Here is a 63,926-nt window from a genome sequence, read left to right on the forward strand (position 1 = left end):
CATCCCTTGGGAGCACAGTATATAAGCAGGTCACCCACGAGGTACCTGCACTCTGGAATCTTATTAAAGGAGCTAAGGTCACACTTGTTCATTACACACAGTACTCAGTCTCAGCTTTTATTATGAGTGTAATGATGGGAATGGGGTTGAGCGGCCCGATCATGACATTAAAAACTCACCCCGACAGGTGGAAGATGGTGCGATGGGGGAGGGGTTAAAATCGAAGCCTGTTTGTGTGTGTGTGCGTGCGTGTGAGGGTAATTTTAACTTGACTCACCCGGGGGGAAACTGATGTGATCAAATCAGCTGCCCATTTCATAGTCCCTAATTTTACTTTCCATTGAAGTCAACTTAAAATTATCTGTCTGCGTATTGCAGGCATGCTGCTGAAGTAGTTACTTTGGTAAACTTCAATGTTGATTTTTTTTCAATACTGAATTTTACCAAGGGGAGGAGAGGGAGGGGGTGTTTAGTAGTGGTACTACGGCCATCACGGTGTGGGGCAGGTTTTGTATATTCGTATGTTCCTTATTTAGGAGGATGGCTATTTTATTGCAGAAACTGTATTCAGTTGCTCATCAGTTATCCTTTCACAGCAGCCCTGACTGCAGCTTGCTGAAGAAGGTTCTCCTCATATTCAAAAATGGCACACTTCTGTAAGGATTTCATAGTACATAGCCAATTAACTCTTCTAGCCTAGTTTATAATAGATTCGGGCCTGACACCAATAGGTTACAAATAGTCTTTTATTTGTCACACAGCAGAGATCAACATGACAACAATGTCTCAAGCAGTAGTTTACAGTACCAAACAGATTACATTACCGCCTGTTACTGGACAGAGTTAGGGTGGGTCACCTCCCTCTCCTCTCCTAGCCAGGAAGGTGTTAGGCCAAAGCCAGCATGGATCCGCCTCATGCAGGCTGCGGTTGATTCTTCCTCTCTGCTAAACACTTAAAAACCTACTTCCTATAATCCTTTTCTTGACCACCTGACCTTATTCGCCCACTCGTTGCCCCTAAGGTCTCCATTTCACCTATTCTTATTTGCATGTACTTTCCTGTTGTTTTTCTCAAATCTCCCAATTTCCCTTATCTTGCAGTCCCTACTAACCTTTAACTGAAACAGCTCCGTGGCCTCGACTATACTATAGCCATGGCTATCTGTCAGTGACCAGGGTTTGTTAGTTATTTTAATCATATCAGTTACAAAAGTATTCAAAGAAAACCACCTAGCTGTCTTGTTTGTGGTTAAAGTCTTTTGCCCCAGACATGTTTTATGTCATGTCGTTATTAGCCATATATAAATCAAAACCACATCGAACTGAAAAACACGAGTTAACATTAAATCTTAAGTAGGTTAGTCGATTGTAGAATTATAATAGAAACCCATACATAATAGAATTATAAAAGAAGCCATACGAAATGTCATCTCGGTTCAATGTCTCACACTTCCTTGCCTGTATTTCCCTTGGCATGACTTCACTGGATCTCTTAGCAAAGGGAGCTGTCCTCCCTCCTCCTAGGAATTGTCAATCTTCTCGCTAATCTTAGCACAATACACAGCAAAGTAAACAACTTACAGACAACAGAATTTACAACTCAGCACATTTATGCTACTGCCCAAGAAGATCTTCCATCCTTTTCCCTTCCTCTGCAACCCTAGCACATGATGCAAATCTCCTTAGGAGCCCACCAGACATATGTAAATGCGACCTTGGAACACCCAGAGAAGTCACATCTGCATTAGAAACATGAAATGCCCCAAATATGTCATGCTATAGATGTACACACCATGTGCACCGTTCCGGCAGGCTTAAAAGCAGAGCTCCTCCTGTCTCCTGATACAGAAAGTTGGTGTTTCTGCATTAGCACCTAACATCTGAGCCAAGGAATTTAGCGTTGGGAATAAAATTAGAAAATGATGAATGATTACACACCTTTAATGTGGTTAATATGTATCTTCTCTTTAGACCTGGTATGTGTATTTTCACTATTTACTGTTTTAATTTTCAGCATTTGCAATTTTCCTTATTTCAGAGGAGGTAGGTATTAGGGCAATACTTGTGGGGAAGTCTAAAACTAGGGCCCATGAAGATAAGATAGTCACTAATAAATCCAATAATGAAAAGAAAAAAACTAGCATTTATATAGTACCTTTCATTACCACTGAACATCCCAAAGCACTTTACAGCCAATGAAGTACTTTTGAAGTGCAGTTACTGTTGTAATGTAGGAAATGCTGCAGCTAATTTGTACACAGCAAGCTCCCACAAACAGCAATGTGATACTGACCAGATAATCTGTTTTAGTGGTGTTGGTTGAGCAATAAATACTGGCTAGGACACCGGGAATGACTTCGAAATAGTGCCATTGGATCTTTTACGTCCACCTGAGAGCAGACAGTTTAATGTCTCATCCGAAAGACAGCACCTCTGGCAATGCAGCACTCCCTCAGCACTGCACTGGAGTGTCAGCCTGGATTTTTGTGCTCAATTCTCTGGAGTGGAACCCACAACCTTCTGACTCAGAGGCAGGAGTGCTACCAACTGAGCCATGGCTGGCAGTAGAATTCAGGAAATACCCAGAGTGGTTAGAATGTGGAACTTTATACCACATGGAGTAGTTGAGGCATATAGCAAAGATACCTTTAAGGGGAAGCTAGAGGTGATCCTAAACTCGGCTGTCCTTGTCCTAACTTGCACCAAGTCCCGCTCACCCATCACCCCTGTGCTCGTTGACCTACATTGGCTTCCGGTTAAGTAATGTCTCGATTTCAAAATTCTCATCCTTATTTTCAAATCCCTCCATGGCCTCGCCCCTCCCTATCTCTGTAATCTCCTCCAGCCCCACAAACCCCCCCAAGCCCCGCCCCAAATGTCTGCGCACCTCTAATTCTGCCCTCTTGAGCATCACTGATTATAATTGCTCAACCATTGGTGGCCGTGCCTTCTGTTACCTCGGCCCAAGCTCTGGAACAACCTCTCCGCCTCTTTCCTCCATCAAGACGCTTCTTAAAACATACCTCTTTGACCAAACTTTTGGTCACCTACGCTAATTTCTACCTATGCTGCTCAGTGTCAAATTTTTTATCTCATAATACTCCTGTGAAGCGCCCTGAGACATTTCACTACATTAAAGGTACTATCTATATAAGTACAAGTTGTTATTGTTGTTCTTTCTGTGAACCTGTGCAATGTGGATGCTCGCAGACCGGGGAACAGAAGGAGCAGTGTGGCGGCCTGGCCCAGCAGTCTGCGCGGCCTGCGAGCACCATCGGAGCAGTCCGGAGAGCGGAAGGAACAGTGTGGAGGCATACTACTCCAGGGAGCAGCAGGTGCTGGAGCAGGAAAGCAACAGCAATGAAAAGGGACGTCATCAAGGTCCAGGTCGGTGATTGGAGCGTGGGCAGGTACTGAAGGAACGGCGAGAGATTGTAGAGGGATGTGATCGGGGCCCAGGAGAGGCGAGAGTTCAGGGCCCAGAAGAGGCGAGAGCCCAGGGGCCGCATGGGCCAGCCCACACTGCAATATGTGTGCGCACTAGGTCCGTGCAGCAGAGCTGGTCTCCATTCGTCTTGGTTAAGCCTTGCCACTGGATAAAGGCCTAGCTCTGTCAAGCCCCTGTGGTGGCTGGTGTGCAACGGTCACCACACGTTAAAAATATATCCAAGTACAGCCATCTTCCACCCTTCAAGAATTAGTTTGGACCTGGTCCATCATTGAAACACCTGTGAACTTTTTGACGTGGAAGCAAGTCATCCTCGATTCGAGGGACTGCCTATGATGATGATGATGATGTTGTTAGTTGAAGTAGAGGACCAATTGTTTCTGTGCTGTAAATTCTATGTAACATCACTAAAACTCACTTTTTGAATTTAACGATTCTAGCTACATAGCACGATTTCTTTTTATATAAACTATGAAATAAATTCCCTGCTGCTGCAGACAGTACAAGGAGGGAACTCGTTCACTCGATCAAAGCTTTACAGACTACAGCTCAATGCAAATCGACTCACTGAACATAGCCTCACAAAACAGAACGACTACAGTGCGCACGCGTATACGGCGAGAACTCGCTCTTCCTCCGGACCAATGGAATGTACCAGACGCATTGTGACGATGATCTTTCCGTTAGCCAATCAGAAACTGAGGCGCGGGACCCTTCGGTTTGAATGCGCGGGGCCGTTATCAGGGTCGGCTCGCTGAGCGGAGCGGAGTGGAGCTGCCATGGGGGAACCGGATCTGACGGGCGGGTTGAAGAACAACACGACAAAGTTCAGGGAGACGCTGGAGCAGATATTCAGGAAGGTAGTAAGAAGCTTGGTACCGGGGGCGGGCGGTGGCTTGTTGATTTGCAACAGGGCTCGGTCGGTGGCTGCACCGACTTGTGAGCTTCAAATGGGCAGACTTGCTGCACTGCGCAGTCCGGTGTGATATCCAACAGTTGGGCAGGGGGAAGCAGCCAGGGCCCTGCTCCTTCCTGCTATCCTCTGTCCCTGCTGGAAGTATGTGGATGTTGCACAAAGGATGGGATTGCCTTGATGCTATTTGGGAGGTTAAATGAGGAGAGGCACTCATCATAGGCAGTCCTTTATACATTGGAGTTTAGAAGGATGAGAGGGGATCTCATAGAAACATATAAGATTCTGACAGGACTGGACAGGTTAGATGTGGGAAGAATGTTCCCGATGTTGGGGAAGTTCAGAACCAGGGGACACAGTCTTAGGATAAGGGGTAGGCCATTTAGGACTGAGATGAGGAGAAACTTCTTCACTCAAAGTTGTTAACTTGTGGAATTCTCTACTGCAGAGAGTCGTTGATGCCAGTTCATTGGATATATTCAAAAGGGAGATAGATATGGCCCTTACGGCTAAAGGGATCAAGGGGTATGGTGAGAAAGCAGGAAAGGGGTACTGAGGGAATGATCAGCCATGATATTGAATGGCGGTGCAGGGCCGAATGGCCTACTCCTGCACCTATTTTCTATGTTTTCCTCGGAATCGAGGAAGACTTGCTTCCAGGTGGGCAAACAGTGGTTGAAGAAAAGGGTGGGCGGGGAGCCTGGTTTGCCGCACACTCCTTCCGCTGTCTGCGCTTAGTTTCTGCATGCTCTCAGCGGCGAGACTCAAGGTGCTCAGCACCCTTCCGGATGCTCTTCCTCCACTTTGGGTGGCTTTGGGCCAGGGATTCCCAGATGCCGGTGGGGCTGTTGCATTTTTATCAAGGAGGTTTTGAGGGTGTCCTTGAAATGTTTCTGCTGCCCACCTGTGGCTCGCTTGCCGTGTCGGAGCTCCGAGTAGAGCGCTTGCTTAGGGAATCTCGTGTCGGGCATGCTGACGATGTGACCCGACCAACGGAGCTGGTCGAGCGTGGTCAGTGCTTCAATGCTGGGGATGTTGGCCTGAGCGAGAAGACCGATGGTGCGTCTATCCTCCCAGTGGATTTGCAGGATCTTGCGGAGGCAGCGCTGGTGGTACTTCTCCAGTGTTTTGAGATGTCTGCTGTATATAGTCCACGTCTCTGAGCCATATATCAGGCGGGTATCAGGCCAACATCCCCAATGAAGAGGCACTGTAAACTAAATGGTCGCATTTTTAAAGGGGGTGCAGGAACAGAGTATCATAGAATGGTTACAGCATGGAAGAAGATCATTTGGCCCGTCAAGCCAGTGCTGGCTCTCTGCAAGAGCATCTCAGCTAGTCTCACTCCCCTGCCCTTTCCCTGTAGCCCTGTTTAAAATATATATATTTCAGGTACTTCTCCAACTTTCTCTTAATAGCTGTCATTGAGTCTGCCTCCACCACCCTTTTAGGCAGTGCATTTCAGATCCTAATCACTCGCTGTGTAAAAAAAGTTTTTTCTTGTATCACCTTTGGTTCTTGACTCTTATGCTAATGGGAACAGTTTCTCTCTCTCTCTCATGATTTTGAACACCTCTATCAAATCTCCTCTCCACCGTCTCTGCTCCAAGGAGAACAACCCCAGCTTCTCCAGTCTATGCACATAACTGAAGTCCCTCATCCCTAGAATCATTCTCGTAAATGTTTTTTGCACCCTCTCTAAAGCCTTCACATCCTTCCTAAAGTGCAGTGCCCAGAATTGGACTGTTGAGGCCGAACAAGTGTTTTATACAGGTTCATTATAATTTCCACATTTTTGTACTCTATACCTATTCATGAATCGCAGGATCCCATAAGCTTTTTTTTTTACTGATTTCTCAACCTGCCCTACCACCTTCAATGATTTGTACACATATACCTCTAGGTCTCTCTGTCTGCCCATTCCACCAGCCTGTCTGTCCTCTTGAAGTCTATCACTATCTTCCTCACTGTTCACTATACTTCCAAGTTTTGTGTCATCTGCAAGTTTTGAAATTATGCCCTGTACACCCACATCCAAGTCATTGGGGGTAAAATTGTGGTCGGAGGCTTCCTTCGGATGAACGTCTCCGACTTGAAAAAAATCTACGAATATACTTGGTGGTCCCAGAGGAATGTAGGATTCTGGTCGGAGGCCTTCATTCGCTGTGCAGCGTGCGGGAACCTGTCCTCAAGATACGTACGTATTCTGGAATCACATGGGCCTGGACCACCAATCACTCTCTAGTATTCTCATTGATAATAATGGGAGCTTTGTTTGATAGTAATGCGGGGGGGGGGGGGGGGGTCTGTCCAATGAGAATAACCCCCTAAAACAAGAAACGCAACACAATTTAAAAAAAAAACACCTCATATATTTAAAATTAATTGATATTGAATGTTATTAAATGTTTTAGAAAAAATATTTTTTAATGTATTTTAATAGGGTTAAAATAAACTTGCCTTAATGGACAGGGTTTTTAATATAAAAATGAGTTTTGCGAGGCCTCGCTGGGTGTGTGTGCATATTGTATGTATCTGGCAAGGCTGCAATTTTCAGCACATTAATGTATATATCAAAAAAAGCAATGGTGCTAGAACCAAGCCCTAGGGAACACTACTGTATACCTACCTTCCAGTCTGAAAAACAACCATTCACCACTACTCTCTGTTTTCTGTCACTTAGCCAATTTTGTACCCATGCTGCCAGTGTCCCTTTTATTCTATGGGCTTCAACTTTGCTGGCAAGCTTATTATGTGCCACTTTGTCGAATGCCTTTTGAAAATTCATGTACACCTCGACAACCGCATTGCCCTCATCAATCCTCTCTGTTACCTCATCAAAAAACTTGGATCAAGTTGGTTAAACATGATTTGCCTTTAACAAATCCGTGCTGGCTTTCCTTAATTAATCCAGACTTGTCCAAGTGACTGTTAATTTTGTCCCGGATTATTTGTTTCTAAAAACTTCCTCACTACCGAGGTTAAACTGACTGGCTTACAGTTGCTGGGTTTATCTTTACACCCTTTTTTTATACAAGGGTGTAACATTTGCAATTCTCCAGTACTCTGGCACCACCCCTGTTTCTAAGGAGGTTTGGAAGTATTTTGGCCAGTACATCCGCGATTTCTTCCTTCACTTCCCTCAGTGTCCTAGGATGCATCCTATCTGGTCCTGGTGACTTACCTACTTTAAGTACAGCTAGCTTTTTTAATATCTCCTCTTTATCAATTCTTATCCCATTCAGGATTTCCTCTACCTCCTTTACTATGTCAATGGCAGCATCTTCCTTGGTGAAGACAGATGCAAAGTACTCCTTTAGTACCTCAGCCATACCCTCTGCCTCCATGCGTAGGTCTCCTTTTTGGTCCCTAATCGGTTTCACCCCTCCTCTTATGACCCGTTTACTGTTTATATGCCTGTAAATGACTTGTGGATGACCTTTCATGTTAGGTGCCATTCTATTCTCATACCCTCCCTTTGCCCCTCTTATTTTCTTTTTCACTTCTCCTCTGAACTTTCTATATTCAGCCTGATTCTCAGTCTGACATCTGTCATACATGCTCTTTTTTTTGTTTCATCTTACTCTCTATGTCCTTTGCCATCCAGGGAGCTCTGGCTTTAGTTACCCTATCTTTCCCCCTAGTGGGAATGTACCTCGACTGTACCTGAACTATTTCCTCTTTAAAGGCAGCCCATTGTTCCACTACAGTTTTGCCTGACAATCTTTGATTCCAATTTATCTGGGCCAGATCTGTTCTCATCCCACTGAAATTTGCTTTCCTCCAGTTAAGTATTTTTACACCGAGTTGCTCCCTGTCCTTTGCCATAGCTAATCTAAACCTTTTGATACTATGATCGCTGTTCCCTAAATGTTCACCTAGTGACACGTGACCCACTTCATTCCCCAGAACCAGATCCAGCAATGCCGCCTTCCTTGTTGGACCAGAAGCATACTGATCAAGAAAGCTCTCCCGAACACACTTCAGAAATTCTTCCCCCTCTCTGCAATTTACACTATTGCTATCCCAGTCTATATTAGGATAGTTGAAGTCCCCCATTATCACTATATAATTCTTGCATCTCTGTAATTTCTGTGCAAATTTGCTTCGCCATATTTTTCCCACTAGTTGGTGGCCTATAGAATACTATTGTAATGGCAGCTCTATTATTTCTTAACTCTAGCTATAGATTCTGTACTTGACCCCTCCCTCCAGGACATCCTCTCTCCAGCACTGTAACATTCTCCTTAACCAATGTTGACACACCACCTCCTGTCTTTCTTTCCCTATCTTTCCTGAACAACCTATATCCAGGAATATTTAATACCTAATCCTGCCCCTTTTTGAGCCAGGTCTCCGTTATTGCCACGACATCATATTCCCATGTGGCTGCAGCTCAAACCTTATTTACTATGCTTTGTGCGTTCACATTCATACTCTTCGTCTGGCCCCACCTAATACCTTACTGTTTCTTATCTAGTGCTATCTGTCTCTCCCAATCCTTTGTGCACCTTGTTTCTCCTTTCTAGTGCTACATCCCTGGTGCCCATCCCCTCAGCCAACTTAATTTAAACCCTCCCAAACAGATCTAGCAAATTTCCCTGTGAGGATATTGAAACCAGCTCTGTTGAGGTGGAGCCTGTACAGGTCCCACTTCACCCAGAACCAGCCCCAATGCCCCAGGAATTTGAAGTCCTCCCTCCTGCACCATCTCCAGCCACGCATTCATTTGCTCTCTTCTATTTCTATACGCACTCGCATGTGGCATCGGGAGTAATCCAGAGATCACTACTTTTGAGGTCCTGCTTTTTCATCTCTTTCCTAGTTCCCCAAAATATGCCTGTAGGCCCTCATCCCTCTTTCTACCAATGTCATTGGTACCAATATGGACCACGACCTCTGGCTGTTCACCGCCCTCCCCCTCCCCCCCCCCCCCCCCCAACATACCATTCTGGAGTCACATCTGCGGCCACAGAAACGCCTGTCTGCTCCTCTAACTATCGAATCCCCTACCACTATTGCTTTCCTGATCTTCCTCCCCCCCCCCCACCCCCCCTCTACAGCTGAGCCACCCGTGGTGCCATGGACTTGGCTCTGGTTTTCATCCCCAGAGGAACCATTACCCTCACCAGTACTCAGAGCAGAATACCGGTTGGAGAAACCTGGGGGTTTATGTACACAAATCTTTGAAGGTGGCAGAACAAGTTGATAAAGCTGTTAAAGCATACGGTAAGCTTTATAAATAGACACATAGCCTACAAAAGCAAGGGCGTTATGCTACACCTTCCTAAAACACTGGTTTGGCCTCAGCTGGAGTATTGTGTCCAATTGTGTGCACCGCAATTTAGGAAAGTTGTCGAGGCCTTGGAGAGTATGCAAACGAGATTTACTGGAATCGTACCAGGGATGTAGGACTTCAGTTATATGGAGAAGCTGGGGTTGTTCTCCTTGGAGCAGAAAAGGTTAAGGAAAGATTTAATACAGGTGTTCAAAGTCATGAAGTGTTTTGATAGAATAAGTAAGGAGAAACTGTTCCCAAGGCAGGAGGGTTGCTATCCAGAGAACACAGATTTCAGGTAATTGGCAAAAGAACCAGAGGCAAGATGAGAATCTTTTTTAATGCAACGAGTTGTCTGACTGTTCCACACACTGCATATATCAATTGATTCACTGGGAGAAGAAATAAAAATATGACTGGGTGAAACATAGAAGCATACTCACACCTTAATTATCAAAAGTTTTTTTAAGGAATCCTTGCAATCACTGCATTTCCAGGATGCCAGATTTTCATCAAGGGTTGAAACCTGAGTTGTCTTGTCAATGCAGCACTTAAGATGCAAAATGTAATGAAGGTAGTTGACTAATGTCTAATGTATGAACTTTAAGGTATGCAAATGTTTATTTAATTCTAAAAGTTATCTGTTGGTCTGGGTTATATCTGTCTCTTTCTCTCTTTTTTTTCTATCTCTCTATATATCTATTGTGTGTGTATGTGTGATATATATATATATATATATATAAAATGAAATCCCAGCCTCCCTGGGTCCATATGGAGTGTGTACGGACCCAGGAAGACATCGCAAAAGCCGATTTTCACAATCGCATGCACTGAAAACCGGCTTTTCCAATCTGTCAAGTTTCTGGCTTGACAGATCCTCCGTATCTCGGGAACGAGGACATTTGCATGGGCAAGATTGTGGGATTTACCCATATCTTGCCCAGCAAATGCCCTGAAAACTCTTGCACCTGATAAAAGCAAGTGCATAGCCTACTTTTACAGGGGTAAGAGTTTTAAAAAACACAAAAACAAAATAAAATTAAAAAAAAAACATTTTATTGTTTAAAAACCCTCCCTACTACGGTAAGTTTATTTTAAACCATAATTTTAAAAACTTTTTGAAAAAATCGGGAAAATATATATATTTTTTATATAAGACATAAATAACTTTTTAATTTAAATTAATGTTAAATGTGGTATTTTTTCTATTTTATTAGTGTTTGGGGGGTGGTTTTCAATCATAATAACAGGAACTCTAACTTACAGAATTCCCATTATTATGAATGAGAAAATATATTACCTGGATTGGCTGCCCAGAGCCATGTGACTACAGCTCCAGCTCTGCGGGCGTCCTGACGTGCACATGCTCCGGTGAGTGGAGGCCTCAGGACCGTGATCTCGTGGACGCAGCAGGTTCTGGTAAATGCGCATCTTTTTTCCCTTTTTTTAGCCGATCGTCCGCGGGAAGCAGCCGACGGGAATTTCTCGGCCATGGTGTGTGTTATCTCCCACTTCCTCTCTCTTGTGAGATAGAATGATACAACATGCCTGTCCTGGCTCTTTAGTATAGCTATCCAATTAACCCTACTCCCCAGCTCTTTCCTCATAGCCCTGTACATTTTTTCCCTTCAAGTATTTATCCAATTCTCTTTTGAATGTTACTTCCACCACCCTTTCAGGCAGTCCATTCCAGATCACAACTCTGTATATTTAAAAAAAAATGTTTCCTCATGTTGCTTCTGGTTCTTTTGCCAATTTTTAAATCTGTCCTATGGCTACTGACCTTTCTGCCATGGAAACAGTTTGTCCTTATTTACTCTATCATGATTTGAACACCTCTCAAATCTCCCCTTAACCTTCTCTGTTCTGAGGAGAACAATCCGAGCTTCTTCAGTCTCTCTACACAACTGAAGTGCCTCGTCCCTGGTACCATTCTAGTAAATCTCTTCCTCTTCAAGGCCTTGACATCCTTCCTAAAGTGTGCTGCTCAGAATTAAACACAATACTCCAGCTAGGGCCTAACCAGTGTTTATAAAGGTTTAGCATAACTTGCTTGCTATAGTACGCTCTATTCCTCTATTAATAAAACCAAGGATCCCATGTTTTTTAACCGACATCTCAATTTGTCCTGCCACCTTCAAAGATTTTGTACATACACCCCATGATCTTTCTGTTCCTGCACTCCCTATAAGAACATAAGAAATAGGAACAGGAGTAGACCATACGGTCCCTCGAGCCTGCTCCGCCATTCAATAAGATCATGGCTGATCTGATCATGGACTCAGCTCCACTTCCCTGCCCGCTCCCCATGACCCCTTATCCCCTTATCGTTTAAGAAACTGTCTATTTCTGTCTTAAATTTATTCAATGTCCCAGCTTCCACAGCTCTCTGAGGCAGCAAATTTCAGATTCACAACCCTCCTGAGAGAAGAAATTTCTAATCATCTCAGTTTTAAATGGGCGGCCCCTTATTCTAAGATTATGCCCTCTAGTTCTAGTCTCCCCCATCAGTGGAAACATCCTCTCTGCACCCACCCTGTCAAGCCCCCTCATAATCTTATACGTCTCGATAAGATCACCTCTCATTCTTCTGAATTCCAATGAGTAGAGGCCCAACCTACTCAACCTTTCTTCATAAGTCAACCCCCTCATCCCCGAAATCAACCTAGTGAACCTTCTCTGATTTGCCTCCAAAGCAAGTATATCTTTTCGTAAATATGGAAATCAAAACTGTTCCAGGTGTGGCCTCATCAATACCTTATATAGCTGTAGTAAGACTTCCCTGCTTTTATACTCCATTCCCTTTGCAATAAAGGCCAACATGCCATTAGCCTTCCTGATCCCTTGTTGTACCTGCATACTATCCTTTTGTGTTTCATGCACAAATACCCCCAGGTCCCACTGTAGTGCGATACTTTGCAATCTTTCTCCATTTAAATAATAACTTGCTCTTTGATTTTTTCTGCCAAAGTACATGACCTCACACTTTCCAACATTATACTCCATCTGCCAAATTTTTGTCCACTCACTTAGCCTGTCTGTCTTTTTGCAGATTTTTTTTGTGTCCTCCTCATTCATTGCTTTTCCTCCCATCTTTGTATTGTCAGCAAACTTGGCTATGTTACACTCAGTCCCTTCTTCCAAGTTGTTAATATGGAATGTAAATAGTTGGGATCCCAGCACTGGTCCCTGCAGCACCCCACTAGTTACTGGTTGCTAACCAGCGAATGAACCATTTATCCTGACTCTCTGTTAGTTAGCCAATCCTCTATCCATGCTAATATATTACCCCCAAACCTGCGAACTTTTATCTTGTGTAGTAACCTTTTATGTGGCACCTTGTCAAATGCCTTCTGGAAGTCCAAATACACCACATCCACTGGTTCCTCTTTATCCACCCTGTTTGTTACATCCTCAAAGAACTTCAGCAAATTTGTCAAACATGACTTCCCTTTCCTAAATCCATGCTGGCTCTGCTTGACCGAATTTTGTTTTTCCAAATGACCAGCTACTGCTTCTTTAATAATGGACTCCAACATTTTCCCAACAGAATGCAGAGGTTTTCCGAAACCCCAAGGGATTCCATTCCCTGAACGTACAGATCGTCAATGTTATAAAATTGTACCATTGAGTTCATATAATATAAAAACTGAAAATACTGGAAATCTCAGCGGGTCAGGCAACATCAGTGGAGAGAAAAACAGAGTTAAGGGGCTGGATTTTCAGCTGTTTTGCGCCTGGGCGGAATTTTCACCTATGGTTTTGTGGCGGTGCTAAAACTTACCAACCCGCCGCTGTTTTGACCGTTTGGATGACGCAAATCGACGCGCATCACTGTGCTAGCGCTCCGCGTGGAACTTTCAATCATTTCGCCCGATTTAGCGTCTGCCCAAGAAACTGCTCAGAAAAACCAGATGGCCCCAGGGCGCATCAGGTGCTAATGGTCCCATGTTGAAAACGGAGGAGAAAGTTACAGTTGTGAATGATTAAAAGGATTGGGAGAAGAACACAGCGTTGCTGCATACTTTTGATTGTTAAGTTTACGTGAGTTTCTAGTTTTATGAAGGACATTTTAAAAGATGGGGCCATGCTAGGTCAGGAGCCAGTAATCCTGGCTGCTATATTCATACAGCTTCGAGCTGGAAGAAGGCTTATCGTTGATCGTTTGCAACGTAATAGAAGAGGTTGCAGACGTATGGGGAGGAGGCCTTTCTTTTCCCTCCCCGCCACCCCCCCCCTAACGAGTTTACAGGGAACATCGCTCATACCTCCAGCCCTCTGAGGCACAGTGCATTAGAAGGCTGCACTTCTGAAAAGAGGTGGTCACAGCTTGACAGATCGGAAAAGCTGGTTTTCAGCGCATGCGCATTGCGTGCTGAAAACCGGCTTTTCCGATGCTTTCCCGGGTCCGTAGAAACTTCGTACGGGCCCGGGCCGTCGGAAATCCTGCCCCGTTATGTCAGATTTATAATTGAAGTAATGCAGGAGTGCATTACTTGACCCTTGAACGATCATTAAACTTCTTTCGGCACTGATCACAGTGTCTGAGGCAGAGTCCTCCTCAGCGATTTCCCTCCAAATCATTTTAAAAATTGATGGCAGTGGTCTCAATCCACCCCCATGATGCAACTCCTGCCATCTTCTTTCCACAGCCCCCCACTAGAGCTTCATTAGCCTCGTGGCTGAATCGCCTGGCAACCTGTCTTGAATCGTCGTCCTCCATCAAAATCCAAATGTAAAATGGCTGATTCAGCCCCGGTTATACGCCCGGCCGGGCCCTGCATTTAAATTTGCGACCCGAGAACAGACCAGAAACGCAGGAAGAAGAGAAAAAAATTACGTGTGTGCAGAATGGCCGATTTTATTTTTAGCACCAGAACTTTCGGCGCCAGCGCACAAATTGTGTGGTGCAATGCCGGAGTTAAGGCTAACGCTCCTCCTGAACTTTCAGTTGTCGAAAGCTGCTCGCTCTAGCGCTAATGTTAACCCGGCGCTAAATTTTTGAATCCGCCGTGAATTGCGCCCGGAAACGGACGAAAAAGTAAAAAGCTGAAAATCCAGCCCGTACGTTTCAGGTCGATGACCCTTTGTCAGGATTGTTGAGTTCATGTTGCTTCTCCTCATTCTTCCTGCCAAAATGTAACGTATCATTTGACATTTCTCTGCGTTTAAATTTAATCTGCCATTTTACCAGTCTGTCTCTGTCCTCCTGAAGTCTCTTACTATTCTCCTCATTATTATTTACTGCATTTCTGAATTTATATATAAATCATATAAAACCAGACCAACGCACAAACGTTTAGAATTAATATGTATATATAGTTGCAGTATGTTAACCATATAAGAAATATGATGTCAAGATGTTAATTATTTGAAAAAGCATCAGCACACTGATAGTATTTTTCTGCTATGATTGCAATTAAGTAAGTTTTTTGAAAGGTATGTGTTTCTGCATTGATCAAATGTACCAAATAATACAAACTATTATATATAGTTTAACTCAATTGGATAGTCAAATGATGTAATCTTTTTGGGTTTCTACAGTACAGTCAACCATTTGAAGATGACCTGGTTATTAATCTTGAGGATATGACCTATGATACTCCATCAGGTAAGACTAAGTAACTCATCACTATCATTTGGCAAAGTCACAGGTCTGAGGTTTGCACCTATTCTTTTGAGTCAGATTGTGCAAAGTCTCCACCACTTGAGCAAATTTTAAATGCTGTAGTATTATCAGGTGAACTCCTTTTCCATACATTAGAGTTGCCTCTGGTAAAACTGGTACGAGAGTATTACAATGCAGGTTGGACTCTTGATGCTGCTTTTATATTGCCCCTATTGATGCAGCACCAAGAGAATTTCAGTAATAGTGTGAACAGGGAACTATGGTTACATTGTTTGTACCATTATAAATGTGAGACCTAGCTTTCCCTGGGGCACTGCAGTCTGACCTAATTTTTGTTTCTTCTGACTGAGGAAATTACTAGTCCCTTTTAAGCGCCTTGGGATGTTTTACTATGTTAAAGGCCCTATATAAATAAATAACTAAATATTATCATTATTTAATTGTATAAATTAAAAAGATACTGTAATGTAAGATTAAAAAACATTTTCAAACTAGGCTTTGTGTTGGTTACAGTTATGGTACTGGTTTAAAGTAACACAAAGCAAGCCTGTACATTGTAGGATACTTTAATTTTAATACTGTTGTGTTGGAAAAAGTTAGTGTGCCACTGGCACCAAAGTGACTGAGGGCCTGAACCTTTTGGCATGCACATTTTTGGATGATTTTTAACTTCATGCCTCGAATGTAATTATAATTTAAACCAATATGTCCAAGTAACTTATTCACCTTTTTTAATTTATTTAACAACAGCTTGTATTTATATGGTGCCTTTAACATAGTAAAACATTCCAAGGCACTTCACAAGAGCGTTATAAGACAAAATTTGATACTAAGCCACATAAGAAAATATTAGGGCAGATGACTAAAAGCTTGGTCAAATCGATAGGTTTTAAGGACCATCTTAAAGGAGAAAATAGAGGAAGAGATGTGGAGAGGTTCAGGGAGTGAATTCTAGAGCTTAATGGTGGTCAGATTAAAATCAGAGGATATGCAAAAATTTATTTTTTTAAATGTTAAGCATTCATATTTGATTTTCTTTCATGTGTTACACCTAGTGCTGCACAGTAGGCAGCTGTGTAGCGCATGCGCAGAACGCATCCGAGTCGTTGTCATCAGCGTTGTCACCAGTTGACCTCCCGTGGTTTAGAAAAATCTCTGACAACAACCTGGCTTCGGCAGCGAGGAGCGCGTGTCAAACCACAGCACCAGCCAGTGTGTGAAACCTCCAGCTGGCCATCCAAAATGCATCACGCGTACGTTTAACACCTGGAGCCCCAATTTCATTTTTTCAGTCGACGCCACCCACGTTGGGACTGATGCCGGACCAGGGATGTTTCTGGACTAAAGAATCCTGGGCTGGGGAAGTACAACCTATACCCCCAACCCTGTGGGCCCTTATCTTGTGCAGTAACATTTTATGTGGCACCTTACGCTTTCTGGAAATCCAAATACACGACATCTACTGGTTCCCCTTTATCCACCCTGTTTGTTACATCCTCAAAGAACTTCAGCAAATTTGTCAAACATGATTTCACTTTCATAAAACCATGCTGACTCTGACTGCATTATGATTTTCTAAATGTCCTGCTACTACTTCCTTAATGATGGACTCCAGCATTTTCCCAATGACAGATGTTAGGCTAACTGGTCTATAGTTTCCTGCTTTCTGTCTCCCTCCTTTCTTAAATAGGGGAGTTACATTTGTGGTTTTCCAGTCCGCTGGGACCTCTCCAGAATCCAGGGAATTTTGTAGATTACAACCAATGCACCACTATCTCTGCAGCCACTTCTTTTAAGACCCTTGGATGCAGGCTATCGGGTCCCATTAGTTTGCTTAGTACTTTATCTCTAGTGGTGGTGATTGTTTTAAGTCGTTTCTTCCCCCCCCGCCCCCAATAGCTCCTTGAATATCAATTATTGGGATGTTTTTTATGTTTCTACTGTGAAGACCAATACAAAATATTTCTGCCATTTCCCTGTTACCCATTATTAATTCCCCAGTCTCATCTTCTAAAGGACCAACATTTACTTTAGCTACTCGCTTCCTGTGGAAGCTCTTACTGTCTATTTTTATATTTCTTACTAGTTTACTCTCATATGCTATCTTCTCTGTCTTTTATCATTTTATAGTCGTCCATTGCTGGTTTCTAAAAAATTTCCAATCCTCTGGCCTTCCACTGTTCTTCGCAACATTGTATGCCTTTGTTTTTAATTTGATACCATCCTTTACTTCCTTAGTTAGCCAGGAATGGTTCATCCTTTTCTTGGCATCTTTATTTGTCACTGGAATATATCTTTATTGAGAGTTATGAAATATCTCCTTATATATTTGCCACTGCTTTTCTGCGGTCTTACTCTTTTAATATATTTTCCCAGTCCACTTTAACCAACTCTGCCATCATATCTTTTGTAATTACCTTTATTTAAGTCCAGGACACTAGTTTGAGACCTAGCCTTCTCATCCTCAAACTGAATTTTAAATTCTACCATGCTATGATCACTCTTCCCAAGAGGTTCCTTCACTACGAGATAATTAATTCATCCAGACTCATTATACATTACCAGATCTAAAATAGTCTGCTCTCTGGTTGGTTCCACAACGTATTGTTCCAAGAAGCCATCCCGCATACACTCATATGAACTCTTCCTCAAGGCTACCTTTGCCAATTTGATTTATCCAATCAATATGAAGATTAAAATCGCCCATGATTATTGCTGTACCCTTCTTGCAAACCTCCAATATTATGGAGGTGGATGGAGAATGTTTGAGGTCGGAAGCTCCGTTCCGGGTCAATTTGGATACCAATGTTGGGAGCAGGTCTTCCCATTGTTTAACTGGAGGACATTGTGGCTCATCCAAAATTGGATGTTGGGCAAGTGGTCTGACATCATCGAGGCACTGGTGGGGCAAATGTATTTAAGAGGTGATCGTGAGGTAGAGCTGGGCATTACTGGCATACATGTAGAATCTGATCCCATGTTTGCAAATGATGTTGCCAAGTTTCAGCATGTAGATGAGGAGATTAAGGATAGGTCCCTGAAGGCTCCACAGAGGGGGTCGGAAGCAGAAACATTTCTAGGATATCTTTGACTATGATATAGTTAAGAGCGGAATTAAGTAGGAGCAGTCCTTCTGAACTGGACAATGGAGGAGAGACGCTGGACTGTGGCAAAGGCTGCAGAGCAGTTGAGGGGGCGATATTGCACCATGGTCACAGTCACAAAGGATGTCATGCGTGAGTTTTTATTTAGGACGATTTCAATGCTGTGGCAAGAGAGAAACATGATTGGAGAAATTTAAACATGGATTTGTGGGAGAGATAGGCATTGATTTGAGAGGCACCTACACATTTGAGAACTGTTTGGAAAGAGAGATTAAAGATGGGGCAGACAAGGGTAGGTATTTTAAGGAGGGGGTTGATCATGATTTTATCAGGCACCAGGAATCATTTACAATGTTGGCTGGTATGGGAGCCTGGAAGGGAAGTTGGGTAGTCAGCAATTTAATGGCAATGGGAACAGGAAAATGGTCTTGTGGACACGATGAGCTCAGAGGTCATGAAAAGAATAGCTAGAGAAAAATTTGAGTTTGATTCTAGGGCAGGGGGGAACTTGGAGGAGCAGGAGGAAGGAGATTTAGTTTGGGCATGAGGAAAGGGGGAAGCAGCAGAGGCAGCTGAAAGATTAGTCAATCATAGTGATATAAAATGTTTGTACTTACTGTTGGAGATGAGAGTGGAGGGGGAACAGGAGAAAGATTTAAAGAGAAGTTGGTAATGAAGAAAAGAAAATGGGGGTTATCTTTGGTCGCTAGGACGATCCTGGAGTAGTGGGCAGTTTTAATAGAGCTGAGTGAGACCCTATAGTGTTTGATGTGGTCCAGCCAGATATGTTCAAGTCTGCACCAATTGGACTCGAGGGAGCAATGATGGCAGCCATTGCTGGGGAACGACCGGTATGTGCGATAGTAAAAGTTTTGCTGGGGACAAGGAATTAAAGGTGGGTGTGTAAGACTAGTTGAGCAGATCAAAAGGTGCAGAAGTATTGTGGCGAATGGGGGGGCCAAAGATTAGGCAGTTGGGCGTTTAATAGAACAGTTGTATATGATTCGGGAGTATTAGATGACGAGGAATTTAAAGGAGAAATGAAATAAATTGAACAAGGAGGAAAAGCTACCAGAGGATTAGGAGGAAAGACCAATTTATGATTTGATAATGAGGGCCACACTGCCAGCATTGCAGTTTGGTTGGAACATGTGGTTGAATGTACAGCCAGGTGGCGTGGCTTCAGCAAGGGCCAAAGTGTCACCATCCATGTGTCAAGTTTCAGTCAAAGTCAGGATGCAAGGCAATCTTCCACGATAATGACGTTGATGGCAAGAGCCTTGTTTGTGATTGAACACATTCTGGAGGAAAATGTGGTGACTTGGTCCATTGGCAGAGTCCAAACAGGTTATGGTGGATGGGTGAGGTGTGCAGGAGGAAGGTGGTGGGCCAGGTTAGCCTCCAGTTGGTGTGTTTTGCTGGAAGACTGGTGAGGGAGGATGATGGAGCTCTTGGGGATGCTATTTGTGCGAAGGTGGTGACTAATGCCACGATGAACACTTCAGAGAATGCCATGAGAGGCACAAAGAGTTGCTGTGGGCTTATTCAAACCTGTGATAGCAGCAAGAGAGTAGGATAGCAGAGGAATAGTGATGGTTTTCGGAGGGGGCGGTCAAAGTACATGAGAAATGAAAAGTGGCATGACTGGGTGATAGGAAAGGGAGGAGACAGGAGAGAAGGGCCCAAGAGAGGCTGAGGAAAAACAATTGCAAATAGAAGTATTGTGCTCCGGTACAATAATGATCATTATTTAACATGTGTATCTTAAGATCATTTTGTTTTGTAAATTGGGAACGCTACAGAATTAAAATTGTTATTGATGATTTTCACTTGCATTCCATATAATTCAAAAGTTGTGAATTCCAGATATAAAATCTCTTCAATGAGCATTTCTTCAACACTATCTTTTTGATCTTCTCCTCTGCCAATGATGTATTTTGTCTTGGTCATGTTCTTTTTGTGGAGTATACCATTTATTAAAAAATTACTTAATCTAAAGTATGAATAACCTATTTGCTTCTGATCCTTCTAAGAACATAAGAATTAGGAGCAGGAGTAGCCATATGGCCCTTCGAGCCTGCTCTGACATTCAATAAGATCATGGCTGATCTTCAACCTCAACACTTTCCCGCCCGATTTCCATATCCCTTGATTCCCCTAGAGTCCAATAATTATCTTTCTCAGCCTTGAATATACCGAACTACCGAGCATCCACAGCCCTTTCGGGTAGAGAACTCCAACGATTCACAACCCTCTGAGTGAAGAAATTTCTCCTCATCTCAATCTTAAATGGCTGACCCCTTATCCTGAGATTGTGCCCTCTAATTCTAGACTCTCCAGCCAGGGGAAACAACCTCTCGGCATGTACGCTGTCAATCTGCCTCTGGATCTTGTATGTTTAACTGAGATCACCTCTCACTGTTGGAGGTGCCGACTTTCAGATAAGACGTTAACCCGAGGCCCCATCTGGTCTTTGAAGTGGACGTAAAAGATCCAATGACACTATTTCGAAGAAGAGCAGGGGAGTTATCCCTGGTGCCCTGGCCAATATTTATCCCTCAATCAACATTTTAAAAAAAATTAACTGGCCATTATCATATTGTTGTTTTTGGGAGCTTGCTTGTGTGCAAATTGGCTGCTGCATTTCCTACATTACAACAGTGACTACACTCCAAAATACCTGTACTTCATTGGCTGTAAAGCACTTGGATGTCCATTCGTTCTTTCGTTTTTTCTTTGTGAACCTTCGTTGCACCGCCTCTTAGGCATTCATGACCTTTGTCTGATGAGACCAAAACTGCACTGTCCTCCAGGTCCAAAGCCCTGTACAATTGTAGTAAGACTTCCTTAGTCTTGTACTTCAACCCCCTTGCAATAAAGCCCAACATGCTTTTTGCCTTCCTAATAGCTTGCTGTACCTGCATGCTAACTTTCTCTGTCCTGTACGAGGACACCTAAATCTCTCTGAACACCAACATTTAATAGTTTCTCACCATTTAAAAAATATTCTGTTCTATTCTTACCACCAAAGTGAATAACTTCACATTTCCCCACATTATACTCCATGTGCCGATCATTGGATCTCTGAGATCTCCCGGCATGCTCTCCTCCCTCCAGATGAGAGAGATGAGGTCATGTATTCGCACCAGAAGTGCTTCTCCGCCATACTTCAGTGCCTCAGCAGGGATTCCATCCGCTCCCGAAGCCTTGTTCTTAAGCTGCCTTATGGCTTTTTCTACCTCGTGCAGTGTTGGGGTTTTAGAAACATAGAAAATAGTTGCAGGAGTAGGCCATTTGGCCCTTCGAGCCTGCACCGCCATTCAATGAGTTCATGGCTGAACATGCAACTTCAGTACCCCATACCTGCTTTCTCTCCATACCCCTTGATCCCCCTAGTAGTAAGGACTACATCTAACTCCTTTTTGAATATATTTAGTGAATTGGCCTCAACAACTTTACTGAGATGGTGGTGAGTGGCATGCTGCGGGATGGAGTCGAGAACACTCGAGTCAAAGGCGGAGTCTCGGTTGAGGCGATCTTCAAAGTGCTCCTTCCAGCGGGCCCTGAATGCCTCGGTGTCGTTGATGAGTGTTTCCCCGTCCTTGGCCAGCAGTGGGGTTGGGGCCTTAGGTGTTTGGGCCATAGTTGGCCTTGACTGCGATAAAGATTCTTCGCACATAATGGCTGTCGGCCAGCTGCTGTATCTCCTGTGCTTTCTCCATCCACCATCTGTTCTTTAGCTCCCAGGTTTTTTGTTGGACCTCAGCCTTGAGCCGTCGATAATGCTGCTTTGCTGCTCTGGAGTTGGGTTGCTGCTTAAGGCTCAGAAATGCCCTGCTTTTGCAATCTATTAGCTCAGCGATGCAGTGATCGTGACTATCTTTTTTAAAAAAGGGGACGTCCGACTGCGGCAACTACAGAGAAATCTCCCTGTTATCAGCCACTGGGAAGGTCGTCGTTAGCGTCCTCCTCAACCGTCTACTCCCTGTGGCTGAGGAGCTTCTCCCGGAGTCACAGTGCGGATTTTGTCCCCTACGGGGCACAGCGGACATGATTTTTGCAGAGCGACAGCTGCAGGAAAAATGCAGGGAACAGCACCAGCCCTTATACATGGCCTTCTTCGACCTTACAAAGGCCTTTGACACTCAACCATGAGGGTCTATAGAGCGTCTTCCTCCTTTTCGGATGCTCCCAAAAGTTCGTCGCCATTCTCTGCCTGCTCCACGACGACATGCAGGCCGTGATCCTTACCAACGGATCCATTACAGACCCAATCCACGTCCGGACTGGAGTCAAACAGGGCTGCGTCATCGCCCCAACTCTCTTCTCAATCTTCCTCTCTGCCATGCTCCACCTCACAGTCAACAAGCTCCCTGCTGGAGTGGAACTACAGAACCAGTGGGAAGCTGGTCAGCCTACACCGTCTCCAGGCCAGGTCCAAGACCACCCCAACCGCTGTAATAGAGCTACAGTATGCGGACGACACCTGCGTCTGCGCACAAATAGAGGCTGATCTCCAGGACATAGTCGACGTATTTACTGAGGCGTACGAAAGCATGGGCCTTACGCTAAACATCAGCAAGACAAAGGTCGTCCACCAGCCTGTCCTTACCGCACAGCACTGTCCCCCAGGAATCAAGGTCCACGGTGCAGCCCTGGACAACGTGGACCACTTCCCATATCTTGGGAGCCTCCTATCGACAAGAGCAGGCATTGACGACGAGATCCAACATCGCCTCCAGTGCGCCAGTGCAGCCTTCGACCGCCTGAGGAAAAAGTGTTTGAAGACCAGTCCCTCAAAACTGCCACCAAGCTCATGGTCTACAGGGCTGTAGTAATATCCGCCCTCCTGTATTGCTCAGAAACATGAACCATGTACAGTAGACACCTCAAGTTGCTGGAGAAATACCACCAATGGTGCCTCCGCAAGATCCTACAAATCCCCTGGGAGGACAAACGCACCAACATTAGCGTCCTCGACCAGGCCAGCATCGAAGCACTGACCACACTTGATCAGCTTCGCTGGGCAGGCCACATCGTTCGCATGCCAGACACGAGACTCCCAAAACAAGCGCTCTACTCGGAACTCCTTCACGGCAAACGAGCCAAAGGTGGGCAGCGGAAACATTACAAGGACACCCTCAAAGCCTCCCAGATAAAGTGCAACATCCCCACTGACACCCGGGAGATCCTGGCCAAAGACCGCCTTAAGTGGAGGAAGCGCATCCGGGAGGGCGCTGAGCACCTCTAGTCTCATCGCCGAGAGCGTGCAGCAATCAAGCGCAGGCAGCGGAAAGAGCATGCAGCAAACTAGTCCCACCCACCCCTTTTCTCAACGACTATCTGCCCCACGTGACAGAGACTGTAGTTCTCGTATTGGACTGTACAGCCACCTAAGAATTCATGTTAAGAGTGGTAGCAAGTCTTCCTTGATTCCGAGGGACTGCCTATGATGACTCCATCTGCCACCTTGTTGCCCACTCACGTCACCTTTCTGTATCCCTTTGCAGGCTCTTTATGTCCTCCTCACCGCTGACTTTCCCACCTAGCTTTGTATCGTCAACAAACATATATATTGCACTCGGTCCCTTCATCTAAGTCATTTAATATAGATTGTAAATCCCAAGCACTGATCCTTGCGGTTCCCCATAAGTTACAGCCTGCCACACTGAAAATGACCTGTTTATCGCAGCTACTCATTTTTTTATCCATTAGTCAATCCTCTAAGCATGCTAATATTACCTCAAACCTCATGAGCCCTTATCTTATATAACAAACTTATATGTGGCGCCTTAATGAACACCTTATGGAAATCCAAATATATTACATCCACTGATTCCCCATTATGTACCCTGCTAGTTACATCCTCAAAAAGCTCTGATAAGTTTGTTAAATATGATTTCTCTTTCATAAAACCATCTTGAGTTTGCCGTATCATATGATTTTCGAAGTGCCCTGTTACCACTTTCGTTATCTTCTTGGCGACTGATGTCCAGCTAACTGGTCTATAGTTCCCTGTTTTCTCTCTCCCTCCTTTATTGAATAGCAGTGTTACATTTGCTACCTTCCAATTCGCTGGGACTGTTCTAGAATTTTGGAAGATCACAGCCAATGTATCCACTACCTCCTGAAGCTACCTCTTTTAGAATCCTAGGATGTACACCATCAGGTCAAGGAGATTTATCGGCTTTTAGTCATAAGAACATAAGAAATAGGAGCAGGAGTAGGTCATACGGCCCCGCGAGCCTGCTCCGCTATTTAATACGATCATGGCTGATCCGATCGTGGACTCTGGTCCACTTCCCTGTGCCCGCTCCCCATAACTCTTTATTCCCTTATCGGTTAAGAAACTGTCTATCTCTGTCTTAAATTTATTCACTGACTGAGCTTCCACAGCTCTCTGAGACAGTGAATTCCACACATTTACAACCTTCTGAGAAGAAATTCCTCCTTTACTGCAAATCGTCCATGTCTCAGCCATACAGGAGGGCGGGTATTACTACAGCCCTGTAGACCATGAGCTTGGTGGCAGTTTTGAGGGCCTGGTCTTCAAACACACTTTTCCGAAGGCTGCACTGGCGCATTGGCGGCGATGTCGAATCTCATCGTCAATGTCTGCTCTTGCTGATAAGAGGCTCCCGAGGTATGGGAAATGGTCCACGTTGTCCAGGGCAGCGCTGTGGATCTTGATGACTGGTGGGGTAGCGCTGTGCGGCGAGGACAAGCTGGTGGAGGACCTTTGTCTTACGGATGTTTAGCGTAAGGCCCATGCTTTTGTACGCCTCAGTAAATACGTCGACTATGTCTTGGAGTTCAGCCTCTGTATGTGCGCAGACACAGGCGTCGTCCGCATACTGTAGCTCGACGACAGAGGTTGGGGTGGTTGAGGTGTCCCTGTAACCTTTCCTCTGCCCACCTTTGGCTTGTTTGCCGTGAAGGAACTCAATCGAGACTGCCTTTGACTCGAGTGTTCTTGACTCCATCCCATAGCATGCTACCCGCCACCACCTCAGTAAAACCCCAACGCTGCACGAGGTAGAAAAAGCCATAAGACAGCTTAAGAACAACAAGGCTACGGGAGCGGATGGAATCCCTGCTGAGGCACTCAAGTATGGCGGAGAGGCACTGTTGGTGTGAATACATGACCTCATCTCTCTCATCTGGAGGGAGGAGAGCATGCTGGGCAATCTCAGAGATGCAGTGATCGTGACCATCTTTTAAAAAGGGGACAACTACAGAGGAATCTCCCTGCTATCAGCCACTGGGAAAGTCGCCGCTAGAGTCCTCCTCAACCATCTTTTCCCTGTGGCCGAGGAGTTCCTCCCGGAGTCACAGTGCGGATTTCGTCCCCTATGGGGCACAACGGACATGATTTTTGCAGCGCGACAGCTGCATGAAAAATACAGGGAACAGTGCCAGCCTTTATACATGGCCTCCTTCGACCTTACAAAGTCCTTTGACACTGTCAACCACGAGGATCTGTGGAGCGTCGTCCTGTTTCGGATGCCCCCGATGTTTGCAATAGCTCTTCTCGTAATCAGACTAATATAAGATTGCTATTTAGACCTAGCTAGCAGTGCAAAGTGAAAATTGTTTATTAAATGCCTAAGATATCTGTGACTTCAAGAAAAGCATGTAATTAACCGATCCATTCATATCCAAATGTCTGTCTTGGCATGCAGGTGGTTAATGCGTACTGAGCAGCTTTTTTATTGTAATTTGTGTGAAATGAGTAAATTCACTTTCTTTTGTTTTAATTCTCCCTTCCCCAAGCGGTATTACCACTGAAATTTCAGGATATTTAAGGATTTCAAATGACAAGGAAATCTGTCTTTGCAGTTAATTTATTCTTTTCAACTTATCAGAGTCATTAAACATTAAGTACAGAATATTAACTAATTATGGTAATCTCACTTTAGCAAGATGCAGAGAGCTTATTGAATTGCCCAAAATAGTTAGCCTGGCACGCTTAATGGCCCAGATTTTGCGGTCAGCAGCAAAGTGATAGTGTTCACCGCTGACCTTGAAGAAAGCTAGCAATCTCTGGCATGGATTTCACACCTCCTGACATTAGTTTGAATCTGGTGCCAAGTTTAGAGGATCTCCAGCGTCCAGCAACAGTGATGTTATCAAGCTGGTTAAGCGGTCAATCACATTGAAGAATTCTCACGGAGAGCAAACCAGGAAGTAAAATGCACTGATTTATCCTCCATTTTTGAATCATTTCACAGAGGGAAATAAAGATTGGGACATACACATGGGATTAAGGTAGAAGCTGAAATATCATAAACTTCAATTTTTTTACGATATTAAAAATCATGGGAGTTTTATCATTGAAAAATGTGTAAGTGAGATTACCATAATTATTCCACAAATATAAAATTAGTTTTTCAGGGCCAGAATGGTTGCTCAGCAGTAGTTATGACTCAGTACACCATTTTAAAAACTCAGTTACACCTCATTGAACTTTTTCGAGGGTTTTTAACAGATTTCGTCCCCTATGGGGCACAACGGACATGATTTAAAAGATGAAGTTCTTGTCAGTTCCGTGATTTCAATTGGTTGCCGTATGTGGGGAGTTCAGCAGCACATCCTGGGGAGGAGCAGGGAGTGACTGGATTTCTGCGTTTAACTACGCATACGGGACACCAGAAGTTGCCGTCGGTTACACAGTTGTAATGACTGCAAACGCTGGCAGTTTCGCCGTCATTACAACCGCAAATTCCGGACCTAAATGCTGTAAGCGGCATGCTTGTAATTGACTCCTATGGTGATGGAAAATGGTTGTCGTTAATTGCCTGATTTAGACAGTTGCCCACTAAAAGCCTGGTGGGGACTGTAAATGAGTCCTTTCTTTTAGATGTAATTTTATCTGATACAAGTCTGGTCTAGCATATAATATTTCCAGGGATATGAATAGATGGCATTTACATAAAAGTTTGGTTGGTGCAATAATCCGCAAGGGTGTACGTGCATGCATGCGCGTACGCACAGCTCTAATATTTGGTGTAAAATGCAATTATGTAAAGAATTCTAGTTATGGCCTCTTATCTAATTTGGGAGTCACTTTTAAATGAAATGAAGAAAATCTTTCACATGGTTGTTACAAAAGAATACTTGCTAAATTTAAATAAAATTTTAAAATTCAACTAAACAATGATTTGCTGTTCTCAATTATGTTACTGTGGTGGGGTTTTTGGTCTCTACTCAATCCCTCTCTCTGAAAAGGCTGAAAAATCTGTCATGCCAGCCGAAGAGTAACGTTGGTTGAGGCCTAGTTACAAGTTAGTTGCAGCAGTCAGGTTGGCCCAGCCAAACATGTATGGGTTTAAAAAAAGAAACAAAATATGTACTGAAAATCTGAAGCTTAGCTTCTGTTTCATTGTGCCAAAAAACATTGAATTGGGGTGTTTTTGGGAACATCCATTTAAGGTAATTGTTCTGAGTATTGTATTTTCATATTTTAAAAAAGCATTAACCTTTGAAGAAATTCTTTATTTTTTAGGTCCAGAAGCATGGTGTCCCATTGATTCACAAACTTTTCTGCTGAAAAACCAAACCAGAAATAATCCTAAGGAAAAGGTACATATGAAATAATGTATCCTATGATATTTCCTGTGTTGTTTCTCAGCAGTAGGTTTAACAGTGTTATGATTCTAATGCACTAATTTTGGCTTGAATTTCAGTTGATAAATGTTGACTTTAGATTATATACTCTACTTGGATAGGGGAAGTTGAATTCATTACTTTGATACACCTGTTTCAAAAATTGGCACTAAATTGAATTGGATCATATGTACAGTGTATTGGCAAACTAGGTGGCTGGGTATGTGCTGTAGTGTAGGCACATGGGCTCACCTTGTTTTTGGTCAGTTGCTACACTTTGTGCTTGGTCCTTCTGTGCTCATTTAACTGCTCGAGTTATCTTGAGCACATGACCTGGTTACTTGAGGTGCTTTTGCCTCTCAAATTGGTTTACTGTCAGTTGCTTTGTTCTGCATGCTGGAACCATTACAAAAATTGTGATAAACTATTGTGGGGGGTTTTAATCATGTTTTCAGCTAATCCGTAGAACCTAGGTACTCCAAATTAAAGGGGCACCTGACGTTCATTTCTGCTGTGAGTGACACTGGTGTGTGTCACGGAGATGCCTGTAGGATGGGCCTGCCATGTTCAGACTGGAGGAGACTTCTTAGTGGAAAATAAGTGTAAATTAAAACTGCATGATTCCATGTGGTTGTCATTTACACAGATGGTATTTACTGCACTTCAGTTATCTGCACATGTAGTACAATAACAAGAAAAACTACAGATAGAGGAGGGGGGGAATATTAACTTCGCCATCAGAAAATCTAATACTTTGAAAACTTTTTGGTTGCAGTTTCACAGAAAATTTGAACTTGTTTAAAGTTCAAATGTTATCATTGAGAGTCAGGAGTAGCTGGACAGAACCAGGAGAAAGCTACTGAAATGGTTTTCTTGTCTTTATGTATTTCAGTCTGAAAAACTGTATGAACCTGATGTAAGCCAGGAGCACCTGATGAGCACTAGGTTATCAAGTAAGACAGAACACTCTTCCTGTGTTCAAGATATGAATGAGAATTTTGTATTTGTGAGGAGCAAGTCATTAAACCTTTTACAGGCTACTGCTAATCATTTTTCATAAGATAATTTAAAGGTTCAGTATGGACACCTAAATCCTTTTTAACCCCTTAACTGCTCGTCTCTCAACATTAAGAAATTATTCCGATTTCTCTTTCTTGAATCAAAAATGAAGACCTCAAACTTCCCCCACATTGAACATCATCTGCCATAGTTATGCCCACTCACTTAATCTGTCGGCTTCCTTTTTTTAAACTTTGTGCTCCCATCTACACAACTTAATGTGGCTCCTAATTTAGTGTCATCTGCAAACTTGGAGATGCAGATTTCTATTACTTCATCCAAATCGTTAACATATATGGTAAAAAAACTGAATCCCAAGTATAGATCCCTGTGAAACACCGCTTGTTGCATCTTGTCAATCAGAGAACATTATCCCTTCTCTGTCTTCTAACTCTCAACTAATTACAGATCCATGTCACAAGATCTCTTGTGTAGAACCTTATCAAATGTCTTCTGAAAGTCCATAAATAAACAATATATATCGACACTCCCTTATCCTTCATGCTAGTGACCTCTTCACAAAATAATCAAGATTAGTCAGATGTGAATCTACCCTTCCCAAATCCATCTCTCTTAACTCAGTGCATATTTGTCCAAGTGATCAGTCACTCTGTCAATGATAGAATCCAGTAATTTGTCCAGAATTTATGTTAAACTGATAGGTCTGTAGTTACCTGGTTTCTCTCTCCCCCTCCCCTTCTTAAATAATGAGTGACATTTGTAAGTTTCCATTCCATAGGCTCACTTCCTGAATCTAGAGAGCTTCTAACACATCTGCAAATTTCTCACCTAAATACCCTGGGGTGGAAACCATCAGGTACTTGAGATTTATATCTTCTCCAGTAGCATTTTTGTTTACTTATTAAATCCACTAAGTTCCTCTCCTTGATTTGTATGTTGTGTGAAAATAGATACAAAGTATTCTGTCTTTAATGGGCGCACATTCCAGTTTGCTGCTTTCTTAATATATTCTCAATATATTTATAACATCTTTTGCTGTTACCTTTGGTATCCCTTTCAAGATCGTTTTCATATTCTCTTTTTTCCCCTCTTATACAGCTCTTGCAATCTGCTGGAATCCTACTTTTCCTTGTATTTGTGTAAGCCTTTTATTTTAGCTTGATATTATCTCTTACCTCGTTTGTTTACCATGGCTGCTTAACTACACAAGTGGAGCCTTTGCCTTTTAGGAGTATATTCTGGTTTTGTGTCCTGCCAGTTACTTCAGTGAATACCTCCCACTGTTCGGTAATTTACCCATTAAAAGTTCAGCCCAGTTTACTGAAGTCAATTCATTTCTCAGCTTGTCGAAATTTGCCTTCCTAAAATTTTAAATCCTGTTTTGTGACTCCTCCTTCTCCCTTTCAAACCTAATATCAAAACTCCTGCACCATCCTTCTAGCCACGTGTTCTGCACCAGCCTTCCAGCCACACGTTAACAGTCCTAATCTTGCTCTTCATGTCTGGTCCAGCATGTGACACTGAGTGTTAGGGAAATTGAAGGCTGATAAATCCCCAGGGACTGATAGTCTGCATCCCAGAGTACTTAAGGCAGTGGCCCTAGCAATAGTAGATGCATTGGTGGTCATTTTCCAACATTCCATGGACTCTGGGTCAGTTCCTATGGATTGGAGGATAGCTAATGTAACCCTACTTTTTAAAAAAGGAGGGAGAGAGAAAACAGGGAATTATAGACCGGTTAGCCTGACATCGGTAGTGGGGAAAATGCTGGAATCAATTATTAAAGATGTAATAGCAGCGAATTTTGAAAGCAATGACCGGATCGGTCCAAGTCAGCATGGGTTTATGAAAGGGAAATCATGCTTGACACATCTTCTAGAATTTTTTGAGGATGTAACTGGTAGAGTGGACAAGGGAGAACCAATGGATGTGGTGTATTTGGACTTTCAAAAGGCTTTTGACAAGGTCCCACACAAGAGATTAGTGTGCAAAATTAAGGCATATGGGATTGGGGGTAATGTATTGACGTGGTTGGCAGACAGGAAGCAAAGAGTAGGAATAAACGGGTCCTTTTCAGAATGGCAATCAGTGACTAGTGGGGTACTGCAAGGTTCAGTGCTGGGACTCCAGCTATTTACAATATATATTCATGATTTAATGAAGGAATTGAGTTTGCAGATGACACTAAGCTGGGTGATGGTGTGAGCTGTGAGGAGGATGCTAAGAGGCTGCAGGGTGACTTGGACAGGTTAGGTGAGTGGGCAAATGCATGGCAGATGCAGTATAATGTGGATAAATGTGAGGTTATCCACTTTGGCAAAAACAGGAAGGCAGATTATTATCTGAATGGTGACAGATTAGTAAAAGGGGAGGTGCATGGTACATCAGTCATTGAAAGTAGGCATGCAGGTACAGCAGGCAGTAAAGAAAGCAAATGGTATGTTGACCTTCATAGCGAGAGGATTTGCATATTGGAGCAGAAAGGATCTGCTGCAGGGCCTTGGTGAGACCACACCTTGAGTATTGTGTGCAGTTTTGGTCTCCTAATCTGAGGAAGGACATTCTTGCTATTGAGGGAGTGCAGCGAAGGTTCACTAGACTGATTCCTGGATGGCAAGACTGACATATTCACTGGAATTTAGAAGAATGAGAGAGGATCTCATAGAAGCATATAAAATTCTGATGGGATTGAACAAGTTAGATGCAGGAAGAATGTTCCTTATGTTGGGGAAGTCCAGAACCAGGGGTCACAGTCTAAAGATAAGGGGTAATCCATATAGGACCGAGATGAGGAGAAACTTTTTCACTCAGAGAATTGTGAACCTATGGAATTCTCTACCACAGAAAATTGTTGAGTCCAGTTCGTTGGATATATTCAAAAGGGAGTTAGATGTGGCTCTTACGGCTAAAGGGATCAGGGGAGAGAAGGCAGGGGTGGGGTACTGAAGTTGAATGATCAACCATGATCATATTGAATGGTGGTGCAGGCTCGAAGGGCCGAACGGCCTACTCCTGCACCTATTTTCTATGTAATCCAGAGATTGCTACCCTGAAGGTTCTACTCCTTAACCTAGCACTTAACTTTGAAATCCCTTTGCAGAACTTTGAACTTTCTCCCATCGATGTCATTGGTTCTCATATGAACCCAAGGCTCGCCCATCCGAAAGAATTTCCCACAATCACCATTCACCGATTATTGCTACCTTGTACTGTTTCTCCCTTGGCTAATTACTTGCTCCTCAGTGCCTTGTAATTGCTCAGTTACCATCTTGTCATCCTTTTTGTCCATATTAAGAAGTATATCTATTGTAGAAATCCAGCTCCACAGATGATTCTCTTTCTACACTGACATGATGCTTCCTCTACCCTGTTTGCTTATTATCACCTAGTCTACCTTACCAGCTTTGCTACTGCTGGCAACCTCTGGTGTGACCACCCTCTGGAACATCTTCTCCAGAAAGCTTTCTCCCTCATGAATGAAATGGATTATGTCCAGTTGACTCTCAAGCTGTGCAGCCTTCTGCTCAAGGAATGCAACCTTCGTCTGCTTCAAGCTACTTGAGAAATTTATATTTACTCCACTGGTTTCTATTTGCCCAAAATGAAGCACGGACAATTCCTTCTAGGGACTCTTCCTGCTTTCTTAAATCCAGAGAGATAGACAGAGCCAAAGATTTATTGCTGGAGCATAACAAGTTAAAATGTAAGCAAGCTTCCTGACCCGTGACCAGCTGGGGCTTCCAAATCCATTAAGAAATTGGCCTGTGAGATTGTATGGAGTTCAGTGGGAATAATTCCAACTTTAAGTGATGGGTCTCTCTCTCCACCTTCCATTAACGAGTCAGGCTGGTTGGTAGATCATTAACAATACAAGGGGTACTGTGGACCTACTAGAGTCGGGTATTGGATTACCAAGGAGTGTTCAATTACTTGTAAATTTCCATTGCTAGGTGCAACATTTTGTAGCTACCTTAATTCAGCTCTCCTCCACCCCCCCTCCACCCACTACTCCGGGAGAATACTAAATAGTTGGCTAAGACAGGTGACAAGTGCATGTTGGAGCCCTCGTGTAGACAGCAGTTATTAGGAGCTCCTCACAAGCAACACAACTTGTCATGAAATGAGTGCATTGTCACATGGGCATACACAATTGAACCTGTTGGAGATGTGGAGCCTTGGCAGCAGCTGCTGTCTCCAATCTACCCATTAGATATATGCGGATGTTAACTCATACCTGGCTTTTCAGCAAATGTCCCAATTCTGAGTTTCCTCATCAGGTAGAAAGGCCTAATCGAATGCTGGGCTTTATATCTAGAGGACTAAAATACAAGGGGGTAGAAGTTATGCTGCAGCTATGCAAAGCCCTGGTTAGACCACACCTTGTACATTGTTTAGTTCTGGGCATTACACCGTAGGAAGGATATATTGACCTTGGAGTGAGTGTGTGTAGTGTAGATTTACTAGAATACCTCAACTCCAAAGGTTAAATTTCTAGGAAAGATTGCACAAACTAAGGTTGTATTCCCTGGAATTTAGAAGATTAAGGAGTGATTTCATCGATGTTTTCAAGATATTAATTGGAACTGATTGGGTAAATCGAAGGAAACTATTTTCGCTGGTTGAGGAGTCTCAGACTAGGGGTGTAGCCTAAAAATTAGAGCTGGGCCTTTTAGGAGTGAAGTTGGGAAACACTTCTATACGCAAAGAGTGGTAAACATAGAAAATAGGTGCAGGAGTAGGCCATTTGGCCCTTCGAGCTTGCACCGCCATCCAATGAGTTCATGGCTGAACATGCAACTTCAGAACCCCATTCCTGCTTTCTCGCCATACCCCTTGATCCCCCTAGTAGTAAGAACTACATCTAACTCCTTTTTGAATATATTTAGTGAATTGGCCTCAACAACTTTCTGTGGTAGAGAATTCCACAGGTTCACCACTCGGTGAAGAAGTTTCTCCTCATCTAGGTCCTAAATGGCTTACCCCTTATCCTTAGACTGTGACCCCTGCTTCTGGACTTCCCCAACATCCTTCCTGCATCTAACCTGTCTAAACCCGTCAGAATTTTAAACGTTTCTATGCGATCCCCTCTCATTCTTCTGAACTCCAGTGAATACAAGCCCAGTTGATCCAGTCTTTCTTGATATGTCAGTCCCGCCATCCTGGGAATCAGTCTGGTGAACCTTCGCTGCACTCCCTCAATAGCAAGAATGTCCTTCCTCAAGTTAGGAGACCAAAGCTGTACACAGTACTCGAGATGTGGCCTCACCAAGGCCCTGCGTAACTGTAGTAACACCTCCCTGCCCCTATACTCAAATCCTCTCGCTATGAAGGCCAACATGCCATTTACTTTCTTAACCGCCTGCTGTACCTGCATGCCAACCTTCAATGAGTGATGTACCATGGCACCCAGGTCTCGTTGCACCTCCCCTTTTCCTAATCTGTCACCATTCAGATAATAGCCTGTCTCTCTGTTTTTACCACCAAAGTGGATGACCTCACATTTATCCACATTATACTTCATCTGCCATGCATTTGCCCACTCACCTAACCTATCCAAGTCACTCTGCAGCCTCATAGCATCCTCCTCGCAGCTCACACTGCCACCCAACTTAGTGTCATCTGCAAATTTGGAGATACTACATTTAATCCCCTCGTCTAAATCATTAATGTACAATGTAAACAGCTGGGGCCCCAGCACAGAACCTTGCTGTACCCCACTAGTCACTGCCTGCCATTCTGAAAAGTACCCATTTACTCTTTGCTTCCTGTCTGCCAACCAGTTCTCAATCCATGTCAGCACACTACTCCCAATCCCATGTGCTTTAACTTTGCACATTAATCTCTTGTGTGGGACCTTGTCGAAAGCCTTCTGAAAGTCCAAATACACCATCAACTGGTTCTCCCTTGTCCACTCTACTGGAAACATCCTCAAAAAATTCCAGAAGATTTGTCAAGCGTGATTTCCCTTTCACAAATCCATGCTGACTTGGACCTATTATGTCACCTCTTTCCAAATGCGCTGCTATGACATCCTTAATAATTGATTCCATCATTATACCCACTACCGACGTCAGGCTGACTGGTCTATAATTCCGTTTTCTCTCTCCCTCCTTTTTTTAAAAAGTGAGGTTACATTGGCTACCCTCCACTCCATATGAACTGATCCAGAGTCTATGGAATGTTGGAAAATGACTGTCAATGCATCTGCTATTTCCAAGGCCACCTCCTTAAGTACTCTGGGATGCAGACCATCAGGCCCTGGGGATTTATCGGCCTTCAATCCCATCAATTTCCCCAACACAATTTCCCGACTAATAAGGACTTCCCTCAGTTCCTCCTTCTTACTAGACCCTCTGACCCCTTTTATATACGGAAGATTGTTTGTGTCCTCCTTGGTGAATACTGAACCAAAGTACTTGTTCAATTGGTCTGCCATTTCTTTGTTCCCAGTTATGACTTCCCCGATTCTGACTGCAGGGGACCTATGTTTGTCTTTACTAACCTTTTTCTCTTTACATATCTATAGAAGCTTTTGCAGTCCATTTTACTGTTCCCTGCAAGCTTCCTCTCGTACTCTATTTTCCCTGCCCTAATCAAACCCTTTGTCCTCCTTTGCTGAGTTCTAAATTTCTCCCAGTCCCCGGGTTCGCTGCTATTTCTGGCCAATTTGTATGCCACTTCCTTGGCTTTAATACTATCCCTGATTTCCCTTGATAGCCACGGTTGAGCCACCTTCCCTTTTTTATTTTTACGCCAGACAGGGGTGTACAATTGTTGTAGTTCATCCATGCGGTCTCTAAATGTCTGCCATTGCCCATCCACAGTCAACCCCTTCAGTATCATTCGCCAATCTATCCTAGCCAATTCACGCCTCATACCTTCAAAGTTACCCTTCTTTAAGTTGTGGACCATGGTCTCTGAATTAACTGTTTCCTTCTCCATCCTAATGTAGAATTCCACCATATTATGGTAACTCTTCCCCAAGGGGCCTCGCACAACGAGATTGCTAATTAATCCTCTCTCATTACACAATATCCAGTCTAAGATGGCCTCCCCCCCCCCCCCCCAGTTGGTTCCTCGACATATTGGTCTAGAAAACCATCCCTTATGCACTCCAGGAAATCCTCCTCCACTGTATTGTTTCCAGTTTGGTTAGCCCAATCTATATGCATATTAAAGTCATCCATGATAACTGCTGCACCTTTATTGCATGCACCCCTAATTTCCTGTTTGATGCCCTCCCCAACATCACTACTACTGTTTGGAGCTTGAAACTCTTCCGCAGACAGCATTTGATGCTAGGTCAATTGTTAATTTTAAATCTGAGATTAATAGATTTTTGTTAACCAAAGGTATTAAGGGATATGGGGCAACGGTGGGTATATGGAGTTGGGTCACAGATCAGCCATGTGATCACATTGAATGGCGGAACAAGTTCAAGAGGCTAAATGGCCTACTCCTGTTCCTATGGGCTCAATTTTCCCCAGTGATTTGCACTGTTTTTTTTGGAGCAGGCTGCTCTTTTTGGCTTAAGTTGAAAAACCACTGTTTCCCCAATCAATTTGCACCAGTGTAACTCAGTTGGTTACGATTTTTTTAAGTCAGTAAGGGAGCGTAACCAGCCACCTACGCCACTTCTGGCCATTTAGGATAGTTTGGCCAGCTTAGAGTTACTCCAGTTCTGATTAGGCCAGTGTATGTTTTCTCTTCAGAAAAACCTTCCTTCGAGTTAAGGAAATCGGCGCAGATAAGGAAAGCGGCACAGCAGATGCCCGGACACTCTGAAAGAATTGAAAAACACATAGCAGCAACTTACCTCCAATCCTGCTAATAGGTTATTTTGTGTTATGTCAACCACCTTTTATGTTTTCTAAAGCCAATATCACCATTTCCCAAGTTTGAAAAAATGCTTTAAAGCTCCAGCAACCAAGATCATTTTAAGTTTCTAATATTGGATTACAGTTGACAGGACAGTTGGCCAATTAGAAATTCCATTCATATTTGGAGACCAGTGAGCAGAACAAAAGCAGCATCCCTGTGCATGGGCCATGTAACTCTGCTGTCCAGTTGCACTGTCCTAAAAGCAGATGTTGATGTCAAAGGGCAGCTGTAATGTAACTTGCATTAGAGGTAAGTAAACCCAGGGTTTCTCAAATTTAGTGTCACAATCATGAGATATTATCTTTTGTCTTCCTTAAGGTGGAACATGCTGGTGCTGGGAAATGAGAGCATCTTCTGGCATCAGATATAAACACTACCTGTTGGATGGTATGATGCCTTCTTTAAAAGGTGGCCCCTTTCCCCCCTCTCTGCTTTCCTAAATTTGGGCAGAAATTCTTCTTGCAAAGTCACTGAACACCTAAACAGCCCATGGGGGATAAGACATAGTGGCCCAATGGTAAGGGAATAAACCACCGGAAATGTGGCAGAAGATGTAAATATCAAACCAGGCTGTAATATCTTGTATGTCTTTAACTAAAGTAAAACTAAGGAATTTTCTCTTTAAAAGGTCAAGCAGATCAGATTTCTGATGCTGAAGTTTTAAAAGATGGACAGTGCACTCACAGTACATCCAAGGTACAGTATGATGTTTGATCAGAAACTATTTTTTATATATCTAATACAATAATGGTGTATAAATAAAGCTTTGTGATTTTTAAATGTGAAGTAAACCAGATGCAAGATTTTGTCCAAATGATCCTAAGTTACCTCTGGTGGTGTGTGTATGTAAAACATTCAGTTTCAGCTATTTTGTTAAACTTAATGAGTTGATATATTGACATTCTCTCTGGAATTGCTTTACTCGAATAGAAATTCCTTTTTGTTACATTGATTTTACGAGCAAAGCGAGTGTTAATGTGGAGTGTTTTGTGGTGTGTTTACTACTACAGCATTTTTCCACGTTTTCGTTCTTAAATTGCTTCCTGGTGTGAAGAGTAATAATGGAAATTCTAGGGGTTATTTGTCTAGTTTGTTAAAAGGCCAATAGAGGGGACCTAAACTGCCCAGTTTGCACTATCCTTTGACCTAAACTGCCCAGTTTGCACTATCCTTTGACCTAAACTGCCCAGTTTGCACCACCCTTTGACCTAAACTGCCCAGTTTGCACCATCCTTTGACCTAAACTGCCCAGTTTGCACCACCCTTTGACCTAAACTGCTCAGTTTGCACTATCCTTTGACCTAAACTGCTCAGTTTGCACTATCCTTTGACCTAAACTGCCCAGTTTGCACCATCCTTTGACCTAAACTGCCCAGTTTGCACCATCCTTTGACCTAAACTGCCCAGTTTGCACTATCCTTTGACCTAAACTGCCCAGTTTGCACTATCCTTTGACCTAAACTGCCCAGTTTGCACTATCCTTTGACCTAAACTGCCCAGTTTGCACCATCCTTTGACCTAAACTGCCCAGTTTGCACCACCCTTTGACCTAAACTGCTCAGTTTGCACTATCCTTTGACCTAAACTGCTCAGTTTGCACTATCCTTTGACCTAAACTGCCCAGTTTGCACCATCCTTTGACCTAAACTGCCCAGTTTGCACCATCCTTTGACCTAAACTGCCCAGTTTGCACTATCCTTTGACCTAAACTGCCCAGTTTGCACTATCCTTTGACCTAAACTGCCCAGTTTGCACTATCCTTTGACCTAAACTGCCCAGTTTGCACTATCCTTTGACCTAAACTGCCCAGTTTGCACCACCCTTTGACCTAAACTGCCCAGTTTGCACCATCCTTTGACCTAAACTGCCCAGTTTGCACCACCCTTTGACCTAAACTGCTCAGTTTGCACTATCCTTTGACCTAAACTGCCCAGTTTGCACCATCCTTTGACCTAAACTGCCCAGTTTGCACTATCCTTTGACCTAAACTGCCCAGTTTGCACTATCCTTTGACCTAAACTGCCCAGTTTGCACCATCCTTTGACCTAAACTGCCCAGTTTGCACCACCCTTTGACCTAAACTGCTCAGTTTGCACTATCCTTTGACCTAAACTGCTCAGTTTGCACTATCCTTTGACCTAAACTGCCCAGTTTGCACCATCCTTTGACCTAAACTGCCCAGTTTGCACCATCCTTTGACCTAAACTGCCCAGTTTGCACTATCCTTTGACCTAAACTGCCCAGTTTGCACTATCCTTTGACCTAAACTGCCCAGTTTGCACTATCCTTTGACCTAAACTGCCCAGTTTGCACCACCCTTTGACCTAAACTGCCCAGTTTGCACTACCCTTTGACAGGGCTCAATTTTCCCCACCCCTTTTTTTGGCGCACTCAACCGAGATGCGGCGACTTCTGCTGAAAACAATGCCGAGAAAATGTGCTCTCTTCCTGGCCGCTCTACTCCGTGTCCCGTGGATTGGTGCAGCCTGGCCAGTCGATTGGGGGGCGCGGGCGGAGTAAAGGCCCTGCGCTAGAAACTCTGCCAGCAGCTCTCCGCGTGTGCATTAGTGTCAGGTCTGATGTGCACGCATGGTCAATAGCGCCAAAACTTGGTACTCGGTCATTTTTTAAAGGTAATCTCTTTCCCCCCACCACCCCACCGATGCCACAGGTCACGTTCGGTCGCTCTGCTTCTCACGCCCTCCCCCCCCCCCCCCCCCCCCCCCGTTGGTATCGAGGCCAGCATCTCTCGCTCTCTCCCTCCCCCCTCACCACCGACGCCGTGTTCAGTCGCTCTGCTTCTGCCCCCCCAACCCTGACCGACTGGACTCCCGGTGTGTGTTTTGCCGCTCCTATCCCAGGCTGAATGGCCTCACACATAGGCCGGCCTGCTGCCTTTCCGGGCCAACTTTAAAGATTAAAGTATAAGGACATAAGAAATAGGAACAGGAGTAGGTCAAAATTTATTTGAATTTTGTCTTAATTGCTTTGCTGTGAACACTTTGATATGATTTTGCTCGATGCAAGTATTTTGGATCAGAGTGAAATTTCTAAGACCTATTGCATAATCAACAAGAATAAAATGTAATACAACCATATGTTGCATTTTTTTTTAAACATACTAGTTACAAACCAATATCTCCATGGGGGAGATGAATGTGGGAGATAAATATAAGGTAGATGTTGACATGCTGGCTACTGGCGATGGTAACCTTGGAAAGGAAGTCTTGGTGAGTGTAGTACTTGTATATATTAAGAAAATAGCAATCGCACATTTTGGGAGAAGTGATGGATAATTATGGGATTAGCAATATTTATGCAAATAGAAAAAAACATAAGTAATATTTAAAATGTGATTATAAATCTACAGAATGTTGCTAATAAATCTGACTGAATTTTTATAAACTAAGCGTGTGTTGAAATGTCCTGTTACTGCATTGGATGTTTACAGCGTACTTTAATCCCATAATTAAATCTTCAAATGTGAGATTTTGTTTTCAAGGATCACTGGTTATGCATTAATATATATCAAATCACTCTGACTGTATTGATTTCATAGAATCATAACTATACAGCATAAAGAGGCCATTCCACCCACTGTGCCTACGCTGCGTCTTTAAAGTGCGATTTGTTAGTACCATTCCCCTGCCTTTTAATTTTTGTCTTTTTCAATTATTTATTCACTTCCCATTTAAAAGCAATAATCGATTCTGTTGCTATCACTCTTTCTGGGAGGACATGTCATACGCTAACAAAAGTACATTTTAAAAGAAAATCTAATCTCTTCCTTTGCTCTTTTTGTGATGCTCTCTAGTTTCTGGCCCACAGTAATAGAAGTAGTTTTGTCCAATTTACCATGTCAAAAGTCCTCATAATTTTGAACCTCTATCAGATCTCCTCTTGCCCATCTTTGTTCTAATGAAACTAGTTCCAGTTTCTCTAGTCTTCTCTTTATAACTGAAGCCTCTCATTTCTGGTATCATCTTAGTATATCTCTTTTGCACCCTAACCTTGAACTTGACATCTTTACCAAAGTAAGGCAGCCAAAACACCACATTCTAATTGTGGCCTCACCAATGATCTGTATAGCTTTAACATTGCATTTGCTTTTGTATTCTGTTCCCCTATTTGGGATTATAGTTAAGTTGGGGTTGTTCTCCTTAGTGCAGAGAAGGTCAAGAGGATATTTGACAGAGGTGTTTAAAATCATGAAGGGTTTAGATAGACTAAATAAAGAGAAACTATTTCCAATGACAGGGTCAATAACCAGAGGGCACAAATTTAAGGTGATTGGCAAAAGAACCAGAGGCCACATGAGGAAAAACTTTTTTACGGAACGTAGGGTAGTGGAAACCCATTCAATAGTAGCTTTCAAAAGGGAATTGGTAAATACTTGAAAGAGGAAAGAATTGCAGGGATATGAGGGAAAAAGTCGGGGAGTGGGACTAACTGGATTGTTCTTCGAAAGAGCCAGTGCGGACTGTGGGCCAAATGGCTGCTTCCTTTGCTGTATGATTCTATGATAAGATCCTTCATATCAGCCATGTTGCCATGGAACGGCATAATTGAGAAGTCTGTTGCTTATTCATATGGAAAATTTATGGGGAGTGTTGCTGCATGTTGTGCTTGTGCATATCCTAATAACTAGTTTCAAAACAATATTGGCAATGGCTCTGGTCTGCCTATCAAGAAAATACTTTGAAATTATTATTTTCCCATCGTGTGACCTGTACTGTTAAGATAGCTGGTTCAAAATGTTATTGAACTTATTCTAACTTGCAGTGTGGTGGAATGATGTTTAATAGAAATGTATATAAAGCACATGGATTTGCTTGTCTTAACCACTAAATATGTTTTTGAAGGTGGAATGTGTAGGGAGGACGAAAGACAAACCATTGATCCTGTTTACTCCTATGTCAAAGGTGAAAATTGGATCATCACGTGTTTATCATGGTATGGATACATGTTATTGTAGTTGTGTAACTGCTACCTAGAATTCTGTGACCACAAGATTGATTCCCTTTAATCTTTTGCAGTGTTATAAGAAAATTAGATTTCTATCCAATAACTTTTTTACCTATAATTCAGAAATTCATAATGGCCCTGAAATTCCGGTTTGGCCTTCCCATGGGCATTTGAGAGAAAAAATACACACCTACCTTAAGCAGGTGCCCGCATTGGACTTTTCCGATGCTGTGGCCTCCTTCGACCGCGATTCGCGGCGCGTGCACGTCGACGCAAGCACAGGCCTCGAGCTGGAGTCACGTGGCTCTGGGCAGCCAATCGGATAAGGTATCATAGTAATAGGAGTTCCGCAGGGTCCTAAACTCCCATTACTATGATTGTGATAGAGCCCGAAACACCCAAAACACTAAATTAATTAATTTAAAAAAAAAGAAAATAATTACACTACATTCATTTCAATTAAAGTTCTTAATGTCTTAAAAAATAATTTCCCGATTTTTTTTTAAAGTTTTTTAAAATAAACTTACTGTTGTGGGGAGGGATTTTAATAAAATATGTTTTAATAACTTTATTTTTATATGTTTTTGTGTTTTTTTTTTAAAAACACTTGCACCTGTAAAAGTAGGCTATGCGCCTGCTTTTTCAGGCGCAAAAGTTTTGAGGACATTTGTAAGCGTAAATATCGGAAATTTTCACTTACAAATGTCCTCGCTCCCAATCTGGCTACGATCTGTCAAGCCAGAAACGTGACAGATTGGAAATGCCAGTTTCCAGCGCATGCGCATTGCGAGCTGGAAACCGGCATTTCCGATGCCTTCCTGGGTCAGTAGGAACTCCATACGGACCCGGGGAGGCCAGAATTTCAGGGCCTATATTTTACAGGTAATCTAATTTGTAGAGCTCATATAAGCTTCGAATAATTTTGTATTGGTGCTTGTGCTAAAGGGAAGCCTTGTATAGAGAAATAACCCTGTACACCAAAAATAAATCCAGTAAACTGGTGCTTGGAGCTAGAGCATATATCTTTGCTGTAGACTTTGGGTGTGCCTTGGGTATTCTTCTAGGTACAGCGGTGCTGGTCACATGTGTAAGTGGTTTAAGTATCTTGTGTTCAAGAGTGTTCCTGTACTAATCAATATCTATCTAATTATACAATGGCATAACTTGAAGATGTAACAATAGATATATCTGAAATAGATATATAGTGATAGAAATAGATATAATAAATACTAAATTTTTTTGTAGTGTATATTAATGATTTAGACTTAAAAGTAGGGGGCACGTTAAAGAAATTTGCAGATGATACAAAATTGGCCGTGTGGTTCACAATGAGCAGGAAGATATTGATTAACTGGTAAGTTGGGCAGAAAAGTGGAAAATGGAATTCAATCCAGTGAAGTGTGAGGTAATGCCTTTAGGGAGGGGCAACAAGGCAAGGGAATACACAATAAGTGGGAGGATACTGAGAGGTGTGGAGGAACCGGGACCTTGGAGTATATGTCCACAGATCCTTAAGGGTAGCAGGACAGGTCAATAAGGTAGTTTAAAAAGGCATCCTTTATTAGCCGAGGCATAGAATACAAGAGCCAGGGAAGCTATGCTAGAACTGTATATAACACTAGTTAGGCCACAGCTTGAGTACTGTGTACAGTTCTGGTTACCACATTACAGGAAAATTGTGATTGCACGAGAGAGGGTGCAGAGATTTACGAGGATGTTGCCAGGTCTGGAGTATTTTAGCTATGAGGAAAGATTGGATAGGCTGGGGTTGTTTTCTTTGGAACAAAGGAAGCTGACGGGAGATTTAATTGAGGTGTATAAAATGATGAGGGGCCTAGATAGAGTGGATAGGATGGACCTATTTCCTTTAGCAGAGAGGTCAATAACCAATGGGCATAGATTTAAAGTTAGAAGGATGCGAGAGGAGATGAGGAAAATAATTTTCACCCAGAGGGTGGTGGGTGTCTGGAACTCACTGGCTGAAAGGGTGGTAGAGGCAGAAACCCTCATCATGGACCGAATCTGTGCCGGATTTTGACGGATTTCGGATCTCGTCATCCGCCAATCCTCTGCTCTTTGAGGATTCACGCCACTCCTCACCGCCCGCTGATACCCGCGCCCCCAGTGCTCCATTTATTTTTTTACTGGTTTCCTCGTCCCTCGCTGCCCGATCTCGCCATCTTGGCCGCCTCAAAAATGTCCGGTTTTCGGAAATCTGGATTCGAAAATCTTGGATGTGCATGTGGCCTACAGGCCTATGAACCTAGTGTTGGAAGGTGGGATTAGGCTGGGTAGCTCTTTTTTGACCGACACTGACATGATGGACCGAATGGCTTCCTTCTTTATCATAATTTTCTATGATTGTGTCCTCCACACGTGCATTTCCTCAAACTTTTTGAAGGTATACTAAGGAATATTTGGTGAACTGAGGCCAGATGCGAATTATTAAGCAGTTTTATTTCACAGACTGTGTAACAGTCAAGGCAAATTCCTCTTGTTTAACTTGATCTCACTTTTATTCTTGAACATAATAACCATGTGCCCTGTGCCTTTTTGGAGGCTGACTTGTTTTTTGGTATTCCTTTTCTTTTTAGACAGCTTCTAACTGAAAAAAAGTGACCACCTCCAGCTCTAGGCTAAGGACTATTTTTCTCAGTCCTTTTTTGAAAATGTGACTGACCCTGAACATATTTTTTTTTCTCTTTTTTTCTAATAATTCTGACCCTAGAAAGAAGAGGAATTGTCAACATGAATTGAATCATTCTCACCATTATGGGCATGATGAGTTAACTTGATATTTGTCAGCCATCTTGGCTGATGGGCCAGGGATGAGACAATAGACTCATTCTATCAGTTTAGAAATACTGTGAGCTGTGACATTCCACAAATTGGCTTGTCCAGCTTTAATACACATCTTAAAAGCCTGAATTCTGATGCACCTTTCCTTTTACAGCCCTGCAAATTCTCTCTGCATTAAAACACAGCATTCAAATGTAACTCAATCCTAAAATCCTTTCTATGGGGATAAAAGTTAAAATTCACGTGACAACTTCCTAGGTCCTTTAAAGATAGTTGCATACAAGATACACTGGGTAAAACTTGTGTAACATGAAGTGGCACTGGTTCAAGCTCTTGCCAAAGTGACTGGAAACCTGTGTGACGGATAGCAGTATTGCCCTAATGAGTGCTGGAAAATTATTTCAATATTATGTTGATGCCCTTGAGGCATTGTTTTATTTTGTAGGCAAGCTTTGGGTCTCCTGTTCCTGAACATCTCCAGTAAAAGCTGTTGACCCTTTTCCAAAAGAAAACACTGCTTTAGGGAGCAATTTGTTAAAATGTTGAGATTTCTTTTAGGAAACAGATTTGTTTCAATGGAATTACTCATGACCAGTTTCCAAACGCTTAAAGGGAATGAGAACCATCAGAATTTTTAAGAACCGGAAATCGCCATTAATGAACAAACTTGTATTTTTATAGCACCTTTGACATCAAATTATGCCCTCTTGAGCATCCCTGATTATAATCGCTCAACTCTCAGTGGCCGTGCCTTCAGCTGCTTGGGCCCTAAGCTCTGGAGCTCCCTCCCTAAACCTTTCCGCCTCTCTACTTCTCTTTCCTCCTTTAAGATGCTCCTTAACCAAGCTTTTGGTCATCTGCTGTAATGTCTTCATATGTGGCTCGGTGTCAAATTTATCTGTTGTCTTATCACCCTGCTGTGAAGCGCCATCCACGCTGCTCCCAGGCTGCTGCTCGACATTGGTGTGCAACGGCCACCGCACATTTAAAAAAAAATCCACGCACAGCCATCTTCCACCCTTCAGGATGTAGTTCAGGACCTGGAATTTTAGGTCCTTCATTGGAACACCTGTGAACTTATCCTTTTTTGGCGTGGAAGCAAGTCATCATCGTTTTGAAGGACTGCCTATGATGGATGATGATGAAGCGCCTTGGGACGTTTTACTACATTAAAGGTGCTATGGGTCCAAGTTTCCACAGGCTAAAAAACGGGCGCCCCTCCGAGCTGGGCGCCCGTTTTTCGCGCCTAAAACGGCGCCAGAAAAAAAACGCGCTATTCTCGAGCGCTTTGCAGCTCCTTGTCTGTTTGGCGCAGCGCCCAGGGGGGCGGAGCCTACACTCGCGCCGATTTTGTAAGTGGGAGGGGGCGGGTACTATTTAAATTAGTTTTTTTCCTGCCGGCAACGCTGCGCGTGCGCGCTGGAGCGTTCGCGCATGCTCAGTGTGAAAAAAAACATTGGCACTCGGCCATTTTTGTAGTTCTTTGTAGCTGTTTAATTTTTGAACATTTTTTAATAAAATCACATTCACATCAGCACTGAGGCTTCCCTTCTCACTGTCTCCTTCCCCTCCCTCCCCTCCGCAGCAACAAACGGCTGTCTCCTTCCCCTCCCCTCCACGGCAACAAGCCGCTGTCTCCTTCCCCTCCCTCCCCTACTCTGCGCGGCAACAAGCCGCTGTCTCCTTCCCCTCCCTCCCCTCCCTCCACGGCAACAAGCCGCTGTCTCCTTCCCCTCCCTCCCCTCCCCTCCACGGCAACAAGCCGCTGTCTCCTTCCCCTCCCTCCCCTCCTCTGCGCGGCAACAAGCCGCTGTCTCCTTCCCCTCCCTCCCCTCCACAACAACAAACCGCTTTCTCCTCCCCCCCCCCCCCTCCCGCTCAGCGGCACGAACGGCTGCAGAATTCTCCCTGGCTGAAGCACTTTCACACAGGTAGGAAGATGGTTTATTTAATCTTTTCTTTGCTTATAAATGTTTATTCAGGCTGGATTTATTTGTATAAGTATAAATAAGGATTTATTATAGAATTTAATGACTTCCCTTCCCCCCCCACCCCCCCCCGACCTCGTTCTGGACGCCTAATTTGTAACCTGCGCCTGATTTTTTAATGTGTAGAACAGGTTTTTTCAGTTCTACAAAAATCTTCACTTGCTCCATTCTACTTTAGTTTGGAGTACATTTTCACTGTGGAAACTTTCAAATCAGGCGTCAGTGGCCGGACACGCCCCTTTTGAAGAAAAAATTCTGTTCCAAAGTAGAACTGTTCTACCTGACTAGAACTGCAGAAAAAAAAATGTGGAGAATTGCGATTTCTAAGATAGTCCGTTCTCCACCAGTTGCTCCTAAAAATCAGGCGCAAATCATGTGGAAACTTGGGCCCATTATAAATAAAAAGTTGTTGACTTCCCAAAATACTTCAATTACTTACTTTTGATGTGTAGTCACCAATGTTTCCTATAAGCTGCGCAACCAGGGACCAACTTTTCCTATGTTAACGTTTGCGCATGCGCGACCCTGTGAATGGGTCGCACAGCCCCTTAAAGGGGCTGCACACCCCCAAAAAATACGGACATTAGTAGTCACTTATGTAGGCAACTGCAGCAGCTAATTTGTCGGAAAACAATGTCCCACAAACAGTAATGACATAAATAACCAGTTTATCTACGTTGGAGATAAATGTTGGGCAGGGCACAAAGAGGTACCTGCTCTTCTTCAAATGTGCCTGGAATTGTTTTAATATCCACTGTAACAAGTCCCAAGAACCCACAACCTTCTGACTCCAAGGCAAGAGTGCTAGCACTGAGCCAAGCTGACCTATCCATTTTTCATGGATCAAAACCAACTACCTGCATTCTCACCATATCCTTCAACCAATTGCTCTCCCCAGTAAGACATCTACTTGATGAAATAGCATTCCATTTATACTTTTTCTTTTGGTTCCTTGCTCTAGTACTAATTATTTTATGATTATTAATATTGAACAACATCTGTTACCTACTAGCCCATTTAGCGATAGATCGAAATTCTTCTGATTCTGGTTGCATTGTTCTTTATTAATTGGTCTGCCTCCTATTTTGGTATCCTGCACACATTTGGAAATTTTACTTATGCCCTTTTCTGTCTCTGCACTCTCCTAACCATTTCAGTTCTGAAGATTCCTAAACCTTTCCCCATGCCTTTTCATTATGTAACAGTCCTGGGTCATTGATGAAAATTAGTTCTCTGGTTGTGATAGCTACTCAACATGCTGAGAAAAGGAAACAATCCTGTAACACCCCTACAAATGTGCACCTGTTCCTCTGCTGTTTTCCCAGTCAATATCTGTGTAATTGAAATTATTCATGGTTAGAATTATGGCCATTTTAAATCATTAGTAACATTACCGTGTTCCGGTTATAACTTATTTACCAGGTAACTCCTTTTTGTTTCGTCAGGTCAATGAAGACTGTTGTATCTATAGCAGCTTCTCATTATTGTTTCCATTTTGCTGTTTACTGTTTACTAATAGGGCCAAACGTTGTTTATAACTTGTCTTAATTTCAATGTCTTAAATATTTCATTCTTTTGTCTCTTAAAGATTGCAGTGATGACTTTCAGACAACAATTTCTGGAGATTTAAATCATTCGACAAGATCTGAGCATGATGACAAAGATGATTCAAATTTAGCAGCTTCTGTGCCCTATGACCAGTTGTTGTCGAGGCCACTTTGTGTACCTGGTAGCACAGAACTTTCTTACTCGCTCAAGTTTGAGAAAAGTAGAAGCGATGTATTGGATTTGGGAGAAACTGAACCCACTTGTATCGACCAAGCTCCCATGGAAAGCCATGATAGTACTTCATCTGGTTTAAGTGATACTACACTTATTGATATCTATCCAAGTATGCTAGCTTCAATGAGTAACTTGCTTGACCGTAGTTACAAGGCACAGGCTGCCTCGAGGTTAATAAAACACTATCGACGGCTCCAGTTAAATGTATGCAAATCGAAGCCAAATACAACTCAAGATGGAATAAGAATCAAGGCCATGATGGATGCTCAGAAATTAAAGAAGATAGAGGATTATACTTTTATTGATGCTGGAACCAAACATATGGATAGTAAAGTTTGTTCTCAGCAAAGATACAAAACCACACAAGGTAACCTAGAGACAAGTTGTTCCATGACTACTGCTGAAGATTCTGAGGCTGTGCTACAAACAAATTCAAAATCATTTGAAATTGAAACTTTGAAGTTTAGAAATTCATACAATGATGCAAGTTACTCCCAGCCAGTACTACTAAGACCTTGTAACCCAAAAAGTCCAGTACCAGTTACAAATTGCTGCAGTGTAAGGAAAGCTTCAGCTAGGAATGTAACCTCTTTGAATGAATCATCTTTGCCCCAGCTGAATACCTTGACTAAAGCCTGCAGATTAAAATGTTTGAGCCCAAAACCTAAAATGGCAATGGCACAATCACCAAGTTCGAAAATCATTCTTAACCATCTACCAAATGCAGAACTGTATCCATTGAACAACGGTACAGTGACAAAACCGGATTCTGTAGCAACAAATTTCAACAAATCACCATGTGGAATGCTTTTGTGCTCCAGTAACATTTCCTGTACTGGCCAAAGAAATAAACAGAGGCATTCACTGTCATCTGTTGTGAGTTCTCTTCCAACCATGTTCTATTCCATACAGAGCCCATTTAAAAAGCAAGCAAAAGAAATGGATGCATTTGAATCGGTGTATCAAAACTTAGTTCGTAGTTCATGCTCTGTTTCAACTACGATGAAACTTCCCAATATATTGAATGTCTGTTCTGTCCCTGGTAGAACTATAACATCAGTGACATCTGTTACAAACTCCCCATCCCAGCTATCAAGAAAACGAGCTGCCTGTATTGACCAAACATGGGAAACATCTCGATTACCATTAAAGAGGTTCCGCTCCTTTCCGGAGTACTCTAGTTCAAGGCAAAGTAGTCAGGAAATGTTGCTTCTGAATACTGTATTGCAAGGACAGAATTACCACTGCACACGAATGGGTGGATTTTATTCTCCGAGAAGCCAACAAGATGGAGAGGTGAAGGTTTAACTGAATTTTTTTTAAATGTGCATGCCTAGTTTCATACTGATGATCGTCACCAGGATTTTAATAAAACATAATTCTGGACAGATGAAACTTCCATATTATGCCCCCACATGGAATGACAACAAAGAATTAGCAGTGGCGTTATAGATTTTTGTCATTCCAAGTTTAGGTTGTAACTAGAGTGCTTTTCACTGTCTACTACTAGGCTGAAGCACTGGCAGTGGCTGTGATGAGATCAAACGGAGGCAATGAATTAAGAGTATTGCATCATAAACTGCACTGACTTAGATATGGGTTTTATTTCTTTCTTATAGTGTATTGATACCACAACACTAAATATGCTTAATAATACAACTAGCAACTGTCAGTAACCAAGCTGTAGTTCAATTTGAAGACCCCATAATATCTAAACTGAGAATTAAGATTTTTGTTTTGAGCATTAGTAGAAACTCTACATTGAATTAGAATCTGTGGTTGTATAGAATGTTTTCCATCCAGTTTATTTACTTCTGTTAATAAAATGTTCTGAGCCTTCATGTAAATTATAGACATTTGTCTAGTTGAAGGGGTGGCATGTTTTAACTTTTGTGTTTGCTGTATTTCTTTTTACCCCCACCCTATAAAGCTAATTTAGGATGGAATGCAATCGTCTGAACAATGCCTTTTAAAGAAAGGGTAACAAGTTTAGTTGTAGTATGTCGTGCTGGAATCTGTTCACAAAATGTAGCACAAATTTGCTGCACACTACATAAGCTTACTTCCCTTGCATCTTGAAGTCTCTCGTTTGTACTTCATTTGTACAGGAAAAATACATGTCTCATCAGTTTCCTCTTTGGTATACGTTACAAAATGTCTCTAGTGCGTATAATTCTTGTTTGTAATGACAGTTTACTGATGCATATGATTAATCTATGACTTCTAATTTGGACCAGCTTCAACACATATCTGTCTGAAGGTGGAGCAGCATGCAGTAAAAATGGATTAAATTAATAGATTTCTGTTTGTCTATGAGCATGCCTTAAATTCAAGGTTAATATAATTTAAATAGTGTAGATATTATCTGAATGCACTCTGTCTCCATTATAATACCATGCATACTGTATATGAACAAGGTTCTTTGAATACTTAAATATTTGAAGCAGAAAAAATTGCAAGGATATGGCGAAAGAATTGGTTGAGTGGGACTAACTGGATTGCTCTTCGAAAGAGCTGCCGGAGACTAAGTGGGCCGAATGACTTCCTCATGTGCTGCAGTATTCTATAAATGTTGCAGTCTATAATGCATATTGTAACATTTGAGATAGCTGTAATGCAATTCAGCCCATTTTGACTTCAGTTGTATTTACAATTTTTCACTTTTTTACATTTTCCAGAAAATTACTGCTGGCCCATTTATTAAATGGGATGGTAATGCTAGATTGTACTCTAATTCTGGTATGTATTGAACTATATAATCTGGCTCTTTGTAGTTAATTACAGTCTATTTAATGCAATTGTTTTGCACTTACAGTTTGATTCCTTTAAGTCGAGAGTGTTGTAGATCAGATGGATGCTAAAGCCCTCCGAACACCCTCAATATTTTGTATTGAAAAATCCTAAAGTATTGCTGTGAAGTCGAAACTGCTTTGCAGCAAATATAAAGTTACAGTATAAATGCATGCCTGTCACCATTCCCAGCTATGAAATTACCTCGCCCACAAAAGACAAAAACCCTAGAGCCTGCTTTCAGTATGCAATGCTGTTGGATTTCAGTGATCCCTTGCCGTGTGTTTATATTAAATGCAGCAACTATGCAAAATAGTTTGGGCTTTGTTGGCTTTGCACTAACGCAAAACATGTGGGCTTAGAAAATCATTTGCGATTTACAAGGGTCCAATATGACTGGCAGCGGCGTGTATCTATTCCGTGCCATAAGTGAGTCACGCTATATTGGTTAAGGCGCCTCTAATTGTCCAGGGTGCCTGCCTGAAAACGTTGGGCCCCAGATTTGCATCTGCAATGGGCCTGTTCCCCATTAAAACCCCGGGCTGCTGCCAAACACTGCTCGCGCCCCTCCCAATTCCCTGCCCCCAATCCCAGTCTCGCCTGAGTCCCTTGGACAGTGTCCGAGCTGGCCCCATTTGCTCCACCGCCACAACCAAAAAGCTGCACCTGTAGCGTGCTGATACTGCCATAATGAGGCCAGCAAACCAACCACAACTTCCATTAGGTATACACCCTCACTTGGGCGCAATTGAATTTTTAAGCTCTTGACTATAAATTGAGTAGCGAGACTCAAAAAGACACTTCGAGCTGAAGCAGACAGAGAGTATCTCTTCCAGGGGATCTCGTTATTTTCCTTTGATGGCTGGTTGACTTCTGGCTTGTAAATCAAGCTAAATTTACATGCATTGTTGCAGTTTTGGTGCCTATTTAGTTTAAATGTCTTCAAATTATAAATGTTATGTTTTTTTATCCTGCAACTCTTCGAGAAGATGCAACAAAAATTGCCCTGTTGACTGGTGTTTTCAATGTTTTAACAATTAGTTAAGCATATAGTTAACCCAAGAGTTAGATTAGGGAAACTGCAGATCTTATGGTGAGTCTTCCTGTCCTTGATTTCTAATCTACCTTTGGGACAATAGGCACAGCTCTATGGAAATAGAAAATAAAAGCAACCAAGAGGAAAATGTGATTAGATTTAATGGTCGACAAATCCCCACAGAGAAGAGATCTTAAAAATGACAGCCAGATCTAGTCTGTCTGAGATAAAGATCCTCCCCTGAAAGATCTTAAGTATTGAACATCCACAGCTCTTCTGTGGTGAAGTTAGTCCCGGTTGTATTTTATTTTTCTACAGTAATTTTTTCTTTAAGATACAAATTGGGCAATGTTAAATTTGCTTTGCTTATTTTCAGGTACTGCTTTGCCTGTAATAAATAGTTCTGGAAACACAGTGAGCTTATGTTTATCGCCCAGACTTCGAAACAGGTATGCACTGAAAGGTTAATTTTATTGTACAGGTTCTTCATCTTCTCCATTGTGTCTCCCTAGGAATGTGCACGTCATTTGTGGAGATAAAAAGTGAGCATTGTGGTTTTAATGTACTGCAGGCAATAGTTCTAAGAGTTTAAAAAAAGATAAGTTCAGTTGCTTTCTACCAATTTGTTGAATTCTTGTGAAAATGGGGAGCAGCAGACTGCACTGCAATATATGTAATTGGTTTCATATTATCTGCTGTTTATTAGCACAGAATATTTGATTTGTGTTTAATTTAACATAATATAGTCCTGATGATTCAGTTTTGTACTAAAATGTAAATTCTCCAATAATTTGAATCAATCAATGTCAATAACGACAGTGGGATTTTAGTGCTTTAGAAAAAGTAAGTGGCTGAATTAAGAGTAGACTATTCCTAGAAACAAAATTAATAGTTAAAATGCTGTATGTGAAGAATTTTAAAAAAAATCTAACTCCTTTTTATTTCCTCCTATCAGAGTGTCTAGAAAACTGGACTATAACAAACTGAACACACCAGTCTGAACTGCCCTCACCTCATTATGAAGAAATTGTAAAGTGCATCATAAACTTGTTTTTGGTTGTGTCCGGCTATGTTAATCCTTTTGAACTGATCATGTTCTCCAGTATTATAAACAACAAAGGCTTTTTTGTTTTTTTAAAAAGTACTAACATTTAGCCTGGGTATTTTTCCACTCTCCTCTTCCTTCCCCACAAATGTAGTACTGTGCAACTTGAACAACAGGACATGTGCTTCAAAGTTTGTGGGGAGATGACCAGCCAACGAGCAGTCAATGCCTCCACCTGTTGGTGAAAGCACGCTGAATCCAAATGCTGGTCTGTGCCAGACTTTAAGCTTTCGGCCTCGATACTGGATAAAATGTAAGCTATATTACCATGGTGCCTATATAGCATATGTCTAGTGGGAAATTATTTACCTACTCATTTTCTGTTCCATCTAATATGACCATATTTTAATACTATTACAGTCCCTCTTGTATTTCACATTATTGATCTAATTAATATTACAGCAAAAAATAACTCCCCTTTTATGTCTTTTAATAAATTTTTCTTAACTTTTATGTATGTATTGTGCTGAATTTTATGCAATATTTTCTTCTATTTTTTAATGACTACCTACGTTCCCAAGATGCACGTGGATAATTCGGCATGAAAGGAACTGTATATTCATACCACAAGTTTAGAGTCAGTGCACAGCAGTTTTGTCTTTGCCCCAACACTAACTTGTGGACTATAATTCAAGTATCAACGTCCAAACTGATTCTGAAGCAAAGATGGAGCAAGACTGCCTCTTACAGGAATTCTTTCTCCTCTTTGTTCTGGTTTCAAGCTGCATGTACACGATAACCGCAGCTTCAGTGTGAAGGGCAGCTACAGTTGCAGTGTGAACCTCTCCTTGGTTTCCAAGTACTTGTCTGTAAAGTATGGCTTGTAATTTCTAGCTATTGTCTTTTTTTAATTTTGACTTTTTAAATTAATAGTACCTTCATCAAGAAAAATTGCTGAAGGTACATTGATTCACCTTAGCTTGGCCACTATCGATAAGCAGCAAGCATATATTTGTTTTATGCTAAGATTTCTGTGCTTAATTTATGACTTACAAAGTAAATTTTAAATAAATATGAAAATCCTAGTTTGTCTATATTACAATAGTGATCACACCGCAAAAGGACATACAAGGTGTTATATAAATGCAAGTTCATGCATTTACAAAAACAGAAAATGCTGGAAGCACTTAGCTGGTCAGGGAGCATCTTTGAAGAGAACAGACAATAATGTTTCAGATGTGGGCTCTTCATCAGAACTGGAAGATGTTACAGATGAACATGATTTAAAAAGAAACACAACAAAGGGAATAAAAGAAACATGTACGCAACTGCACAGACACAGAGAGGGAGGGGGGAGATCGGATGGAGGGGAACGGACACAGATAGACCAAGTGGAGAACTGGTTAAATGGCAGAAATGATGTTTGATAGTAGCAGGTATAATAAGATAAATCAAGAAGTAAAAGACGTATTTGAGATATAGTTTAGAAACATAGAAAATAGGTGCAGGAGTAAGCCATTTGGCCCTTCGAGCCTGCACCGCCATTCAATGAGTTCATGGCTGAACATGCAACTTCAGTACCCCATTCCTGCTTTCTCGCCATGCCCCTTGATCCCCCTAGTAGTAAGGACTACATCTAACTCCATTTTGAATATATTTAGTGAATTGGCCTCAACAACTTTCTGTGGTAGAGAATTCCACAGGTTCACCACTCTCTGGGTGAAGAAGTTTCGCCTCATCTGGGTCCTAAATGGCTTACCCCTTATCCTTAGACTGTGACCCCGGGTTCTGGACTTCCCCAACATTGGGAACATTCTTCCTGCATCTAACCTGTCTAAACCCATCAGAATTTTAAACATTTCTATGAGATCCCCTCTCATTCTTCTGAACTCCAGTGAATGCAAGCCCATTTGTGTGAAACTGATAGGCAGTTGAAAGAAAAGCCTAGAATAACCACTAAAACGGGCTTTGCTGGCCTAGGTGCCTAGTAGAGGGAAAAAGTAGGTTCACACCAAGGGTGCAGACTACCTTGGCAGAACTGTTCTTGCAGAAAGTCCCCATCCCAAGCACTCTTTCCTTTACACCCACCTCCCATCTCCGGAAATGCAATGTGCACCTATTATACAATGTCAGAGAAAATGAGAGCTACAGTTAAGGTCTGAAGTTGTTAAAAGTCAATACTAAAGCCAGAGGGCTGAAAGTGGCTGGTAAAAAGAGAAGTTGCTGTTCCTAGAGCTTGAGTTAAGCTTTACTGAAACTGTGTAGCCAAAGGCAATCAGTGAGATAGAATTCAAGTGGCAAGCAACAAGAAATTCGGGGTTGTAAATGTGAACAGAATGGAGGCATTTAACAAAAATCATCTAATCAGTATTTTGTCTCCCTGATGTAGAGGGAACTATAATATGTGTACTTGCTCCAACCTTGTATTCAGTATTTACTGCTTGCAGTGTTTGCTGTTGACTCATATGAAACCACCTAGGTAATCTGCTAAATAACATTGCACTGATTCAAATATAGTAACTGGAAAATGCACAAGATGCCAGAGACAAATACATGTCACAGCATTCCCTGAAATGGCTGTCTACTTACTGTTGATGGGTCTGAATAAGCACTGTCTATACCTGATAGACTTGGCTATTTGAACTGGGCCATAGACAGACTACTCTGATCTCCTTTGAAACTCTACCACTGCACATGTTGAATATATTTCTATGCACTTTGGAAGATGGTGCAATACTCCTAACTTTAGGCAAGGTCACCCTGTATGTGAGTGTATTGGCATTGTTTAATGTCAAGTAGAGTCCTTAATGCAATAAGACTTTACTAAACCATGAGTTAAGAATTTTCCTGGTCAGTGTGTCATAATATTCCAACAGTGGATAGTCAAGGGGCTACAGGGGGTGGGGGGTGGGGGGGGGGAGGAACTTAACAGAATCGCAATCACTAAGGAGGTGGTACTCGGGGAAATTCTTATCTTATGGTTTAGTAAAGTCTTATTGCATTAAGGACTCTACTTGACATTAAACAATGCCAATACACTCACATACAGGGTTACCTTGCCTATAATGGGACTAAAGGCAGATAAATCCCCTAGACCTGATGGCTTGCATCCTAGGGTCCTAAGAGAAGTCGCAGCAGGGATTGTGGATGCATTGGTTGTAATTTACCAAAATTTCCTGGATTCTGGGGAGGTCCCAGCAGATTGGAAAACTGCAAATGTAACACCCCTATTTTAAAAAAAGGAAGCAGACAAAAAGCAGGAAACTATAGACCAGTTAGCCTAACATCTGTGGTTGGGAAAATGTTGGGAGTCCATTATTAAAGAAGCAGTAGCAGGACATTTGGAAAAGCAAAGTTCGGTCAGGCAGAGTCAGCATGGATTTATGAAGGGGAAGTCATGTTTGACAAATTTGCTGGAGTTCTTTGAGGATGTAACGAACAGGGTGGATAAAGGGGAACCAGTGGATGTAGTATATTTGGACTTCCAGAAGGTATTTGACAAGGTGCCACATAAAAGGTTACTGCACAAGATAAAAGTTCACGGGGTTGGGGGTAATATATTAGCATGGATAGAGGATTGGCTAATGAACAGAACAGAGAGTCGGGATAAATGGTTCATTCTCTGGTTGGCAACCAGTAACTAGTGGGGTGCCGCAGGGATCAGTGCTGGGACCCCAACTATTTACAATCTACATTAACGACTTGGAAGAAGGGACTGAGTGTAACATAGTCAAGTTTGCTTTTCCTCCCATCTTTGTATTGTCAGCAATGTGTGAGGAGGACACAAATCTGCAAAAGGACATAGACGGGCTAAGTGAGTGAGCAAAAATTTGGCAGATAGAGTATAATGTTGGAAAGTGTGAGGTCATGCACTTTGGCAGAAAAACTCAAGAGCAAGTTATTATTTAAATGGAGAAAGATTGCAAAGTGCCGCAGTACAGCGGGACCTGGGGGTACTTGTGCATGAAATACAAAAGGATAGTATGCAGGTACAGCAAGTGATCAGGAAGGCCAATGGTATCTTGGCCTTTATTGCAAAGGGGATGGAGTATAAAAGCAGGGAAGTCTTGCTACAGCTATACAAGGTTTTGGTGAGGCCACACCTGGAATACTTCGTGTAGTTTTGGTTTCCATATTTACGAAAGTATATACTTGCTTTGGAGGCAGTTCAGAGAAGGTTCACTAGGTTGATTCCGGGGACGAGGGGGTTGACTTATGAGGAAAGGTTCAGTAGGTTGGGCCTCTATTCATTGGAATTCAGAAGAATGAGAGGTGATCTTATCGAAACGTATAAGATTGAGGAGGCTTGACAAGATGGATGCAGAGAGGATGTTTCCACTGATGGGGGAGACTAGAACTAGAGGGCATGATATTAGAATAAGGGGCAGCCCATTTAAAACGGAGATGAGGAAAAGTTTCTTCTCTGAGGGTTGTAAATCTGTGGAATCTGCTGCTTCAGAGAGCTGTGGAAACTGTGACATTGAATAAATTTAAAACAGAAATAGACAGTTTTCTTAAACGATAAGGGGTTATGGGGAGCGGGTGGGGAAATGGAGCTGAGTCCATGATCAGATCAGCCATGATCTTATTGAATGGCGGAGCAGGCTCGAGGTGCCTTATGGCCTACTCCTATTTCTTATGTTTTTATGATGTCCTAAATGCATTCAAATGGAGATAGTAATTGACTTCAAGAGCACAAAAACAGGCTGGTGGAATAGGCGGACACATGGCAGATGAAATTCAATGCAGAAAAGTGTAGGGTGATACATTTTGGTCAGAGCAAGGTGATGCAATACATGCTAACTGGTACAATTTTAAAGGGGTGTTTATGCACAAATCTTTGAATGTGGCAGGACAGGTTAACAAAGCAATTAATAAAGCATATGGCTTCTTAGGCTTTATAAATAGATGCGTAGAGTACAAAAGTCAGGAATTTATGCTAAAACTATAAAACACTAGTTCAGCTCCAGATGGAGTATTGTGTCTAATTCTAGACACCACACTTTAGGAAGGACATGAGGACTTTGGTCAGGGTAGAGCAGAGATTTATTAGAATGGGATGATAGATTATGGTTACATGACTGGACTGGCGAAGCTGTGTTCTCCTTGGAGCGGAGAAGGCTAAGGAGATTTGATAGAGCCGTTTAAAATCATGAACAGTTTAGATAGAGTAAATTTCCAATGGCTGAAGGGCCAGTAACGAGATTTAAGGTGATTGGCAAAAGACCTAGAGGTGACATGAGAAACCTTTTTACATAACAAGTGGTTAGGATTTGGAATGCACTGCCTGATAGGGTGGTGGATGCAGAGTCAATAGTAGCCTTATGTAGGGTCTCATATTCTTAGCAGTTGACGAGACTCGAGTCCGGTGGTAGTATCCAGACAAACTTTATTGGCTCAGTTACATCTTGCAGTTACTAAGAATAAAGTGCACTCTACCATGTGTTACAGCTTCAGTTATAGTCGCGAATGTGGGGTCTTCCCATTCCCTGATTGGTCCCCCTGCTGTTACTGGGGTCAGTATGTCGACTCCGGACTGGCTGCTGGTTATGACCCAGCTGCCCATTGCAGATAACAATCGCCTTGGTCATGATGTGATTACCACATCATGCACTTTCCTCCTGCTGTTCACTGTTTCGCAGCATGTTCCTGTTATCTGGTCGGAATAGCGCTTAACCCTGTGACTGCTTTGGCCCCAACCACGCTGCAACCTTTTCCATTGTTAGTGAGCACGTACACAGCACACAGCTACTCTACAATTATAAATCAGGTCCCACAATAGTTAATCAGGTCCCATAATTCCCCCTTTGATTCCCTCCTTAGCTGGAATCATAACGTCCTGATTTTTTAAATATATATATATCCTCTTAAGGTGCAGAAGTGGGTGGCGAAAGCCCCCTTCCACGTTCCTTATTCCGGGGTTAGTCGTTGTCATCAAACGCATAACCAAACATCTAATCAAATCAAACAAACCATATAATGCTACTATTACAGCAACTACAAATATAATTCCTTGTATCAATGAGCTGCCCACGGAGCCTAGCCATCCTGTGGCCCAGCCTCACAGTGTGGTAGCTGGGGGTTGTTTCAGCTGTTCTATCTCCTTTTTGATGTGGTTTGTTAGGTTGATGATATCCTCGAAACTATCAGGGATATACGTTCAACATTCGGTGCCGCTCAAGGCACATGTCCCCCCCACCCCGCCAGGATAAAGTCTGAGGGCACTCTGCGAATGGCCACCATTTCAGCGTTTATTTTAAGTACGGCACCTGCAGTGTCATTAGCCACCTTTTCCAAGACGGATGCTATGTTAATGGACTCCCTTGCTAATTTACCAGTTCCATACCAAGGAGCCAGAATGGCGAAGAACCTTTCAGTCTCCGTAATCACCCGTTTACTCCTTTGTGAAGAAAACAACCCTGGAAGGGAAGTGGAGTGGCGAATGTAGGGTATCACATAACCCAAATAACAAGATCCTGTCCAGTTCGTTGGCAGCCAGGAATAAGCCCTGTGGCTGCAAATAAAGTAGGTACCGTTGTATGGGGAATATCGGCCACCTCCTATCACTATCCATCCTTGTGTAAAGTTCTGGCCCGAGGTGGTCTTATTAGGGAAATGCAGGAAGCTCTGCATGCTTCCTTTCATCATATTCACGTTTTGCCTACACGTACTATTCCTCATTTCCTGCCCTCCGGTTTGGTTTCTGATCAGACATACCGACCCTTGTGGCCTTCCTATCCCTGAGATGTTAGTGAGGACCAAGAACGGAGGCTTTAGGGTCTGGTTATAATTGGGCTGATACCACTCCAAAAAGGTGTTTAACCCATAACCCGCCGAACGCCATTCGGCCTTTGGTAATTCTACGTCTTCCCCCAGACTATTAGTGCTGTTCCCATTCGTACGGTTCTGGCTAAAACACCATTCCGCCATCTCAGATTCATTGAGGTACCGGTCTCAAAGGAATTCTTCCCTTTGAATGGATCGGTACCTGCGCACATACCCAACAACTGGAGATGTTGGCTTCGTTAGCATAGCTATATGACATGTACATAAAAGTATTTACATGTAGCTCCATGTTACACAGAGGTAAGGTCAGACCCACGAGTACAATCAATCCAAACATTTTGTTGAGTTCAAAAGTTCGGTTCTTTTAGTCTGTTTCCGATACGGGTGCCCGTTTAACATGCGAGGCCTGGATCCACGCCTTCTTCCCTTGGAGTTTAACCGCCGATCGGGTAGTCAGTAACACTTGGTACGGTCCTTCCCACTTGGCTCCCAGCGGTTCTTTGTGTATTTTCTTTACGTATACCCAAACTCCTGGGACGACATCGTGTTCTCCCTCCGGGGGTTCCCCCCAAGCTGCTTTTACCTGTTGGGAAGCAGAACTGATAGCATTTGTTAAATTCTGGCAATATTCCAACAATGTGTCAATCGTCGGGTGACAGTCTGCTTTTCGCAGATCGATGGTCCCCGGGAGAGACATTGGTCTCCCGGTGATCACCTCAAAGGGGCTTAAGCCCGTGGTTCGGTTTGGGGTGGCCCTGATGCTGCATAAGACCATTGGGAGTGCTTGAGGCCACGGGATCCCCTCTTGGTGGTACTTGGCCAGTCGTTGTTTCAAAGTTCGATTCATACACTCCACTTGGCCTGATGACTGTGGGTGATAAGGGCAATGGAGATTCCATGTGATGTTGAGCAATCTGCACATCTCTTGCCACATGGCTCCAGTAAAATGGGTTCCCTGCTCAGAGTCAATACATGCAGGGACTCCCCATCTAGGTATATAGTCTTTACACAGCACCTTAGCTGTGTGCGTGGCGGTGCTCCTTCGGGTGGGTATGGCTTCCACCCACCTAGAGAATCTATCCACAATCACTAAGACGTCCGTATACCCCTGACATGGGGGCAATGAGATGTAATCTACTTGTAAATCTCGGAAAGGCCCTGCCGGAGGTCGGAGAAGGGGCATTGTAGTGGAGGGCCCGAGGTTACTTTTCTGGCAAGTGACGCACCTGTCCACAGTGGCTTGAGCATGTTTCCTAAAACCCCAGCCCCAGCAGCTCTTCTGGAATCGAGCCGTCATTTGTTGGGGGGCTAAGTGCCCCCAGGAGTGTATTTGTTGGGCCAAAAAGGGCATTAGCGCTTGTGGAGCCACTGGTTTTCCTGTCTTAGGCTGCCTCCACATTCCTTCCACCCATAGCTTTATCTCTTCACTTATCCATTCCCATTTTCCCATCCGGAGACATTCCTATTGCATTTTTGCGAGATCCTGTCTAAGCGTTCGGGTCCCCAGTTGACATACAAGGGTGCCCTTCTCTGGTTCCATTAAGGCGGCTTCCTTAGCTGTGCATTCCCTTTAGCCTCATCTGTATTCTCCTTCATATGGGCCTCGCATTTCAGGATAGATACCTTCTCTGGCAGCAGTAATGCTTCAAGAAGGTCGCGGACTTCCGCCCCATTCCGTATTGGGGTTCCTGCTGCAGTCAAGAATCCTCTCTCCTGCCATAACTGGCCGAAATCATGTGCCGCCCCAAAAGCGTACCTGGAATCCGTGTATATATTAGCTGTTTGTCCCTCTGCTACCCTGCAGGATTCGGCCAGCGCTCTCAATTCGGCCTGCTGAGCAGAGGTCCCAGCGGGGAGCCCCCCCCTTCCTTACTACCTCGTGCAGCGTCGTGACTGCCCAGCCCGCCTTCCAGATTCCATGCTCCACAGATGAGGATCCGTCCGTAAATAGGATCAAGTCCGGATTGGGTAATGGCTCTTCGGCTGCCGCAGCGGCTCTTTCTGCTTCTTCTAACATGCCTGCACAGTCGTGTTGGTCTTCATACCCTTCTTCAGGCAGGGGGAGCATGGTGGCCGGATTAACCGGGCTAGCTCGTACGTTATGCAGGTTTGGAACTTCCAGGACTGTTGTCCATCTGGTCCATCTGGCTGAGGTCACCTGGGTGACCCGGTTCATGGTTAGCATAGCATATACTGTATGGGGACACTTGATGATCAGTTTCTGGTCTAAGACTAATCCCGCCGTTACCATTATTGCTCGGCATGTAGCTTCCATGGCCCTCGGGCAACTTCCCCATCCGAGAGCCACTGTGTCCAGTTTGGCCGAGTAGTATCCGATGGGCCTCTGTTGGTCCCCATGTTCTTGAGTCAGGATAGCAGTCATGTATCCTCCTTACTCATGCACGAATAGGGTGAAGGGCTTCCTGGTATCCGGGATACCCAGGGTGGATGCCGTGCACAGGGCCTGTTTCAGTTTTTCAAACTCCTCATTTTGCTCCTCAGCCAGGGTGATGGCTTCTTTTGAGGTCCGTTTTCCTTTTAGCAGGTCATTCAAAGGTTGTGCCAATTGCGTGTAGGAGTCCACCCAGTTCCTATTAAAATTGCACGGACCCAAGAAGGATCGAAGTTCCTGGAACGTGGCGGGCTGTTTAGCCGCGCGAATAGCCTCGGTCCTATCCTGGGTCAGTCCCCGCTCTCCCATTGAGATCTTTTGTCCTAGGTAAAATACTTCTTCCTGGACTATCTGGGCCTTAGCCATACTGGCCTTGTATCCGTTTTCGACGAGGTGGTCCAATAAGGTCAGCACGTCTTGTTCATGCTGTTCTTCCGTGGTGGACGCCAGTAGGATATCATCGACATATTGTATGACCGTAGATCCCATCGGGGGTAGCTCCCTTAAGTGACCCTGGAGGGCCATGTGGAACACTGTTGGGCTGTTGTGGAACCCTTGAGGTAGATGGGTCCAGGTGTATTGCTGTCCCTGGATGGTAAAGGCAAACCACGACTGCACCTCCGGGGCCAACAGAATTGCCCAGAATCCGTTGGCCATATCAATAACGGAGAAGTACTTGTCTTCCGGCGTCAGAGCATGAAATATAGTGGAGGGGTCCGCTACCAACGGGGCTTTTTGGTCAATGTACTGGTTGGCCTTCTGGTAGTCCACAGTCATGCGCCAGGCGTCTTTACCCTTATGCACTGGCCACACGGGGCTGTTGGATGAGCTGTGGATCTTAACTAGTACCCCTTATTCTTCTAACTGCCGGGTGATAGGTAATATTCCTTGGATTGATGTCGGGCTGATTGGGTACTGTTTGGTGCAAGGAGGTGGAGTCCCGGTGAAGGTAACTGGGTCCATGTTAAGCAAGCCACATCATGTTTGTCCTTGGCCCATATCGGGTGGTCCCTTAGTGTCCTCAAAGTCCAGGGAGGAATCTATTTTCATCAAGACGTCCATCCCAAGTAGGGGTTGTCCCACCGGTCCCACCCAGACCGATGCAATTACTTCATGTGGTCCCAGAACCAAACACATCGGCTGGGTTCGGTGGAGTATCAGCTTATGGCCTCCGACTCCATGTGCCGCACGGATTGTCCCGTCGAGGGGGAATTTATCATTTTCAGGCACGTACGTCAATTCTGCCCGTGTCCAATAAACAATTAATCTCTTGGTCGCCCACTCCCACACTGACATACAGTCCGTCCCTGCGCTGATGTATTAATGCTAACAGGGATCCTGCCAGGGAGGGGTGGGCTCTACAAGTTTTTTGCACACTCCAGCACCTGCAGCTGCTGATCAAAGGAAAGTTCTTTAAACCTCTCCATCACTGACTGCCCGTCGGCCTGTTTCTGACCCGTCCCT

General features: G+C 43.2%; 1 protein-coding gene across 1 annotated transcript; it reads left to right on the forward strand.

Annotated features, from left to right (window-relative positions):
• The first annotated feature begins 4,184 nt into the window (after positions 1 to 4,184).
• LOC139276110 (uncharacterized) lies at positions 4,185 to 54,314 on the forward strand. Its single transcript, XM_070893615.1, has 11 exons — positions 4,185 to 4,308; positions 15,184 to 15,250; positions 27,878 to 27,954; positions 28,871 to 28,931; positions 37,508 to 37,575; positions 40,005 to 40,109; positions 41,742 to 41,832; positions 48,220 to 49,709; positions 51,092 to 51,152; positions 52,616 to 52,688; positions 53,195 to 54,314. The coding sequence occupies exons 1-11, from the start codon at positions 4,228 to 4,230 to the stop codon at positions 53,238 to 53,240; spliced, it is 2,220 nt and encodes a 739-aa protein (XP_070749716.1). The 5' UTR covers positions 4,185 to 4,227; the 3' UTR covers positions 53,241 to 54,314.
• Positions 54,315 to 63,926: the final 9,612 nt, after the last annotated feature.

The sequence above is a fragment of the Pristiophorus japonicus genome, chromosome 11 (genome assembly GCF_044704955.1).
Source record: "Pristiophorus japonicus isolate sPriJap1 chromosome 11, sPriJap1.hap1, whole genome shotgun sequence".
Classification (NCBI taxonomy): domain Eukaryota; kingdom Metazoa; phylum Chordata; class Chondrichthyes; family Pristiophoridae; genus Pristiophorus; species Pristiophorus japonicus.

Excerpts from the sequence above, each read along its gene's own strand:
- LOC139276110 (XM_070893615.1), top strand. The coding sequence starts at position 4,228 with ATGGGGGAACCGGATCTGACGGGCGGGTTGAAGAACAACACGACAAAG. Across the intron at positions 37,576-40,004 it reads GCACTCACAGTACATCCAAG|TTACAAACCAATATCTCCAT; the intron begins GTACAGTATGAT and ends TAAACATACTAG. Across the intron at positions 41,833-48,219 it reads ATCATCACGTGTTTATCATG|ATTGCAGTGATGACTTTCAG; the intron begins GTATGGATACAT and ends TGTCTCTTAAAG.